Source organism: Cibotium barometz, chromosome 55, assembly GCF_041138505.1.
Source record: "Cibotium barometz isolate CiBa-2024 chromosome 55, ASM4113850v1, whole genome shotgun sequence".
Taxonomy (NCBI): Eukaryota; Viridiplantae; Streptophyta; class Polypodiopsida; order Cyatheales; family Cibotiaceae; genus Cibotium; species Cibotium barometz.
In genome coordinates this window covers 35,928,398-36,000,486 of record NC_141100.1, presented here as the reverse complement: position 1 = coordinate 36,000,486, position 72,089 = coordinate 35,928,398, and the positions used below count along the sequence as shown (strand labels likewise).

At 43.0% G+C, this 72,089-nt stretch overlaps 1 protein-coding gene, 1 long non-coding RNA gene and 1 pseudogene across 3 annotated transcripts; 2 read left to right on the top strand and 1 right to left on the bottom strand.

Annotated features, from left to right (window-relative positions):
* The first annotated feature begins 12,922 nt into the window (after positions 1 to 12,922).
* On the top strand, positions 12,923 to 54,726 carry LOC147607687 (putative RNA-dependent RNA polymerase 1; annotated as a pseudogene). The gene is made up of 4 exons (XR_015264693.1): positions 12,923 to 13,282; positions 13,521 to 15,460; positions 52,522 to 52,673; positions 52,824 to 54,726. The product of XR_015264693.1 is annotated as a putative RNA-dependent RNA polymerase 1 (transcript).
* Positions 39,640 to 42,170, bottom strand: LOC147607688 (uncharacterized). The gene is made up of 3 exons (XM_086790443.1): positions 40,954 to 42,170; positions 40,549 to 40,870; positions 39,640 to 40,426 (listed from the first exon to the last, which is right to left on the bottom strand). The coding sequence occupies exons 1-3, from the start codon at positions 42,153 to 42,155 to the stop codon at positions 39,965 to 39,967; spliced, it is 1,986 nt and encodes a 661-aa protein (XP_086646569.1). The 5' UTR covers positions 42,156 to 42,170; the 3' UTR covers positions 39,640 to 39,964.
* A 1,261-nt stretch (positions 54,727 to 55,987) lies between the features above and the next one.
* LOC147607686 (uncharacterized) lies at positions 55,988 to 57,311 on the top strand. The gene is made up of 2 exons (XR_015264694.1): positions 55,988 to 56,058; positions 56,328 to 57,311. It is a non-coding gene; the product is annotated as an uncharacterized LOC147607686 (long non-coding RNA).
* The last annotated feature ends 14,778 nt before the right edge of the window (positions 57,312 to 72,089 follow it).

The following is a 72,089-nucleotide window of genomic DNA, read 5'->3' as shown; positions in this document are numbered from 1 at the left end:
CCAGTTGGAGTGCAAAATTCATTTCATAGATGCATGAGGACTCCAAGGCCGCATTATTGTTGGAAAAGACTAGATTGATGCCACTTACACTGCCAAATCAATTGGCAAGAAGAAATGGCTAACATGGAAATCAATGGCAAAAAGCCACAATCCTCTTATGTCCAAAAGATAAAATCATGCACATAGTCTCACCCTCAACTGCCCTCCACATTCTAGTCCCACCTCAAAACTGACAGTCTCCCCTATTACCACACACAACATGCCTAACCAAAGTTGGTCGAACAAGCACTGTCAATACCATCCAGCACAAACATTCAAGACTTATCATCATTGATAATCACCCTTAACTCTAAATCCTCGACCATCCACACCACAAGCACCCCGATATCTTACCACTATTATGACATGCAGCAAGTACACTACACGAGCATAGAAGGGCGGTGTAGAGACGGTAGAAGGGAAGTACACACGGTGGTACGGCCTTATGCAGGGTATAAGCTACACGGGAATGCGTGCTAGCCATGGAGCACCCCGGGTGTTTATATAGCGGGGGGGTGTATGTGCTGAGCAAAGTATGGTCGAAAGGACGGTGTACTATTAAAGGGTACGGATGAGTGGTCTGCATGGGCCTGGGGAATGGTACAGTGGTGGTGCACAGAGAAAGGAGTGGTACGCATGTACCCTTTTCGTCAAGGGCAGCATGCGTGTCCACGTAGCAGTGCGTGTGGACCACATTGTGGGTGGCCAACCTTTGGTCCTTGCACGGCCATTGTAAGGGCACCCTGGTGAGTGTGTACGGTCCTTTTTGGGACAAGGTCCATAAATTTGGGACGTCGGCCTCGATTTGCGTGCCGAACTACCCGGGGAGGAGAAATTTATTTTTTGGCAAAAATGTCCGGAATGTTGGGGTGCAGACCGTCCATTAATTGGACGCCCGGTCATGCATTTATTAAGGTTTAAAGACCGTCATTAAAAAAAACTAAAATTCGCATATAAGCTTGATTTGGTATCCATTTTGGATGCTGTAAAATCCTATATTAGGGTAAAATTGCACGCAAGATTCTAAATTTGGGCTCATAATTTGAAGGTTCTAAGTATAAATGACCATTTAATAAAATCATTTATTTTTACATCATAAAAACTTTTAAATTCATCCATTACATGGACATTTCTTTATTAATAAAGATGGGCATGTTACATACTCATTCTAATCCTCTCATAAAGCTCTATCAAAGCCCCAAGAAATGGAAGCAAAACGGTGCAAGATTTAGGAGCAATGGTGATGAAAAGATTGAGAATGAAGCACAAATTCATAATCGTCATTAACAGAGTGATTAACATGTGATCAATTCAAAGTTTTTTTCACTTTTGGTCTACCCGCCCCAAAATTTGGTCCAAGGCTCCAAAATTTGGTCCAAATTGAATAAATCTCCTCAAAAATCACTTGAAAACCCATAAAGCAAGCCTCAACCCCACTAATCCCACAAGATCAATCAAAAGTTAATCAAGATTAAGCACAAAAACCTTAAGAATCGTAAAAGTTTTAGAAATCCATCAAGAAATACCAATCTCATGCACCAAAAACCTTGAAAGTGAATCAAAATCAAGGCTCTAATACTAAATGGAATGGACCTAGAGTTAAAGATGGATTCAAACACATGAAATATGATTTCTAGCATCCATTACACATGAAATTAGTATTCCCAAGCATCATAGCAAAAGATGCTCTCTCTCTCTCTCTCTCTCTCTCTCTCTCTCTCTCTCTCTCTCTCTCTCTCTCCACACACACACACACACACACATGTAATACACAAATAGTTACTCTTGCCGTTTTCTATGTATTTGGTGTCAAACATAGCTAGGATAGGGTGAGAAAAATAGAGAGACCATAAGTGTTAATTGTTTTGGTGTCTATGTGTGATTGTGTAGAGGCAAGCACAAGGACGATAGCATCAAAGTTGGTGGTTTTGAATACCATTCTCTCTTCAACTTGAGGTTAGTTTTATTGTTGCCCTTTTTGTCTCTATCTATTTGTGTGTTTGAAGTCAATATGTGATGCCTAGATAAAGAGCTTTTTTATGTTTATATGTTTGGTTAGCAAAGAGAGAGAAAAAGAGAGAGAAGAGACTGCACATTAAAATACTTTCTATATCTCTTTCTATCTCATCGAGTGTTTTAGTATTTCAAATTTGTATAGCAAATGTTAATGTAGAGAGTGAATCCATATGTGTATGTAGAATAGAGAAAGATACACAATGGCCTAAGTGTGTTAACCTCTCACCAACAAGAGGATGGCTTGATAGCTAGCCATGAGCCTTGACCATAGATGGCCATCTCCATAGTAGGAGCCAAAGGTATAATGGAATGTCCGAAATTAGTAAAAGTGACAAAAGGTCCTATCCATGTGTCCAAGGTCCTATTTATAGTAACCTTGACCTTTTGACCCATGGGCCCATTTACATATGTAAAACCTAAGCTATTGAAGCTATTGCTTCATTACAAAACTTGCGCTTCCATCCAACCATCCTCTTCTTCAAAAGCATGTGAAGGAACCCATCCCAATGAACTCAGAAGAAGCAGCTGACACTACAACAAAAAGGCATAAGATTGAAGCATACCATAGCTGGAGGAGCCATACAAGCCTCTCTGCATGCAATTGTAAGAGATGCATGCCACAGCCAAGCGAGTGATTATGCATGAATTGGAAAAGGGAATATTGCATTGCTTGAAGCCAAAATACGCAAGCATCGAATAACGTGAAGCAGGTGGAATGTGAGGACTGTGAAATGGAGTCCTATGTTTTGGACCTCAATATCCTCTATGCCCCAAATGATGGAGCATAATTTCCACATGCAAGCCTTAGAAAATAGGATCTTAAAGAAGCATGCCAACTCCTAATGGTGGAGATGGACCAGCTCACTAAGGATGTCGAGGAGAAGCAAAAAGGCATCCTTGCGACGCTAATGCGATGTTGAATTAGCAAGTCCAGGAACTACTGCAATAGCTCGAAAACTAAAATAAGAAACCAAGGATACACATGCTCGCACCATGCAACTACAAATCCAAGTAAAAGTTGTGGAGGAGAGGTAGCAAGACGAAGTCTCTACATTACAGACTCACGCCCGCAAAAGCAAGAGATGGATATTCACACAACCAAATCTCAAATGCGCTTTATTATTTCCAAGCTTTGAATAATTGGTTCGAAGAGAGAGAAAGAATTGGAAGACATAGAAGCTGGATCAAGGGCTCACTTGAACATGGTGGAAGGGAAACTAGAGCAAAGCAAGGATATCTACAAAATAAGCTAAAGAAACTATGATATCCAAGTTAAAGACCTCAAGGCCATGATGCAAGAGCTACAAACGGCGAAGGTAACCATGTTTGCTAGCCACCAATAGGTTATCTCACATTTGAATGAGTAAATCATAGATGCTTACTCCATCACCATTCGGATATAAGCAGAGTATGGCTATCTTGACTACAAAGGCCGACCTTGCCTCCTAGGACCACCAACTCCAAGAAGCTCACCAACAAAGGGAGATCTATATTACTAAAGCCCTGCAAACGCAGGGGGCTGCTTGGTGACTATCGAGGCTGATCAAAGAACCTACCACATCTGAAGACGCCGATACTTACACTAAGTTTGTGGATAGAGAAGCCCCTTAGCTGACCTTCTAGTGGTGCCTTGAGCCCCTCAACAAACTTTCTCTTTTTTTTTTTGTTCACTAACCCTCTCTCTTTGTCAATACAGCATTAACCTAAATGAGGAACTAACTCAGGGGGACCTTGCATTAGTTTTTTAGAATACTACATGCTACGTGAACCCCACTATAATTATGTATATCTTTACAGAGGCCCTTGAACTTCAAGAGGTGCAATCCATGTATCTATATCCATTACACCCTATAGTCCTTAATTTTCCATCTTGGTGCAAGGTGTTGATTAACTCTACTAACTTTAATGAAGGGGAGGAATCGGTTGATCTAATGCTACCATCCCTTCCTAACTCTTGTGTAGCTCCTCCCCTTCCTAAATTACAAGATAGTTTAACATGGATGCTCACTCATAGTTGGGTAGAGGCTTGGAATACCCACCAACACCTCTTCTTACATAGTAGTAAAAACATGGCTATGGCATCCTTTGCCATTTTGACATAATCTGTGTGCATTTAAAACTCTATTAACAAGCTTAATATATTATTTTGCAAACATGCATATAGATTATCCCACATTCCTAGAGGAAGAATATTTACATGCTTTACATGATTTGTTCATCACCAAGAAGCCACCACCACCTTCAAATGACGGGGATGGAATGTCCAACTAGAGGCAGAAGCTGATCCCTTTTCCCACGACTAAGATGCGGCGAACTGTTCTACTCTAGATCCCATCCTAGATCTTCCAACCCTGGAGTATAAGTACATCATTTTGGCTAGGAATCCCCTTCTCAAAGCACAGCTTATGCACCAAGCCCTCATGCAGATAACACCCCTTGGACCAATAACACCTCTCCAAGGTGAAGGGTATGCACTCGGGGGGTGCACTACTAGAAAACCCTAGGTATCACGTCCGTTCGAGAGGTATTTTAAAAACCCCTTAACTAAAATTTTTCCCCCAATAAAACAACCCCTCTTTACTTATGAACTAAATGATTTTTTTCTAAAATAGAATTAAAAAAACCCTCCTGTTAATGTAATTGCGTTACTTTTTCTCAATGTATCTAATAAAAAACCCCTCCTATTGAACTCACGTGGTACACTAACATTTTTTAAGTTGAACCCCCCGAGGGTATGCAACATGAGTGTAGCCGTCAAATGTTCCCCACCTTTTAGTGGGTGGTAGGGCTAGAGAATAGATAGCTAGTGCATATGGTGCAACCAGAGACCTTATGGTCTAATGTCACCCATGGCTCATGACTTGTCAACCCGTGGGTGGTGGCTAGCAGATTTTCTTGAGATTCCAATTGTCACTTACATGATCACCCATGCATACAAGTGGTGGAGGTGTGAGCATTTAGCTGATTCATTGCTGGGGAGGCTATGAAAAAATTCAAGTAGAAGCTGACAGATAGGTTGACCTTGCCAAATTTGGTATCCAATCATCCTGGAGATTGTCATTCCTCATCGTCACGATCAAAGAATATGATGATATCTACATGGCATCTCCACAATATTTGCGAGTGGAACCCCTGTACATGCTCATCAAAAGAAGATTCACACCCAAGGAATTGCAAGAAAGGCATGCTTGTGACTCACATTTTGTCTACAACTTTGCATACTTCGAGAACATCACCTTTCAGTCCATTGATAAGCAGTGCAAGTTTATGCTCACCACAGTCCATGCATATCAAAGCATCCCCGATCCGGCCATTGTAGCACCATTCTTCTTTTTTAAGCTCATAATCCTTCTCATGGAAATTCAAGACGACTACATCCATAGCTATAACAGGAAAGGTATGCGCTTCGACCTCATGATCGACAAACACCAACTTCTAGAGGTCATTGTAAATTTTTTTATGTACACTACGTGTCCTATAGACATGAAAGAGCTACTACAAAGAATAATTGGGACAACAAGCCCTGCAACAATGATTCGGAGGATGGAATCTACATCAGGGATTAACCTAGCATCTCTTTATTACACATGAGAGATAGCATAACAAGTGTCATGTAACGGCGCTCTAAAGATTGTAGTTATGAGAATAGTAGGCCATGCCACAAAACCATGTAATTTATAACCATTGAGTCCATCGTTTATTAAGTTTTAGGTGCCCAAGTCTGAATAAGGGGGATGTTAACCCCATTTTGGGATTAACCTAGCATCTCTCTATTACACATGAGAGATAGCATAACAAGTGTCATGTAACAACGCTCTAAAGATTGTAGTTATGAGAATAGTAGGCCATGCCACAAAACCATGTAACCTATAACCATCTTAGCCATATTTTATTAAGTTTAAGGTGCCCAAGTCTGAATAAGGGCCATATGTATTCTCATAATGAAAGATAGAATCCCCTTTTGTGCCAATTAAGTATAGTTTTATCTCCTTTCTTTCTTGCTTGCCTATGGTGTTTGAGAGAGAGAGAGAGAGAGAGAGAGAGAGAGAGAGAGTTGAGAGGAGAGAGCTACATGTTCCTTTCATGTTCCTTTCATGCTTGTGTACTTTCCTCTGTGCATGTTTTCTTTTTGACTTATAATTCTATGTGACTTTAAGTTTAAGAGAGTTGGAGACATGATGACCATAAGGTGAATTTAAATTTTGTGCATCAATTTTCATATTGGAGTTTCCCCTCCCTATTTGCTACATATGAAGAAACTGAAAGCTCCAATGGTCCTTCACCATACCCAACTAGGTATTCAATCAATAAAGAAGGAGGAAAAGACTACAAAGATTAGAAGAGAGGGAAAGAGGAAAACAACACATAGATTGAAAAGGGAGGGACTGTGGGGAAAGAGGAAAAAGAGTTAAGAGGTCAGAAAGGGAGGGAAAGAGGAAGAAAAGAATGGCATCAATACTAAGGGAAAAAGAGTGTAGAGATTGATAGGGTGGGAAAGAGGTTTAAACAATGGCCACCCATAAGGGAAAGTCTATGTTAGAAAGAAGACATTACCTTTTACCAAATGATGATGATTACGGCAACCATGAGAGACATACTCGAAAGCTATTGGGTCCCATTGAAATGCATTTAAATAAAAGCTAACGAGGATTACTTCTTTACTTTGATTACCTATTAGAAAAGTGCTATATAATAGGGCTATCTAGGACAAGTGCTTTGTGATCCACCTTACCCTGCTTTCAAACTTTTAAATAACCCAAAATGCACGTCAGACCAAGACCATACTTGTTTTCAAATGAACCAAAATGCACACTAGACTAAGAACATACTACTTAGATTTTCTTTGTGATCCACCTTACCTTACTTTCAACCTTTTAAATAATACAAAATGAAACTCAAACTAAGACCACACTTCTTTTTAAATGAACCAAAATGCACTCTAGACTAAGAACATACCTTGCTTTCAACCTTTTAAATAACCCAAAATGCACGTCGAGACCAAGACCATACTTTTTTTTAAATGAACCAAAATGTATGCTAGACTAAGAACATATTGCTTAGATTTTTTTGTTGTCCACCTTAGCTTGATTTACACCTTTTAAATAACCCAAAATGCACATCGAAATAGGACCATACGTCTTTTAAAATGAACCAAAATGCATGCTAGGCTAAGAACATACCCTGCTTTCAACCTTTTACATAACCCAAAATGCACGTCAGGACCAAGACCATACTTTATTTTAAATGAACCAAAATGCACACTATACTAAGAACATTCTACTAGACTTTCTTGTACCAATTTTTATGATGATAGACTTTTAAAGACATTTCCTCGTAACACTTGGACTTTCTTATACAAAATTAAGTAATTGGGTTTTTTTCTACACATCAATTGATTTCCTAGCTACACAGTTAGTCGATAAAATATGCACATCAATTGCTTTCCTAGGTAGCTGAAATTTTTAAAAGATTGAGTTTTTATTTTTAATTGCAAGGGCTTCAAGGGATTTGTTTTCCAATTTGAGTCTTGAAAAGCACATTCAAGGATGCGGTTTAATGATAACTCATTTGGCATTTTTGTTCTATCATATTATTATCTTCTTTTCCATGGGGTTAAGGCAAAATTATAGAATATAAGATATAGTTTTATACATCTTCTTTCTTCTTACTTTTAATTTTTGACTCGCAATAGCCTATTGATGTGATTATGTGTATTAAAGTGATTTTATTTGTAAACTATGATTGGGCTTTGCTTGTTTCAACCATTTATCTCTCCCAATCAAATTTGATTGACAAGGGAGGAGGCCATCGAAAGGTATCAATCGGCAACCACAGTATTGTTCTATAATTTGTTATTGTCGATTTTTCACTTTTCTCTTTTAAATATGTGTTCTACAATAGCATCGAGTGTCATTCTTAATGTCCATAATATCAAATAAATTGGGTCCTTCGAGGGGTGTACTTTTAGGAAGGCCTACATACAACGTGCATTCCAAGGGTATTAAAAAATACCCTTTACTATGAATATTAACTTAATAAAATGACCCCTTTTTCTTTATAAACTCATGTTTTTTTTATGCCATTATTCAAAACCCCCTCATGTTAGTAGAATTCTATAAATTTTTTTTGTAAGTAGATCGGAAACATTTCATGTCTACTAGCTTTGTTACTCGAAAATAATAGGCTAACCAAAGCTTCCTTTTCTAACACCCAATTCACCCACCTAGAAATTCTAGATCTAAGACACAATAGGTTGGAAGGTAACCTTCAACGTACCTTAGTGATTACTCTTTTTTAAGGATCCTAATTGTCCTCGTTATTGGATACAATCTATTAATTGGCTCTATCCGAGTCTCCTTTGGTATATCAGATTCTAATTTGATGGTCATTCAGCTCTCCAACAACCACCTTACATGAGCATCCCAGACACTCTTAAGCTATTTCGCGATTTCCAATTTGAATCCGATGTAGCACAATAATATAGCCTTATCTAGGTTTTCAACCCATTTTTCATTGATTGTGAAAAGTTTGGATCTATCTTACCATTATTTTTTATTGATTATGAAATGTTTGTATCTATCTTACCACTATATTGATTCTGACGTTCTAGCCTATTTGGACCTCTCTTGCAATATGCTAATTGGCTCATCAATGTCAAATGCACATATGCATGCATATATAGCACATGTGTTGAAATATACAAGTGAATAGGGTGTGTGTGGGAACAAGCTCTTGGATAGAGGCTGTAAAAGAGAAGATGTAATTGTGAAAAAACCTGTGAAAAGGTGAGAAGAATCTACTGGGAGAGAATAATGGGTAGCATGAGGGAATTTAGGAGTGTGGAGTTATTTTGGGAGATATTTAGGGAAAAGAGAAGAGGTGGAGAGAATCAGGCAAAAGGTGGAGATATTCTGGGAGTGAATCATGGAGAAATCAATGGGATTTGATGCTTGATGTAAACACTATAAATTGAGGCATAGCCCTAATGAGAATTTGTTGGTTTTTGAGTATCCATGCCTACATTAATCTATTTGCTAATTATTCACTAATTTAGTCTTAATCATTTGCTAACCACTTTGTTATTGATGTTGATTCTAGTGTTTGATCCACCATAGCTCATCATTATGCTCAAATTTCAACATGGTATCAGAGCCATGCCTAGAATCAATTAGGTTTATGAGCCCATTAGTTAATTAATGAGGATTAGTAGATGATTAGCAAAAAAATCAAATTTTTAGTGAGTTTTCACTTCTCCCCTTCACACCCAGTCAGTGGACTCCATTCTCCTTGCACACATAACATTAGGCTAAGCCCTTTTAGGTACTTATAGTAGACTCATAGGGCTACACACACCTTGAATCTTGTGGACCAATTCAGCGCAGAACTGCAAATTTTCACAGATTGAAGGGCGCCGTTTTTTGAGCTATTTTTGACATTGCTACTTCATCAAATCACATTGCTTCAATTCCTCTTAGCCCAAGGGGTAATCAAGCATGCTCTACAAGCTGGTGAAGACAGAATTCAATTTCATCAAGTCTACATTGAGATCAAAGCTCTTGATCAAATCTGCAGGTGATTTTGGTAAAACAGAGATTAAGCTTTCATTATTTGGTCAAATCTTGTGTTTCTTGGCTTAATCCTCTACTAGAATCATTGCTATTGATGCCTTTGAAAGCATTTGAGCTCATTTGAAGTGGAAGGCACCATATCTGGACTCCCCGCATACTCTATTTGAGTTGGGCTTCTTCTCAGAAGACTTCACCAGTGAAGACTTCCCTTTGCCCTTCTTGTTGTTGTTGTTGTTGTTGTGGCCTTTCGATCGCTGGCCAGCCAAGGCCCCGGAACCTCCGCCCTGTGGAGGGTTTGTAAACCACTCTTCCTGGTCCAAGACCATCGGCACAAGCTCCTCCCATGTGATGGTGCCGAGCCTCCCACTGGTGATCAAAGAAGAATAGAAAGCTGAGTACTGATGAGGTGTAAGATGCGACAGCAAAGTGATGGCCATATCCTCTGAAGATATCTCCTTCCCAACCTGAAGAACCTCTTGCTGAAGAGCCTGGAGTTTGTTGATGTGCTTGTGTATCGTCGAAGACTTTGTAGGATTCATCACTCACATCTGCACTTCCAAGGAAAATCCTCTTCATGGGTGATACCCTGTTATACAAAGAAGCCAAGTGCTGCCAAATCTCTCAGGCCAGCGTCATGTGTTTGATGTGGTTGATCACTTGGGGTGTGCAATTAAGGAAGATGAAAGAACGCACACGAGCATTGACATGATCCCACAATTGTGCCTGAGCCTCCCACTCTTTCCTAGTAGAAAGTGAAAGCTCCTCCTCCTCCAACTCTCGCCGTGGAACTCCAGCCATAATGAAATCAGCCAAATCATAAGACTCTAGGACAAACTTCATCATTACCTTCCAGATGCCATAATTGGTCCTGTCCAATTGTGGGTCCACCGGGAATGTCGGGAGGGTGGGGATCTTCACATGCTTCTCATCCATCTCGTGTAAATCTGCCATCTCGGGGTTCACAAGGTCTTTTGAAGTGAGGGTCGGTGGGAAGAAAAATGAAGAAGAGGCTGCAACTGCAATGCAAGGTGGTTGTCTAGCAATGATGGCCTACGTGCTTCTCCCGAACAGCCCAGAAATTCTCCAATCAGCACCAAAAAACAGCAAACCCTCAAGCTCTCACTATCTCCAAGCTTCAAGCCACCTGGGACTCTGATACCATGTTGGAATGCACAGCGGAAATGAGACAAACTGCTGTGAGAGAGAAAACGCAGAAGTGTAGGAGAGAGAGAAAGTGTATAAACTCTACCATGTATAGAAGATCTGATACAAAATGGTGTGGGGGGCAAGGCTGGTATTTATACCACCCTGGGTTGCTGGTCCGGCCAGCCTAAAACAGGGCGACAGCAGCAAGACTGCCCAAGACTAGAAAAAGGTCTAGTCGGCCAACACAAAAATGGGGCACACCTGGTTGGCCAGCACTACTACAGTCGACAGCAGAAAAGAACACCCCCCACAGCTAGAAAAAACAAGGAAAAATGGACAATGAGTAAAAATTGAGAAAACACCTATCCGGGCGGGCACACCCACAACAGATGCCTTTACTCCATATTGAGTAATATGGTACAGACAGGAGATGACTGTTAACAGGATCATGGATGAATCAGCCAGCTCATATGGAGAGTATATATATGGTGGCCCTCCCCCCCATTTTTCATTATCGCTTTTGGTCGATTGGCAAGCACCCTTCAGCCCTCTGCCTATGGAGACCACTCCTCACCTACGGGCTGGTTGTATCCATCTTTTTCTTGAGGATTAGTGCATCAGCATTTTGTTGTTTCCTCTCATCCCTTACTTGGAGCTTCAACATCTTTGTCATTTGTCTACATCTTTCTGTTGTCCTCTGACACTTTAAACCTCCCATTGAGTCCTCTTTCACTGCATCTAGCAATGCGGAATCTGGTCGGATTGGTGTAGAGGCTCCAATATTGGCTCTTTTTGTAGCCTCTTAAGAATGGTTTTGGGTTTTGTTCAAGGCCTTTGGGGCAGGCAGTGAGTTCCCCTCATTGGTTCTATGGTTGGCTTTGGAATGGGGTCAAGGATCTCCTCAAGCAGGGTCACTGGTTTGTACTCGCGACCAGTTGCTTAAGTATTAGCTCTAGCTCAGCCTACACTTTCCTTACAAGATCTTGGGCGTGTTTTGTTTGCTCTTTCTCCCACCCAGTGTTGGGGTTCTCTTTGAGTTTCTTTGAAAGGTTTGCATAGTCAATGTGGTTTCTTCTCTTTGGAAGAGTTGGTTTGAATGGGAGATTACTTATTGTCTCCATGAGGGAGGCGGTTTAGGAGCTATTGTCTGAACCACTTTCAATGGTCGCGATGTTGTTGCTCTTGACAAGTGACCGTGTGTTGTGTTCCCGTGTGCTCTTCGAGGTTTTTATTATTTGGACCTCTAGTTCTGGTCCTTGAGCCTTTTCAGCCTTCAGGGGCTATTGCAGCCTTTTGGGCTTGTGGCTTAGGCTCTTGGGCTACTGGCTTCGAGGTTGAAGGTTGAGCTTTCTACTTCTTAGCTGCCTTGGATGTTTCCTTGGTAATTGCACTCATCTTGGTTTGGGCCTTGTGATGCCATTAAGGGGGACTATATGAATAAGTCGACCTTGTACACTTAACAAGTTAAGCCTCTTCGAAGTGGTTGATGCTTCGGCCACTCGGGTGATTGTCACTCTGTTGGGACAATCCTTGAAAGCGGCCACTCGAGTGATTGTCACTCTGTTGGGACAATCCTTGAAAGCATGTTCGAATCCACACTTGTAACATGTGCCTTCCTCCGTATGGAATGACATTGAAGAGGTGGCCTACATGACGTGTTATTGAAGTCTCTCGCTCTTTGTTGCACCATAGCTTTTAACAGAGAGATATAGTCTGTGGCCTGGGGTTGCCCTAGATATCCATATGAATTATTGCTCAGATGGCTTATAGCTCTCCTATTCTGGACTCTCTGAGTCCGTTGACAATGTCACCGAGTACTGTTGTACTGGTGCAGTTGTAGGAGGAACTAGTTGGGGTGGTAATATTGGAGGTGGGTATGGCATTGGTGGTGGTCGATACATACCTCTCAGTATAGGGTTCTGATAAATGGGCACTCCATTATGCGCCAGTTAAGAAGTATTTGGTATGGGTGGTAGGGCTAGTGGTTGCTTTGGTTCCGGGAGCATAGGTTGTGGTGCCGGGTTTCCCTGGTACCAACAATGAGTTGTATTGTGGTTACCACGACATTGGCAATGAGCACAAAATTGTTCTTGTCTAGGCCTTAGCATAGGACACTCCATACTTGTATGATTTCGGCTATAAATTGCGCACCAAACCATATCTCTTTGTGGGAATAGGTGGTGTCCTGTGATAAATGGTTAGAGGAGCTCATTGCTAATGAAAAGATTCAGGCGGATCAAAAGATCGGCGATTGAGATTAAATGTGGGTCAGTGATCTGGATTTGTGCACTCCAGGGCTATGCAGGAACGAAGGACAGCTTTTCTTCAGCTCTTGGAGCCTCGGACTTTTATTTTTCTGGAGGAGAGGATCGAATCAGTTGGTATCATAGGCCTCCAATGTGGATTTTTACCCCACCCCCTCATGTGTAACCTCCCTCCAAGAGCTGCCAGCCGTGGAGGGAGCCTTATTCAGACGTATAGCTCAGTAATCTCAGATGCTCGTTGCTTTACTGGTGGAAGGATCTTTCTTTTGGGGGTTTAACATGAGCATTGATTTACTCAATTCAAGCTCTTATCTAAATTTTTGGTTTAAGCTCAAGACGGGTTATTGTTAGCGAAGGGAGATTTTCCATTATGAAATTATGCCTAGGTTAATAACTCTGTTTGTCTGATAAAAGGATGACAATGATGATGATTTTATCCAAATATTAAATCAAGGTTGTTGATATTTGTGTGATTTGCATCTTGCAGGTATGGCTTGCACCTCAAGTGTTCGAGCAACTTCCATGTGCAATGGATATTTTCTTTGAGGATGATCCTGAGCTGTTTGGTGAGGGTACCAAGGTGGCATCAACAGACTTCTCTCCCAACGCTAGCATTGGACAGTCTTTCAGTTATTGTATCGAAATGTTCGAGAAACATGGAAAGGCACTTGAGACTTTGATGAGTAAATTATCAGAGCTTAGAGAGCTTCCTACTGTGGAGAAAGATTTGTCAATAAAACATGGGATCTCTTATAGCACTTCAAACATGATCGTTCCCATACTGAGCTCACCTTATGTTGCGGGGCTCCCCTTCCAGCTGGTTTTCCTTCTAAACTCTCTTGTGCAACATGGATATCTAAGTGGGCCTACCCTTGGGCAGAAGTTCATTGAGTTGATTCAACCCTCTGAAAAGATGCCACTAGAGCATATCATACACTTGTTGGGTAAGTTGAAATTGAGAGAAGACACATGCTATACCCCTGAAAAATGGTTCAAGACACAAACCCAACGATTGTCTAAAGAAAAGCATCAGGTTAAATCAAGCAAAAGCTTGTCGAATGATGGTCTTGTGGAGATCCGGAGAGTTTATATAACTCCCTCAAGAGTCTATTTCTTGGGTCCAGAAGCTGTTGTGTCAAATCGTGTGACCCGGCATTTCATTGACAGCATTGACAATTTCCTACGAGTCTCTTTTGTAGAGGAGGATTTCGATAGCCTCTCTTCTAGTGTGCTCATGTTTCTGAAGAAATCAGGTCCATGGGGGTCATCATCATCTTGGCAGAAGCAGCATACAAAGGTGTATGAACGCATCATTTCTATTCTGAGGGATGGTATCAGTATAGGCAGCAAAAAGTTCGAATTTCTTGCATTTTCTTCAAGTCAGCTACGAGAAAACAGCGTCTGGATGTTCGCGTCGGATGGAAAAAACTCGGCAGATGACATCCGAGAATGGATGGGGAACTTTTTGAATATAAGAAATGTGGCAAAATGTGCAGCTAGAATGGGGCAATCTTTCAGCTCTTCAACGAAGTCATTGAATGTGTACCCAGATGAAGTTGAGGAGATCCCTGATATATTGAAATCTGGTTACTGCTTCTCAGACGGTATAGGAAAAATCTCCGAAAGGTTTGCCACAGAAGTGGCCAAAAAATGTAAGCTAAAGAGGCTGTACAGTGGAGTACCATCACTGTATCAGATACGGTATGGTGGCTACAAAGGAGTGGTAGCAGTTGATCCTCGTAGTACATACAAACTTTCTCTACGGGATAGCATGAACAAGTTCCCCTCTACACAAGTTGGCCTTGACATCATCAACTGGAGCCACTTAATACCAAGCTACCTTAATCGCCAAATCATCATTCTCCTCTCTACACTAGGTGTGAATGATGCCGTTTTTGAGAGAATGCAGCTGAAGGTGATGCAACGGTTGGATCAGATGTTAGATGATGGGGAGGTCGCTCTTGATATTTTGCAGACTTTCTGTGGAGGTGACACTCACAGGGTTATGATGGAGATGATCTCAGCAGGTTACGGGCCGGGTCTCGAGCCTTTCTTGAAGAGGATGTTGTATGCTTTTAAAGTGGTGCAGCTCATGCATCTTCGCAAGAAGACACGCATATTTGTTCCTAAAGGTCGGCTTTTGATGGGCTGTCTAGATGAGACAGCAACTCTGCGCTATGGGGAAGTGTTTGTGAGTGTTTTACCGACACCAGGGACCCCACATAAGATTTTCAGTGATGGACTCAATCCAGTGGCTGTCCGTGTAGTGAATGGGACAACTCAAAATGTTTGCATTGTGGAGGGCAAGATAATCGTGGGAAAGAATCCTTGTGTCCATCCTGGTGATGTTCGTGTACTGACTGCAGTCGATGTTCCAGCTCTGCACCATCTTGTGGATTGCATTGCTTTTCCACAGCAAGGTCCAAGGTGAGACTCTTATGGATATGATACCAAGTTGTGCAATTAAGGATCGTTAAGCTGTGTGATATCTAGTGGTTTAAGCAAGTAAAGTTGTGTGTGAGTGTAACTGAAGGGCAGCTGTAACACGGAAATCTTACCAATCATGAAAATTGATCAAACACATGAACATGCCAGACAAGAGAGAGATAGACAACTCTGCGCATTACACACTAGGGGCCAGAAGATGGGCTGACCACACCCTCTTCCCCCCCCCTCCTCTTTCCCCCCTTTATGGTTAGATTACCAAAAAGGAGTCTATTTCATTTACAACCTTGTGGGTGCCCAGGGATTCTCCATTGGCTAGCACTGAATCTTCCAGTACAAGATGAAAACAAAAGAAAAACATATGCTGAATTTGATGTCCCTTCTCAAAACAAGAGAGCTTTCCCAGCTTAGAGCACATGCAGGACAACCATGGACAGCCCATAGCATTCCCACATCAGCCCATGATAGCCCTGTAACTCCATCTTCCACCTGTCTGGCTCACAGAGCAAATCGACCAGCCTTGAGGGGCTGTTTTCAGAAGTCAACCAGCTCTCAGTAGCCATAGAAAGAGTCGATTAGCAATGGTTTACATGCCAGAGGGTAGCAGAACCAGCCTCCCACACAAATCGGCCAGCTTTTATCGTGCTCCAGATGCCCTGACTAGTAGCTTTTTGAGGGCTGTAAACAGCCGGCTAGCACCAGAATCACCTCTAAAAGTGGTCGATCCACTCCTTACACCTGGTTGATATCTGTCGTGGTGGATGGGATAGAAGGCTCCAAATCTGGTCGACCAGCTCTCCCATGCACCAGGAAAACATGCGTATGCTCCACTTGAATTCTCCTCTAGTAATAGAGTTTGTCCACCAATAATAACTCAGGTGTGTGCTTTTTAGGTCTAGGATGGGGCGCCTACAAGCATTTTGCTCAAATCAGGTCCGGTGCCTGTCTTTTGGTTGCCACATGTATTAAAAGCCTTACCAGTGTGTAACTTATAAGTTGTCCGGTCACTTATAAGTGAGTGTGGACTTGCACCCATAATTATTAGTATGTGAAATCATAAAGCTGTAAATTGGGTTTTTAGGGGCACTTCTTACTTGCAAAACACATGTTAACCACGTGTTAGTCCCTAACAGGTGTGCCCATACACGCCCACAGGCAGGGTGCCCAGGCGTCCCCAGTCCCATGGACAACACAAGCAGTAATCTTAGGCATTTCCAGGCAACAAATATAAAATCAAGGTCATGCACACACATGAGTGCAACTAGACCGGAAGAAACATCCATCTGCTTAGTTGTATCAAGTAGTGTTTAGGGCTTCATGATCCTTCCGGAATCTTCCCAAAACATAAATACAGAAGATCACCAGGATAGCTAGTCCCAGGATATCACATCATGTCAGGCTCCATGAGCCATATATGTACTATCATGTGAGGCTCCATGAGCCATACATGTACTGTCATGTCAAGCTCCATATGCCATACAAACACACCATGTCAGGCTCCACAAGCCATACATGTATGTCATGTCAGGCTCCATATGCCACACATGAACAATAGAAAATAGAAGCAATGAGGAATTTTGTGACATTCCCCTCGGCTTCTAAGTAGTTGACCGCAACTCAAAAGCTTCCGGATAGGCCTTAGAAGTTCCGGATATTCTTGAAAATAATCCTCGTTCATCCATTTTGCATCCAAAGCTGAATAGTTTTTAAATTTCACAAGATACCTGGGTACTAGCTTGCCACCTGTATGCTTATGCTCCTTATGAAAAACTATCTACTCAAGTTGTAGTACCTCCTCAGGCTCATCGAACTCTGGTGGATCTTCCAAAACTGGTTACATAGGAGATGGTCCCACTTCTGCAAGATTTGGAATGGACCATAATACCTGTTCGAAAGCTTTGAATTTCTTTACCTGGCCGCTTTCGAAGACGTGCTTTCTCGAACTTAAGTAACACCCGGGCATGTCATGATGTTTGAAGATCTGAGTCAAGAACAACTTTGCCATGTGCTCTGGCTTGATTGTTTTCCTCACAAGAATAAAATGTGCTTGTTTGCTAAAGCGATCAATGATAGTCCATATAGCATCATTACCATGTACCAATCTCGGCAAATCCACAATGAAATCCATTGTCACGTGCACACCCAGAAGGTGTTCAAGTGACATGGCATATCAGAGCATTTATAAGCATTTAGCAAATAGCATTCAGGAACATCAAGTATTATTTAGGGCATTTATAGCATATATCTCAACATGTGTAGCATGTATGGGACTGTTTCAGCTCCTACATCAGCACATAAGGCATTCATAGCAATTTAGAGCACGCAACATCATGGTCATGGATTGTGGTCAGCAGCCTATAGGGTCCAGTCAACCAGCTGACAGCAGCATATAAATATTTATGAAGTCGTGTGGACACCAGTAAGCTGGCCGACTGCAGTACAATACCCGACCAACATCATAAAACAGTATAAATAGAAGTGCATCATAATCAGTAGGACATCTTCCTCTCTTCTCAGTGTTTCCTACCTAGGGAGCAAGGAGAGTCAGTAGATCAATATATTCAGCATTTAGACAATAGTAAGGATTTAGATCAGCCATCTTCCTACCTCCTACATAGAGGAAAGCTGGCATCCAAGGGTGGACCTCAACAGTGGAGAAAGGAACAGTCATTCACCATCAGCATTCAGCATCTCTCTTATTCTGAGAAGGATATTCAGCATAGATCTATTCATAGATCTCAGTTGTAACCATTGCATTTTAATATAGTTGCATTGCATTGCATTGACACCATTGTCTCTCTCTTAAGCATCATTAAGTGAAGTTTATTATTAGGCTTTAGCCTAAGGTTGTTTTACTACGATCAATCTCTTGCATGTCACATTGGTATTAGAGGTAAGCAGCCTTAGTTCATGTTCATTCCATAAGTCATTTAGTAAGTCAGCATGTTAGTCGCTTCCGCTCAGTTAAATCCAGTTCTCAAGATCTTGTAGGCCATCCTTAGGGTTTTCCCCTTAGGCATGCATTAGTAACCCATCCATTTGCATTCTTGCACAGCATGTAGGGTTGCACAGGGCTTGCATCAGTATAGTAGTCATCCTAGTAGTCAATCTAGCATTTTGCATCTGCAAGGCATACAGGTTTTACCCATGAGTTTATGACATCCATCATCAAAGGAGTAGTTGGAGTTTTGGGCTTCAACTGGTAGAAGGGGGTTCTCTTCCACATAAGAAGATAAAAGTTTTCTCCAACATTGCCTCAGGAGGTTCAGGAACGATGGAGAGGGTGTGTGAAAGGATTCCACAGAGACAGGTCAGTGGTGACTCAGGTTTTCCGAGCAGATCTAGCAGCATTTGCCATGTAGTTCCCGCAGTGGAGAAGTCTTTGGCTCAAAGGATTCAACTCTTGTAGTCGACCTCAGTCCCCATAGGAGAAGAAGTGGGGCAGTGGTTTCAGTGGAGAAGGGTTAGTAGAGGAGTCGAAAGGTTGCCAGGTGTACCACCCAGCAATAGTTTAGCAGAGGGTATCTCAACATGTGTAGCATGTATGGGACTGTTTCAGCTTCTACATCAGCACATAAGGCATTCATATCAATTTAGAGCATGCAACATCATGGCCATGGACTGTGGTTAGCAGCCGACAAGGTCCAAGCAACCAGCTGAGAGCAGCATATAAATATTTATGAAGTTGTGTGGACACTAGTAAGTTGGCTGACTGCAGTACTGTACCCGACCAGCATCATAAAATAGTATAAATAGAAGCGCATCATAATCAGCAGGACATCTTCCTCTCTTCTCAGCGTTTCCTACCTAGGGAGCAACATATTCAGCATTCAGACAGTAGTAAGCATTCAGATCAGCCATCTTCCTACCTCCTACATAGAGGAAAGCCGGCATCCAAGGGTGGACCTCAACAATGGAGAAAGGAACAGTCATTCACCATCAGCATTCAGCATATCTCTCTCATTTTGAGAAGGATATTCAACATAAATCTATTCATAGATCTCACTTGTAACCATTGCATTTAATATAGTTGCATTGCATTGCATTGACACCATTGTCTCTCTCTTAAGCATCATTAAGTGAAGTTTAGTATTAGCCTAAGGTTGTTTTAGTATGATCAATCCCTCGCATGTCAGAACCATGGGAAAGTCAGAACCATGGCAATGCTTTCCCATGGTTCTTGTGGAATGGGTAAAGGCTGAACCAAACCAGGTGTCTTGTGCCTATCAAATTTGACTTTTTGACACACTAGGCACTCACGAACATAAGTTTCAATATCCTTGCGTAAAGCTGGTCAAAAGAAATATCTTTCCAAAGCCTGTGTAGTAGCCAAACTGCCACGATGGCCTACATACGGAGGAGCATGACACTCTTCCATAAATTTTTGGGACCATTCTTGGATCACACATGCGGTTTTGCATCATTAGAAAACCATCTCATGTCGGATAAGATAGGACAATAGTACCAGCATTCAAATCAGCCCAAATAAGCTGAAAATATGTGTCCAAAGAGTACATATCTCGTATCCCTGATAAGTCCTGATGATAGGTAGTAGTCACTGTATGCACTTGAGGCCAGCGTGAAAATGTGTCCAAAGAGTACATATCTCGTATCCCTGATAAGTCGTGATGATAGGTAGTAGTCACTGTATGCACTTGAGGCCAGCGTGAAAAAGCATCCGCTACCAAATTCTTCTTGCCCGGATTATGCAAAATCTGAAAATGAAACATGGACAAGAAATTTGCCCACCTTAGATGCTTTTCTGAGAGTTTAGGCTTGTAGGCATATGCTCACTTATGGTAGTGCTATGTGTGAACAGGGCTTAACCAAGGGCACTTTTTCCCATGTGGTTTTTCCCCTTGGATATCAAGTGTGAAAGGACACTCTACATATAATATTTTGTACTTCTATATTATATGGATGTGACACACATGCAAGGGTTGACTTGCATTTTGTGGCTACCACACTTTTGGCTCTCTCTCTCTCTCTCTCTCTCTCTCTCTCTCTCTCTCTCTCTCTCACATTTCTCTGTGTGAGCTTCTTCATCCTGCACCTAACCCTAATGTGCAGGTTTGTGTGTGTGAGTGTGTGAGTCCAACACCAATAATTGGTATCAGAGCTGGGGGCTTCCTATGGAGTTCTATCCCTCAAATCTGCAGCAAACTGTGAAATTCCGTCGCTTGCACAGTCTTTCCGTCGCCTGCGGATTTTTGCTGGCGCAGTCCGTCAGTCCATCGCCTGCGAAATTCCGTCGACGGAGCCAGTGGTCCGTCGTCGGGACCAATCCGTTCGTTGGCACCTTCCGTCCGGCTCTACTCCGCCAGATTTGGCCGCCACAGCCCCCCAAGACCGGCGGCTCTAGTGGATGCAGCACCACCGCCGCCCCTCCCGCACGGCGGCACTAGTGCAGCCAGGACTGCCGCCGCCCAACAGCGCCTCCCGTCCGTCGTTGCGCCATTCCGGCTGCCAGTGCTCCGTCCCCGTCCGCCGTTGCTGTGCCATTCCGGCCGCCATTGCTACGTCCCCGTCCGTCGCTGTGCCATTCCGGCCGCCACTGCTACGTCCCCGTCCGTCGTTGTACCATTCCGGCCGCCACTGCTCTGCCGCCCAGAGCTGGTGGCACTATTGGGGGGAGCTCCGCCGCAGCTCAGTTCACAGGCGGCGACGCCCAGCCCACCGGCGGTGCACGTCCACCTGCACATCCGTACTGCCCCTCCACGTGCAGGTACTTGTGTTCCAAGAAACTTAAGGATTCAAAAACAAAAGCTTTGCAGGCACTCTACTCCAGATTCAACAAGTTTTGGGGGACTGCCAAGAAAATTTGAAAATTGCAGTTGGTCCAGGGTTCACATGCAATTTGGGGGATTTCTCAATTTGAGGCCAAATTGAAAAATTGGACATGTTGCTTTGCTTGCAATTTGGGGGTTTTCCAAATTGAGGTCGAAATCAGCAAATTGAGCCTCTTTAGTTGCAGAAATTTGGGGCTTTTGTGAAAATTGGCCAATTAACTGCACATTGAAGCGATTGGAGTGCATAAAAATTGGGGCTTTTAAGATTGGAGCATGTAATTGGGCATTACAGCTGTGATTTGTCACATATGTATACACATTGTGTGTAATTGGACAATTTGGTGCAGGTTTACACTTGCTTTAGTTTGCAGGAAAACATTTGCACAGGACATTTGGTTGCCTGGCAGTGCACATTGGTGCTTGGTTTGCTTGCAGGTATATTTTGTTGACATGGCTCAAAATGCTACAGATGTATTTGGTGTGCTCACCCAGGAGGACAAGTTGGATGGATCTAACTACTCCCTCTGGAGTTTCATGATCCGTAATTTGCTGGTAGCCAAAGGGCTTTGGGGCATCGTGTGTGGTGATGACACACGCCCACTTACCATACAGCCAGCCACGCCTCAAAGAGGAGGTGCTCAAAGAGCTCTTGAAGTAGAACGTGCTCCCACACAAGAGCATAAGAGATGGGACTCTAGGGATGCACAGGCCATGTCATTGATAGCTCTTTCAGTGAAAAGGACTATTATTCCGCACATTTGTTCTTGCAAGACATCCAAGCTTGCATGGGACACATTGGAAGCAATGTATCAGGTACGCAACGAGGCAAGAGTTGCCTACTTGAAGAGGCAATTGGATCTTCTTTCTATGGATGAGGGTGACTCCATGGCAGATCATCTCACCAAAGTGAAAGATTTGCAGGAACAATTGCTCAACATTGATGAGGTTATCCTAGACAGAGGTTATCCTAGACATTGATGAGGTTATCCTAGACAGACAGATGGTCACCAACACTCTTCATTCTTTACCACCTTCCTACTTGGGCTTTCATACCTCTCTCAAGCTCTCTATGAGAGGAGGTGGTGATCCCGTCACTTTTGAAGAGTTGGTGGGTTTACTCTTGTAGGAAGAGCAAACAAGAGCAAAGTTATCGAGCAACCGTGGTGGAGACAAGGCATTTACAACCAAGGATAAGGGTAAAGCAAAGAGCTTTAAGCATGGGGGACAACAGTCTAGCAAGGCTGGTCATGGACAACCCTCTTCTGGTGGTGAAAAGTTTGACAAAGGGGATGCAAACAAGCCCAAAAAGAAGGGCAAATGTCACAGGATAAGGGTAAAGCAAAGAGCTTTAAGCATGGGGGACAACAGTCTAGCAAGGTTGGTCATGGACAACCCTCTTCTAGTGGTGAAAAGTCTGACAAAGGGGATGTAAACAAGCCCAAAAAGAAGGGCAAATGTCACAACTGCCATAAGCCTGGGCACTACATCAGTGAATGTAGGAAGCGGATTGCAAAAGAGAAAAGAAAAGAAGCAGGCAATGCAGTAGCAGACTCTTTTGATGACAAAGCACAGCAATCAGCTAATGTAATTCAGGAAGAGTACACTTTTTTGGTCGCATGCACTAGTGACACATCAAGTGCTTCAGACAATGATATGTCTTGCATTGCATCTGATAGACAGGATGTATCATGGTATTTTGATAGTGGTGCTTTGAGCCACATCACTTCATGCAAAGATGTATTTCAGCACTTGGTGATGCTTCAAATGGCCGCACTGTATCATGTGCAGATCATACCACATATCCAGTAAAGGGAATTGGCAATGTCATACTTATTGTAGCCAATGGTGGCAATATATGTATGAAAGATGTATTGTATGTTCCAGGGATAAAGAAAAATCTGCTCTCCGTCTCAGCCATAAACGACCAAGGTTTTAAGGTTGAATCTGAAGATGGGAAGTGTTTGGTAAAAGACCCATCAAAGGGTTATGAAATAGTCACTTCTGGAACACGATACAAAGGCTTGTATAAGCTGGACAGCTATGACAAGCGTACTTATGATGCAAATACAGTGGCTGCCCACACTCTTGCTATGCATGATACAGAGCTATGGCATGCTCGTTTTGGGCATGTAAATTTTCGGAGTTTGATGCTTATGCAGAAGCATCATATGGTTGATAATATGCCGCCTCTTGAGTCTCCAACAAGACATGTATGTGAGGGGTGTATTTTGGGAAAGATGCAACGAAAACCATTCCCCAAAGATGGAGCTGTTAGAGCTGAAAGTAAATTACAGCTCATACATAGTGATGTATGTGGTCCAATGCGGACACTATCCATAGGGGGGCATCTTTACTTCGTCACATTCATTGATGACTACTCCAGGTTTGCTTGGGTTTACCCTTTGAAAGCGAAAGCAGAGGTGTTTACATGCTTTCGACACTTTGTAGCAATGGCTGAAAATATGTGTGGATGTAAAGTCCAACACTCCGCTCAGATAGAGGTGGAGAATACATGTCAAATGTATTCAAGGATTATATGCTTCAAAAGGGCATCAAACACCAATGTACTGTGCCTTATACACCGCAGCAGAATGGTGTAGCTGAAAGGAAAAATAGATCTCTCATGGAGATGGCAAGATGCATGGTGAAAGCACAAAAGTTGCCTCACAATTTTTGGATGGAAGCTATAATGTGTGCAACTCATGTGTTGAACAGGTCTCCAACAAGAAAACCATAACACCATTTGAGGCTTGGTATAGCCGAAAGCCAACAGTGGATTATATGTGTACATTTGGGTGTTTGGCGTATGCACATGTGCCAGAACAACTCCGAACAAAGCTAGATGACAAAGCAATGAAATGCATTTTTGTGGGCTACAGCAATGAGAGCAAAGGATACCGTCTTTATAATCCAAGATGGACTATTACCCATTGCAATTAGGGGGGATTCAGATCAGCCAGCCCCTACACAAGAAAATCCTCATGTAGAACATGTCGAACAGCCAGCCATTCAGCCCCCTTCTATGGAAGAAGTGGAAGATCTTGTCAGGGAAGAGCAAACAGCCATAGACACAGCCAAGTCAGTGCCAAGATGGTTGCTGAAAACTTTGCAAGAAAGCAAACTTGCAGCTACACTCACAGGTAGAACAAGGGCTAGTTCCAGCCATGCATTGAATATGCATTGTGGGGAGTCTGCATTAGCCACGGGTGGTCTCTTTGATTCAGGAGAGCCTTCTTCTTATGAAGAAGCACATGAGAATGAGCATTGGGGGCAAGCTATGCAAGCTGAAATCTCTTCTATCATGAAGAATAATACTTGGGATCTTGTGGAATTGCCTAAAGGCAAGCATGTCATTGGAACAAAGTGGGTGCACAAAGTCAAAAGGAAGTCTGATGGTACTATTGACAGGTACAAAGCAAGACTTGTGGCTTAAGGCTACTCCGAGAAAAAGGGAATAGGGACATCAAAACTGCATTCTTAAATGGGGATTTACAGGAGGAAGTATATGTAAATCAGCCCATTGGTTTTGTAGTTCTTGGTGAGGAACATAAAGTATGCAGGTTACACAAAGCATTGTATGGGTTAAAGCAAGCTCCAAGAACTTGGTATGATAAAATACATGCTCATCTAACCAGCCAAGGTTATGTGAATACTCCAGCTGAAAGTACATTGTATGTGAAGAAAACCGGTGCTGATATTCTCATAGTCATCTTGTATGTAGATGACATGCTCATTACAGGTACTAGCAAAGCACAAATTTCAGATTTGAAAGCTGATTTGAAAGCTGAATTTGATATGTCAGATTTGGGGCCTTTACACTACTATCTCGGCATACAGTTTATGCATACAGATGATGGCATTGTTATGCAGTAAACTAAGTACATAAAAAGTTTGCTAAAAAGGTTTCACATGGATGAATGTAAGCCCATTTCTACTCCAGTATTTCTTCTCTTTGTTGAGATCCAAACGATAGTGCCATGACATCCCAAGTATCACATTACATCCTGTAAGTGGTGCTAACAGGAAGTCTTCATGATCCAAATATCCTTGAATCTGTATGTGAAGCTTCCCGATGATGGGAGTGGCTTTGACTTCCTTACCCTCAAAGGCAGCATCTGCTTGACATTCCATGCCCAATTCCTCGGGCTTTAGCCCAAGAGCAGTAGCCATTTGAATGGATATAAAGTTATGTGTAGAGGCATTATCAAAAAGGAATAAAGCTATTTGATCTTTAATTTGCTCCAAGTCTTGCATAAAATTCTGCTCTTTGGCTTATGTACAGTATTACCCTGTACATCGGGTATAACATTCACACTTGGTTTTACATCTTGCACATTATTCCTTTTGGCATTCTAGGGGCATTGAGATTTCATGTGATCCTTGCTCCCACATAAGCACTTCCCCTCTTTCATGCAATAAAAAATGTGCTGTTTGGACAGCTTAGGATCATCCTTTTTACCCCTCGGCTTCTTTTTAGAGCCCTCTTTTGCATCCTTGGACTCATTGGGCATAAACTTAGGTGGTTTTCCACCCTTTTTTTGCTCATTTCCAGCTTTGAATTTTCCCTTGTATCACTTGTACTTCACTTATTCTCATTAATCTACTTTGAGTGTTGTGCTTCCATCTATCTCTTCTTGCTTGCTGCATCTATGTGTGTTTTGGTACATTGATCTCCACTCCAACAATTGGTACTTGAGCAAGTTCCTTGGCTCTCATCCCCTTGTTATCTTCTCCTCGAGTTGCTCTTTTGATTATCTCAGATTGAGCTATTCTCTTACGTGGATAAGGTATTCCATATAGTGTGTTGTTAACTATGTTAATAATTTTTTTTTGCGTCTTGGGACTCGTTCCATGCTGGAAGGTTTTTGCAAGCATCCTGGGGGAGTGTCAATTCGTACTATTTTGGGCTTTCTGCACAACTCTATACTCTGTAATTTTTCATACTCTTTCTACATCTCCAATTGTCATCAGTGATCTACTGGCAATGATTTTGGTTGCATTTAGTGGGCATTGATAGTACTTGTAGGTAGTTGGGATATTTGCATTCTATATCAGAGATTAGTTATTTGCAGGTAGAATGGAAGACACTGATGTATTTGGGATGCTTTTCGCTAAGGACAAGCTTGACGGGACCAACTACCCATTGTGGTCCTATATGATGCGCCATGTATTAATCACCAAAGGGCTTTGGAATGTTTTTATTGGCATTGAGGCATGTCGTGTCTCGCCGACACAAAAGCATAGTACGGGTACTTTGGATGGTGATACAAGTTCTAATGTAACTGTGGCATCTGTCTCTGCACCTCCCACGATAAAACAAGCTAGATGGGATGGCAAGGATGCATAGGCACATGCATTAGTAGTGGTACTTTTAGTGAAAAGAAGCATTATTTCTCATATTCGCTCATGTAAAATTGCAAAGCATGCTTGGAATGCACTTGTTGCACTTTACCAGGTGCGTAACGAGGCACAAGTGGCCTACTTGCGTAAGTAGTTAGAGTCTCAACATATGAATGAGGGGGATTGAATGGATGAGTACCTCACAAGGAGTAAAGATCTCAGGGAGCAGCTCGCATGTATTGATGAGACCTTCTTGGACACTTCTTTGGTATCTACTGTTTTCACAGTTCTGGCAGATTTATACTAGGGTTTTGCATCTATACTTTGGTTCATGATGAAGAGCAACCCCAATGTCCTTACTTTTAATGAGTTGGTTGCATGCTTTTGCAAGAAGAGTAATCTCGAAAAAATTGAACTAGTATGCATGTGAGAGATCAGGCATTTGTCGCCAGTCAAAAAAGTAAAGGCAAAAGCTTTTCTCATGGTGGTTATAAGCTAAAGGAAGAATAAGTCCAATTTTTTGGAAAGGATTCCGAGAAGGGGGGTGATAAACCTAAGAAGAAAGGCAAATGCAACTACTATCAGAAGCTAGGCCATTACAAAGATAAATGCAGAAAAAGGCTGGAGAAGGAGAAGAAGAAAGAGTCAGGCATGACTGTGGTTGATGCATCAGCACCAAGTGTTGAAAAGAAGTCAGTGAACTATGCATAGGATGATTGGGCATTCATTGTGCACTGTAGTTATGAACCTTCCATCCATGATATATGCATGTCAATGCATAGTTACGAGGTGTTTCATGAAACGTGGTTTATAAACGTTTCAGAAATGTTTCATAAACGTTTCTTTCAAATCCCATACATTTCAAAAACGTTTTGTACAAAGAGGGAGAGTACAGGTCCCAAAATTTATATTTAAGTTTATAATATGTAAAAAATATGTTGCCTTCCCTGCAAAACAATATTAAACATTAACCATTTACACATTAAAACATGTTACAAGTTGAAACTAAAGAATCTGGGTGACCCAGTTACAATGGGCACCCAACCGACCAATCATCTTAAATAATTTGGCAACATCAAGAACAAGATGCGGATTCCATCATCAATAATGGCAAGTGCTCAAAACTTTAGAAATAATATATAGAGCAGCCTATAGGCAAGAGTTACATAATCCACTGAGCACTCATAGTCCACTGTCCCAGGCATAGATGCATCAATGGCATGCAAAAACATAGTGCCCTTGCAAGAGGACACCAAAACATTATACACATTCCTCTTGCGTATATCTGACCACCTATCACATAACAATGTGCAACAATACTTGCTCCACGAGAGAGGCTCTTTCAGCGCCTGCAGTCTCTTGGCATACCAGCAGATATGACATGGGGCATCTATACATTATATGAGCAGGTTTTTGGGCGAGTCAGATGCCCAGGAGGTATGTCCGACATTATTGCTAGCACCATTGGTGTGAAGCAAGGATGCCCACTTTCCCCCACGCTATTTGGGTTATACATTGATGAGGTGGCTGACTTCATTACACGGGGAGGCGGAGATGGAGTTGATTTAGCATGTACCTCAGTACATATTATGCTTTATGCTGATGATATTGTATTAGTGTCTGAGTCTCCAAGAGGTCTACAGCAGCATGTAGATGCACTCGATGATTTTTGCTCATAGAGGGGTGTTACTGTGAACCTTGGGAAAACCAAGGTTATGGTCTTTCATACATCGAGACAGGGCAGGAGTCAGCTGACATTCACTCTCGCAGGACGCAAGGTGGAGGTGGTGACATCATACGTGTACCTAGGGGTTACCTTCTGTGCAGCAGCCACGCGCTTCACCATGGGTTCAGCAGCCAGAGCTAGATTGACACGGGGATATGCAGCATTGGCTATGCTAGAGAGACAGTGCCACCAGGCGCATTTTCAGGAGCCTCGGACGAAGGGGTGGCTATTTGACACATTAGTCACACTGGCACTGATGTATGGAGCACCGGTATGGGCGCTAGGCCTTGCTACCCATTGGTGGACACAGATAGAGAGACCACAGGTCCTCATGACACGCAGCAAACCGTTAGTACCTCATGACATTATCCGAGCAGAGTTTGCTACGCCTCCTATGATGGTAGAGACCATATTCTAGACTATATTCTTGCTAGACAGATTCAGAGAGATGCCACAGGACAGATTGTCATACAGAGTTTTTGAGGCATCTAGACAGCTGGCTGAGGCAGGAGACAGAGGATCATGGTATGCACAGGTCACACATTGGTTCTCACAGCATGGCCTAGACATGGATCATCTACCACCATTCCAGTATGACAGGGATGCACCACATATCCGTCTCTCTCATAGTGAGAGGAACAGAGTATTGAGACAGGACCTATGGCAGCTCTATACACGAGAGACATGGATATCGCCTACACAGCCTCTTCCACCGAAGATGCTATACTATAGAGATCACTTCATGAGTATCACTGATGATGGAGAGGCCTAGATACATGGAGGGCTTTTTACCACACGGCTCCCGAGTGGCTATTGGTTAGCTTAGAGTTTCATCACATCGATTGGAGATCGAGGCTGGCAGAGCAGCACGGATCCCCCGAGAGGAGAGGGTATGCAGATTGTGCAGAGAGGAGGTGGAGAGTGAGGAGCATTATGTATGCAGATGCAGAGCATATACAGCCATCAGAGAGAGATATCCCATTTTGTTCAGAGAGCCACATTCCCTACGCCAGATCTTTGAGGCAGCAGACCAGCGCATACTTGGGAGATTCATTCTAGACATACAGCGTCACAGAGAGACATCATTACAAGCTCAGACAGCTCCAGTGGGGGGACGACAGACATAGATTACTACATTTTTTCAGAGATCCATCCCACTCCCAGCCCCTACACAGCAGGGAATTACTCTCTAGAGAGCAGAGACACTCAGAGCCCGCAAGAGATAGAGGACACCTGGCTTTCGGACACCATGCCTATACCAGAGAGAGATGACAGAGATCAGAGCTCAGTTTCACAGAGAGGGTGCGGAGCGACTGGCTCGCTTCAGAGCAAACCCAGGCATGTTCTTCAGGGAGCTATGGACACCCCCTTCATTGATGTATACCATTTTATATCCCCAGTATGGTACAGGATGGAGCTAGCTAGGTTGCATATCATGATTGTATTCCATGCATATAGCTTTGCATTCTCCTAGTAGTAGAGCTCCATCCCCTCCCCCACTCATTGTACTTATTGCACACCCAGATTCAGCTTTTTAGTTCAGTACTTTTTCATTTTGTTGGGATGACAGAGGATACCCCACACAGGTACACTGAATTGTCTCATAGGCCGAGTTCGGTCTTTTGGAAGACGTTAATAAAATCTTTCTTTCTTTCTTTCTTTCTCCCTCTCTCACACACACTCTCTCTCTTCCTCCCTCAAGGCCTCTCTCTAGAGTCTAGACACACACACACTCTCTCTCTCTCCCTCTCTCATACACACACATTCTCTCTCTCATAATCCATCATGCCTAAGCCGGCCAATCCCGCATGGGATCGTTTCACCATAGTGCTTGGACTCTCCACCGCCGGTTCAGGAGGGAAGCGTTGGAAATGCCGGTATTGCGGCTTCGAAGGGAATAGCACCATCACCTGAGTGCTTCGTCACATGGCAAAGTTGGGAGGAGGTGGAATCTCCGGATGTTAATCCATTCCACAAGCCATTGCCGATGAGGTGATTAGGGAGAACTCTCATTTGCAAGTGGATAACACAAGGTCAAGCCCACCTCTGTGACAACAAGAGCTCGAGGAAGAGAGACTCATGCCCTCTTCAGCATGTGGAAGCTCAAGTGTCAATATTGGGGAAGGATCGGGGTCAAGCTCCCAATCAAAGCGACCACGACATCCCTTTGATGATGCTGGTGCTAGAGGGCTTGTACAACCCACTTTACAAGCCACTCAAAACACGAAGGCCTATGTAAAAGAGCGGCAATGAGTGGTGGAGATTGAGATTGCACGCACCATCATTGAGTGCAATCTCTCTTTTCATGTCCTTCAAACCCCGCAATGGAAGAGGATGGTCAAGGCCATTGCTGGCGTCGGTTCATGCGATGGATGGACGGGAGTGAGCTACGTTGACATGAGGACGAGAAGCTCACCGAGGAGAACGAGAGGATTGCCTAATTCGTTTGCCTATTCGTTTGGGATGGGCCAAGCATGGATGTAGCATCCACTCCGATGGATGGAGTGATCGGAAGAGGAGAAGCATCATCAACATCCTCCTGTCTTGCCCTCTTGGCATGTATTTCCTACGAGGAGTGGATGCCGGGAAAGCCGGTAGAAAGACAAGTGGGAGTTCCATGTTCCAACACATCCGCCAAGCAATCATCGAGGTAAATTATTCTTTGTACATACTATAAGTCTACATGTTTATGTAACATAGTACATGTCACATAGATGATAGTACTAATTACATGAGCACTTTGGGTTGTAGGTTGGCCATGCAAATGTGGTGCAAGTCATCACTGACAATGCATCCAATTGCCGTGCAATGGGTCGCATGGTGGAGGAGGAGTTCCCAACAATTGTTTGGACTCCATGCACATCCCATTGCATTGACTTGCTCATGGAAGATATCGGCAAGTTGCCTTGGGTCAAGGACATTTTGGCCCAAGCAACCACCATTGTGACCTTCTTCACTAAGAAGGTGAAACCCTTGGCCATCTTCCGTGTTCATTCGCGATTGGAGCTCGTGAAGCCCTCCAAAACAAGGTTTGCCTACATGTGGATTGTTTTGGAGAGACTACATGCCGTTCGTAGTGAGCGTCAACGCATGGTGGTGTCCCAAGAGTGGGAAGAATGGGATGATCATCTAAGTCCCGAGGCTTATACGGTGCAACGTAAGTGCTTGGATCCTTCTTTTTGGGATGATGCACGGGCCGTCGTAGTTGCGATGACTCCATTGTATCGAGTACTTTGCATGTCAGACATGGAGGGATCCACTTTGGGCCTTCTCACACATTTCATGAGAAATGCAATTGAGGAGCTTCAAGCTTGCACGACACTTGATGCAAGAAGGTTAGTAAGTTATTCCTCCCTCATGTACTCTCTTTTTTAAAAAAAAAAAAAATTCCGGGAGAGAGATCCTACTAATAGTTAACATTACAACTCGCTCAACGTCCCAACCACGCTGGTGTTGTGAGCTACAAAATCATCTACACAGCCCTCTGAAGAGGGCGACGAGCACACTCGACCACAGAGAGCGGAGGGGCTACACTGGAGTCCTCCCGGGAAAGGCGGCCAGAACACGATCGACGCCGAAAGGGAAGCTTATGGAGAGCGCGGATGAGAGGTGCCACCGAGGGGTCCAAGCAAGGTTTGAACCCAAGACCTTTCGGTCCTAGGCAAACACTTTACCACTTGGACTATCACCTCTTTGGCCTCCCTCATGTACTCTTGTGTACATAGTACTTGTAAGTTTGATTTTAAATTTTTCTATGTATAATGTGGCATATGCTTTAATAGGCTTGATGAGATCAAGACCATTGTGGATAGGAGGTGGCAATGGATGTGTAGGCCTATTCATGGTATGGCCGCATTCCTTCATCCTCTTTACAAAACAAGGGAACTCTTCTCGGATCAAGAGATCCAGTCCAATGCAGACGTCTATATATGCGTCATGTGCTTGATGATGAAGTACAAATCAAGATGGACGAGGAGCTCATTGCCTACAACAACTTGACCGGGCAATCGTACACTCGTCCTACTTCTAGAAGAAGAGAGGTGATGGTGAAGCCACTCTCATGGTGGGAGACGTATGGCTATTCCACCCCATCTCTATAAGCTTTTGCCATGAGGATCCTTGCCCAGGTGACGGTCATTTGCCATTGCCTCTTCTAATTCTATTTACTCATATTATTAAAATTTAAATTTTTTATTTTTTGCTCTTAGGATTGCTCTGCGGGTGCAGGCGAGAGGAATTGGAGTGCATACTCTCTCGTGCACATGAAGATTAGGAACAAGCTTAGCACATCCCGTTAGAGCGCCTCGTATATTGCCGCGCTAACTTGCGGATGGTGCGAAATCTTCAAGAGCTTCACATCCTGAAGCAAGTAGAAATTAAATGGTGATATTATCTAGACTCGTCACGACTCACTCTACAGTCTAGACTCTACCATCTAAGGTCTTGAAAGTTGACTTTGGTCTCTCTCTCTCTCTCTCTCTCTCTCACTCTCTCATAATCTATCTATCTATCACTATCTATGTGATATATATATATATATATCTATCATGATTCATTGTGTATGTATGTATGTATGTATGTATATATATAAGAGACACCTCTAACGTCTCGAAAAAATACGAGTCTTTCGAGGTGCGTACTATACCCGCCTCGTACCAAACGTCTCTGACACCTCTAACAACCTTGCTCTTGACTCTCTATCTCCCATGTGTGATCCTTGGATGCTTGACCCTAACCTTAACCCTTAAGATTAGTCCTAATCCATGCTCCACTAGAGCTTGTTCCCATGCTCCCATGCTCACGAGCCTAATGTGGGTTAGCCTCCTAGTATATGCACTCGTAATGTGCATATAACATACTTTCCTTCTCTCAAAACATTGCACTCTTGCAATGAAAAAAAGGAGAACTGCACTAAACAATATCAACCGACTCCCAAGTCGAATCCTCTATTTCCCTATCTTTCCACCTAATTTTAACCTCAGGAATTAGTCAACTACAAAGTTTCCTTTCCCTGAATTCAAGTATCTTATCAGGTTCATGTGGGACATAGGATAATTCTTCGACTTTAACGAGTTCTTGAGGAGTAACTGTGTTATCCTCACCTCCCAGTTTTCCTTTCAATCTATTGATATGAAAGACTTGATGAACTCTAACATGTGGAGGTAGTTTAAGTTCATACGTAACCGTGCCAATCCGATGTATAAATCGAAATGGACCACGATATCTAGGAGATAAATTCGAGCATTTTCCTATTGACAAAGTTTGAGAATCTTTAGGAACTTTTAAATAAACCAAGGCTCTTGGTTCAAAAGACCGAGGTAAGCGTTTCCTATCAGCATAAAACCGTGTCCTATCTTGAGCACTCTTGATAGAATCCTGAGCTTCGGTCAGCATTTCCTACATATCACGCAAGAAATCCCTCGATGCATCAAGCTCGATGTCCTTAAGACCGACATCAATAGGTGCCTTGGATTGATATCCATACATAAGCATGAACGGACTAAAACCAATAGCCGTATGTTTAAAACTGTTATAGGCAAACTCCATCATTGGAAGATATTTTTTCCAATTTGATGCTTTTCCAGAGATATATGCACGAAGCATATTCTCTACAATATGATTCATACGCTCTATTTGCCCATCAGACTGCGGATGATCAAAGGAATTCATACTCAAAGTAATTTCCTTGTTGGTAAACCATTCGGAATAAAGTAGGAAAACATGGCATTATAAGAGCAGGAACCAGGTATCCATCGGCGGTCCGATAAACTCCTATCTGCTCATGGAATTATCGGCGTCTCGAGTTACCCATATCAACATAGAGAGTCATCAATGTCTCGATGAGTCACATATGTCTATCCGTAAGCCATCAGGTTGATTATATAAATCACCTAAAATACGGAACTAGAGAAAGAAATGCCAACAAAGGAAAAATCCAAATTTCCTTAATCCAAACACAACAAGATAAACTCGTTGAACTTTGAAGAAAGAGATTTCAACAAGTGAAAATGCCGACGAGATTACACTCATTAATACATGTAGGCTATATATAAAAGAAGTTTATCTAGAGAATGCCCACACAAGACTTTTCTAATTTTATAAGGCCTCAAAATATAATAATTTTGAATTCTTCTCCATTCCTTCTCACTTTTTCCACCCCCTCCTTCTCTCTGTTAAATGAGAGAAGATTAAGCTTTAATTATTTTTTAATCATAATTAAATCCTAATTATGATTAACATTAATAAAAAATGAGCTTTTTAAGAGGTGTTTATACACGCGGGAGGAAAATAGAAGGAAAATTCAGAATTGAGAGGAGAAGAGATTTCCACGCACACGGGAGAGCATTTAATGCATCAATTGGCTTTTCTACATTGCATTTTAGCAAAAAATTTACAGAAAATGGATAGCATATCCGCGGAAAACCCGCAAAAAATGGTTAAAAATACATTTTTAACCATAAAAATGCTTAAATAAAAAATTAGAAAAAATTCCTATAAATTATAGAAATTCAGGGAATCCATTCTACCAAAAATATCCGCAGTAAAATATGCGGTATTTTGGTAAAAATTTTCATTAATGCTTATTTTAAACCATAAAAAATAAAAAAAAATGATATTAAACTCACAAAATTTTCCCACAACGTTGATTTTTCCATTGAATAGAAGAAACACGCATTCCAACTGCCATATCGACGATCCACGTGCAAAATCATCTAAACAAATCAACAAAATAATATTTTTATTTAGTAAATATTAAAATTTACTTCAAAAAATACCAAAAATTACAATTAAAAAAAAATCAACAACAATTAACTAGAGATTGCTCTGATACCACTATTAAAACCCTAAGATCTCTCTAGATAATTGTTATGCATAAACATGCATAAATCAGGCATAAACTCATCCACCCGACCATCCCCGAGCCCAAGGGATTTACACATGAATTATAATGAAATACATCATACCTTTACCTTGATGTCCCATATCATCAAGAGGTATAACTCCAATCCAATAGTATGTAGCCATAGTGTGAAATGGAAGGTGAGTAGTTATGATCCTCTACACAAGAGAACATAACATAACCTAGCCTCAAGATAACATCAAGAGACCATAGCCTAAGCCCCCCTTGAGTGTGCCCCATGCCCCTATTATATAGGAGGGCCCTCAAGTGACTCTTGACTCTCCATCTCCCATGTGTGACCCTTGGATGCTTGACCCTAACCTTAACCCTTAAGGTTAGTCCTAACCCATGCTCGACTAGAGCTTATTCCCATTCTCCCATGCTCACAAGCCTAATGTGGGTTAGCCTCCTAGTATATGCACTCATAATGTGCATATAACACTTATGAAGCTTGGAATGGCAGAAAGCCCTTTGTGGTGTTAGAATTGTGCATCTCAGTGTTATATGGACATTTAGGTATTTTCCTCTTGTGTAGTGACTCGTGAGCTGGTCGGCCTATTTTAGGGCAGTCGGTTGGGTCATATCCTCACTATATAAGGCTGGTCCTCTTTGCTCACTTTAACAGTTCAATCCCAAGTACATGTTCAACACTTCTTGCTGGCTAATTGCCATTGTAAAGCTGTCATGCTATTATAAAAGGTGATCTTGTCCGCAAGCTCTCTCTTGTTTTGTTTATGTTTCTGCCTGTGCAATTCTCCAACACGTACCTCTATCGAACTTAATTTTCCCAAAATAAAAAGTCATGTACCGATACCGGTTTTTCGTACCTTCGTCTCGTTTTGTACCTATGTACCTGACAACTATGATTCAGGGTTTGGGTGGACTGCAGTGCTTGAGGAGGCACGGGATCCTCAGAGAGGAGCTTCACAGAGCTGGAGTCGGAGGACCTATTGACATACTCTTCCTCCAGGAGCACCATCTCTTTGAGGGTCCAACCCATAGACGCGAGAAGATTCTCCAGGGTAGAAGCTACACCTTTTGGTCCCGCGCCTTCGGCCCCTCCAGGATCCACGACATTGGCAGTCCCAGGGCCTCCCTTAGTTTCTTTTCAACTTCTGGAAGGGGCTATGGGATAGTTTTCAGCCAGGGAAGATTACAGTGTTTCTATGGCAAGTAGCCCATTAGAGCTTAGCAGTTGGCTCTTGGTTGGCCTTCAAAGGTAGATCTGTAGTTTGCTTCAGGTGTGGCCATCCACATGAGTCCCAACATCATTGCCGTTGGGATTGCCCGAAGGCTCAACTGGTTTGGCAGAGGATTCTCCACATCTTCACTATGGACTGGGCTCCCCGTACAGTTACTTGGGGCACAGTGGCTTGGGCCACAGAGCTTGAGACTGTCATGGCATATGAGGAGGATAGTGGGGGACTGGCATTGCATGTTGCTCATCATCAGATCACGACAGTTCCAGTTCTGGTCCCATCTATAGTTCACTGGACTCGAGGTTCTTGTCAGTGATGGGAGATTTGCAGCAATATTTCTGCATAGCGTATATGTCCAGCTTGTTGCAGTGAGGACACCTGCACTCAACCTGCGGAGTCCATCCGAAGCATATGGCTCGACATCATTCACACTCTTCATGGACATTGGGAGAAACTCCAGGGTTGCTCTGATCGCATGTGGGAGTGCCGTGCGGGCTTCCTGGGGACTTGGGGGGATGACCCGTTTCTCACTATGAGTAGTGGTGAGCCCATTTGGCATTATAGAATGCCAGTTTGGTTGGTCCCTCCCCCTTGTATGATCTAGCCCCCTCCCACTAGAGGGGCCAGCTTAAGGAGGAGAGCACCACTCCCCCTTTTTTCATTTTGATTATTGTTTCCTTTACAGAGATATATTTGGCCCGTGTGGATTTTTTTTTTGGTAACTAATAGAAGGATCTCCTTTCCGAAAAAAGAGAGAGATAAAAAGCAAATTTAATCTCAATACTAACATAAGAATTACTTAAAAAAGGTTAAATTGACATTGAGAGAGAGGTTGTTGGAGCCCCCCCCCCCCCCCCCCCCCCACTTCGCGCTACCCCACCTCCCTCTTCCTATGCTTTTTTGCCAGCTATTGTCCTCACCCTCCCTCCCCTTTCTTGCACACTACCCCTTTGTTTGCCCTTTGCGCGCTTCCTGCCCTTGTATCATATGGCTCAGATTTGACATTCCCAACTCATAGCTCTAGTCTTTGTTTGCTTTTGTACCATGCGGAGATTACATGGTCACTACTGTATCACTTTTGGTCTTAGAGACCCATTGGATCTTTTGCAAATGTTTAATATAACTTTCTTTCTTTATTTCTTCCACCCACCCCAATTCTTCCCCTTGTTGCCCGCCAGCCCTTTCGCCCGTCCTTGGTTTCTTCGTGATTGACATCAAATCAGCTACATGTTTGCCAATCTAACTCATTCATCTTCTGTACTTATCTTTGATTAATGTTCCGTCTCCCCAAGCCCTATCCTCTTCGCCCCTTCGTCAGGTGTTTTCAGCTTTCGGGCAGGTCCTTTCTTTTGGCAAATATCGACATCTTTTGGTCTTCTTACCTCCAAGAGGACTCCATGCAGCCACTTCGTCATCCCCGATTGAGGCTGCCATTCCTTGCCCTTCCTTCTTAGAAGCAGACCTCCAGCTCCTCGCTTTGATAGTCGCATCCTTGGAGGCCTCCACCTTGGTTTGCAAGATTGTGTGTTGCCTACGAGCATGTGGATACCTTAGAGACCTTTTGCAGGCAAGCCTTATTGGTGAGATTGGAAAGATCACTGATATTCATCCTTTGGGACGTGGATACTATCAGGTTGAGGTGGATTCGACTAAGCAGGCCATAGAATGATATGGTTTTATCAGAGAACTATTACGAGCACTTATCTTAGCAGTCCCGTGATGGTGAACATCCCCCTCCCCCCCCCCCCCCCCCACACACACACACTCAAGTACCTTCGACGAACCCGCCACCGGTCCCTTCTTTCTGGAGATCGTTGCCTCGTCACGATCGCTCCAAGCATCCAGATTCCCGTGAGGCCCTCTGACCCTTGGGAGCCTTTGGCAGGCCCGATCACGCAGCCCCTACCCCCCTTCCCTCGCAACCCTTCTTCCTCCGACCTCCCTCCTCAACCCTCATCATCCCCCCCCCCCCCCCTCCCCCCCCCCTCCTCCTCCCCAAGCCCCCTGTTGTCATCTTCTACTCTGTTTTTCCCCCTTGTAGCTTCCTCCACCCCGACTTCATCAAATGCACCCCCCCCTTCCCCTTTTTTCCCGTTGCGCCCGCTGCGTGTGTGTGACTTGCAGAGGAGTCAACATGCTAGTTTGTTCGCCACTTGATGCGCCATTTCACGAGTACACTAGCGATGACCATCGTTGCCTCTCATGTGCGTGCTCTCCTGTTCAAAACATGCGTAGCACACATGATTGCCTCCATCCAAAAAATATGACGCAAGCCCTTGCCTTTGACCATACATATAGACATCTCCATTAAAGCTTACGATGCATTTTACCAAGAATACATCCCTCACATACATGTTTGGGAGGTAGCTCAACATGTGGCATATCCTATACCATTTTATGCCTCTGCAAAAGCATCAGATTACCATAATTCACATGCCCAAATTTGGCATGCCATATCTCTGCGTCTTGCATGGCAAAAGTGGTGGTAGAAACCATACATACATCCTGTGCTTTCTTCTCAAATGCGTCGGACTGATACAAGCCGTGGTATAATGTCCTAGAAGTGACTATCTCATAGTCATAGTCACTAGAAACGTTTCGGGGTTTTTGGCGTTTCGGGGCAAAACGTTTCGGCCTTCAGCTAAGAAACGCCAAGGTTTTGGTTTTTTTTCTATATAATTTTGCATTGCTAAAGTTCCAAACAATAGGAACTTTTAACATTTTGAGAAACAATTTTTTTTAAAGAAACCCAAAAAAATTAGGAGTTTCTGAAACGTTTTGAAAGGTTTCTTGCATTTCGGGGTTTCGGGGTTTCTCACTCCAAAAATGCGTTTTCTTGTGACTATGCTCATAGTCCTTCTCTCTATCTCTTATTGTACACCTGTCATCCTCAAAGTGGAATGCATAGCCACTTTTAGCAAAAGAGGAGACTGATAGCACATTCTTCTCTATGCCTGGTACATAGAGTATATTTGTGAGATATGCAACTCTGGCCTCATTCTTTGCCTGACACGTAGTCTCAAGCGATCTTCGAGGTCTTGCAAGACCAGATATGCGGAATAATAGATCTCTTGATAGACAAGGAGATCAATGCCATAGCTTGGGTAGCTTGGGCATCATAGGCATCCCATCACTTCTGCTCTTGAGCATAGTTGCCAGGCGTTTGAGAAACGGCAGGTATGAAACGGGTTTCATACGTTTTGAAACGTTTCATAAAAGGTAAGAAACGGGTAAAAAAAGGTTTCATACAAAACAGAAAAAACATGTATATTTTTTACTTGAAATATACAAAAGAAAAAACTATTGACATAACTTATAAGAGACCACATTGAATTCATTTCAATAAAAACAGAATACATGTAAGATATGATGATATCACAAATCACGTGGGTGATCACTGATGACTAAACAAAAATCAAAAGCATCACCACGTGGGTGATGATTCATGACTCAAAATCCAAGATCAAAATAAATAACATGTCCAAAGTTCAAACTAAATAACATGTCCAAATAAAATGATACTGGCAGCTGCTAGCTACTATCTGCATCCTCATGCTCATCCTCATCTGCATCTTCTGCCTCTGGAGCCTCACTCTCAAGGTCACTGCCGGTAGCCGAGTCCTCAAAGGCCTCATCCTCTAGAGGTGCAGGTGCACCACTAGTACTAGCCTCTCGAGAAGATCGTGTAGTGCGAGCCGGAGCCATGATCTCCTCATAGAGCATAGAATAGATGTCTCTCTCCTCCTGAGGAATGTCGGGAATCTCCTTGCACTTCATGATATCAATCTTATCTGGATTCACTTGGCGAGGCTCAATGGGATGACCCTTTTGTTCTAGCAATCGGAGATTGCAATGACAAAAGACAAGCCTCTCCAATTGTGCTGAGGACAGTCTATTTCTCTTTTTCGTGTGAAAAAGAGCCCATGTACTCCAGTTTCTCTCACAAGGCCCTGAACTGCAATCCTGGGAGAGAACTCTCAGTGCAATCCGTCTCTACATTGCACAAAAAAGAATGTTAAGTTAGAGTCAAAAAGAGAGTAGCATTTGAATGTAGATTTTGAAAGAATAGGACTCACGAGACAAAGATACAAGATTCAAGAATCAAGAAACCTTACCAAGTTGGGTGTCCCAATACCGTATTTCTCCCACCAAGACACTGGCTCCAACTGTGTCTCCCTGAGCAATGCAGTAGCTCGCCCAAACATATGGCTACCGTTGCGGTAAATGAGAAGCTCATCCTCGAGCTTTCTCATCAGCTGTATATCACCTCCCACTCCCACCAACTTGGTAATGTACTCGATCCATCCTGACTCTAGCTCCTCATTGAGGTATTGCTCCTCATTCCTCCAAAGGGGATGCAAAATGTGAGCAACGGCATGGATTGGCCTATGAAACCAATCCCAACGCCGATTCCAGATCTCCTTAATATCTTGAACTCTGCATGTAACATGTGACACACATAAGAGATCAAGATTTATAAAATAACTCAAAGACTAAAGTTAAAGCCCAAGGGTGAGCACCTGTCACGCGACAAGGTAGTGAAATCATTGAGAGCTTCACCAATTCTGTCCATGAACTCATAAAGCAGCCCAATGGTACTTCCCTCCATGTCTGTGAGCCGAAGGACACTATACATGGGCTGAAGTGCCTTCACAAGTCCCTCTGCATCCTGCCACCAAGTATCTCTCATGACCATACGAGAGAATGCTATAGACTTGGGCTCATCCTTGTCCTCCCATGCTGTCCATTCACGACACACAACAGTGCGTAATAAGCCATGTCGCACTCTCACTAGTCTCTCCACCACAATAAACATATATGCAAACCGAGTTTTGGAGGGCTTTAGAAGCTCAAGATCACTATTGGCCCTGTACATGCTCAAAACCTTCGGCCTCTTTGTGACAAAGTTCACCATGGTAGATGCAGCTGAAAATACATGGCTCACCCAATCAAGCTTTCCCACATCCTCAATCATCAAGTCAAGGCTGTGTGCTGCACAAGGTGTCCACACAATCTTGGGGAACTCCTCCTCTAACATCCTGCCCATGGATACACAATTGGACCCATTGTCCGTGATCACCTGCACAATGTTATTAGGCCCAATTTCATTGATTGCCTGGCGCATGTGGGACATAATGAACTCCCCTGTAACCACTATCCCTGGCACCGATGCATCTATGGCACGGATGAACATTGTGCCTTTGCAGGAGGACACAAGAATGTTGTACACATTTCTCTTCCGCGCATCTGTCCATCCATCACAAAGCAAAGTACAACCATACTTTGCCCAAGTGGCCTTGAGAGGCTCCATCTCCATCTCCACAGCCAGTTGCTCCTTGCGAAGCTCAGTAGTGCGCAATGTCTCGTAGGAGGGGCCATCCCACTCACACCCAATGCGGGAGATAGCTCTCATTGCCTTCTTCCATCGAGGAGTCCTGACAATGTGGAAGGATAATCCACATTGAATAAACAACTTCATCAACTCCCTCGTTGCCTCTTTCATGGCAGCCTTTTGCATCCCTGCCTGTACATGTCCTTTCTTGAACACTGGAAGACTAGTTCTTTTGGCTCGAGGTGCCGAGCTAGAACCACCTGCAACACCACCTGCAACCTCACCACTGGTATCTTCCTCTCTGATACTGCGAGTCCTCTTGGAGACACTTTGACGTGCTTGAGGCTCTCCCAGATTGGGGATATCCTCAAGGGGGATACCTAGCTGCATGGCCTTCCAAGCCTTGAGGCTATCATAGATTTCTTGTGGCACATGCTTACATGGCCCAATGCCGAAACCCTTTGTTTGTGAGAAATGTGCCTTCAACCGCCATGGTGCTTATCAGCACAAAAGTTGCATTTCCACTTTCTGGAGCCTGAGCCACCATATCTAGACTCGAAGGTGACATTGTTCCAAAGAGAATCACCTGTTCAAGGCATCCTACAAGACGAGGATAAATGCAGATTGTTGGCCCTGCAAGTGCGACACATAACATAAACTAATCTCAATAGAGCAAGGGTGGACCGTGGAAGATATGCCATAAATATTGATGGAAGAGAAAAAAGTGTGCTGTTTTGTGAGTTGTGCAGAGAAAACCAACTTAAAGCAAAACAGGACATTACCCCTTTGGAAGACCTCCACAAGGCCCAAGGACACCAAGGAGCAGGGGGTCGACAGAAGCGATGGAAGGACAAGAAGGATGGCACGCAAATCGGCGAACTCACATGCGGCGGCCACTGGGAAGCGTGATAATATGCGCCGTACGAATCCAGGAAAGAAAACGTTTTTTAAGGTTTTTAAAAACTGCATGATGTATGAAACGCGTTTCATACTGTACGAAACGTTTCGAAACGTTTCGTACGTTTCAAAAGTGTATGAAACGCGTTTCTATGCAACACTGCTCTTGAGTAGCAGTACTAGCAACTGTAGGAGCAGCTGCCTGGGCACCTCGCTCACCCCTTTGAGGAGTGGCAAGAGATACATCTGTTAGAAGTCATCTCCTGTCTATTTGTATACACCAGGGCCTCTGTTGTGGGTGTGCCCGCCCGTATATCATTTTTCCACACTCCCCGTATTTTTTCCCTATTTTTCCCATTTTTTTCTAGTGGCTGGAGGGCTGCCAGGTGATGCCAGGAGCATCCTATTGCTGGCCGACTTGATCTATTTCAGTCGTGGGCTGTAGGAGTGCTGGCCGACTTGCTTTGCTCAGGCGTAGGCATCTGTAGCTGGCCGACTGCTATTTTCAGCAGTCGTGGACATTTTACACAGTCGTGGGCACCTTCTGGAGCTGGCCGACTGCTCACATGGAGATGTATATATTGCCCCTCAGCCCCCACCACTTTCTCATTCAGTTTTTAGGGATCTTGTGTATAGAGAAGAGTTTACACACCTATCTCTCTGTGTTTCTTGTGCTGATTATTTTCTGCAGTCTACTTGCTCTTGTCTACCCAAGTTTGGTTGTCATTTCCGCTGCATATTCTGACATGGTATCAGAGCCCTAGGCTCTAGGAGATCTTGGGCGTTTTTTCTGAGCAAGAGGGGGAGCAACAGGTTGCTGATCGGTGGACTGTTCCGGGCTGAACGGGAAGAGAAGGTGCAAGAGGAAGGCGGGCAAAGGGGCTGGACAGCCACTTGCATATTTTCTGATTTTCAGATTTTTTCCCACCCACCCACCCTTTCAGGTTACTCTCCGAGATGGCAGATTTACTCGAGATGGCTGAGAAGCACGTGAAGATTCCGACTCTCCCCACGTTCCCAGTGGATCGTCAGTTGGACGGGTCCAATTATGGCATCTGGAAGGTCATGATGGAGTCAGTTTTGGAGTCATATGATCTTGCTGATTTTATTATCATTGGGGTGCCACGGTCGGAAGCTGAGGAAGGGGAGTTATTATCGACGAGGAAGGACCGAGAGGCACAAGCACACATGTGGGACCGTGTCAACGCCAGGGTCCGGTCGTTTATATTCCTCAATTGCACACCACATGTGATCAACCATGTGAAGCACATGACGCTGGCGAGAGGCATATGGGAGCACTTGGCTTCTTTGTACAACAGGGTGTCACCCATGAAGCGGATATCCTTGGAAGTGCAGATGCGGGTTATGAACCCTGCAAAGTCTTCGACGATGCGGGAACACATTAACAAGCTGCAGGCCCTTCAGCAGGAAGTCCTTCAAGCTGGGAAAGAGATATCATCCGAAGACATGGCCATCACGTTACTTTCCCACTTGCCTGGTCAGTATTCCGCTTTCTATTTCTCGTTGATCACGAGTGGCAGGCTCAGCACCATTACTTGGGAGGAGCTTGTGCCAATGGTCTTGGACCAAGAGGAACGTTTCACGAACCCTCCTCACGGCGGAGGTTCGGAGGCCTTAACTGGCCAACGGTCGAAAGGCCGTAATACCAACAAGGGCAAAGGGAAGGCTTCACCGGAGAAGTCTTCTGAGAAGAAGCCTGATCCAGAACGAGAGAAGCTGAAGGCCGAAAGATCGTGTAATGATTGTGGCGAGAAAGGCCACTACTGGAGGAAGTGCCCCAAGCGGACAGGGAAGAGTGCTGATTCCTCAGCCTCAGCTGCGAAGACTCCGGCATTTGTGCACTTGGAGATGGTGGACTCCGATGCTTCATCATCTTCGAGCGAGGAGGCAGTTGGCTTCACCGCAAAGGATACCTGGGAATGGATTCTCGACGGTGGTGCTTCCAGGCACATGACTCCATCCCGTGACTTCTTCCTGGATCTGAAACGGCAGTCAGGTCGTATTTTTATTGGCGATAACTCCACTATTCCGATACATAGTGAGGGCCGGATGGAGATTATTCCCGACGGCAAGGGGGGCAAGCATGCTTCCCGTGTTCTTTATGTCCCTGCTCTGGGCTTTCATCTTTTGTCAGTGCATGAGGTATGCAAGACTGGCTTTCGGGTGGAATTTGAAAAGCATTCAGTTGCTCTGAGGGACCGTGAGACAGGCAAAGTTGTTTGGGAAGGCGGTGTGGAGAATGGCATCTACAAGCTCTCTGCACTCTCCTCACTGACAGGCTCTCAGGTCGGAGATTTGTGGCACTTTCGTTTTGGCCACTTAAATGTGGATGCTTTGCGGCGCGCCTTCCGGGACCAGATGGTGGTTGGCTTGCCAGATGTTGGTAGTAGGCAAGGACGCTGCAGTTCTTGCATCCGTGGTAAGCAGCACAGGGAATCCTTTCCGAAGCAGGCTTCCAGGCGGGCTTCGAAACCATTGGAGTTGATTCACACTGACTTGTGTGGACCACAGCAGATACCATCCTTGGGAGGATCTCTCTACTTCATGCTGCTTGTTGATGATTGTACCAGATTCACGTGGGTCTACTTTCTTTCCCAGAAGGACCAGGCTTTTGCTCGGTTCAAGGATTGGCACGTGATGGTGGAGAAAGAGTCTGGATTTCAGGTCAAGACTCTCAGGGCCGACAAAGGAGGTGAATTCTCCTCGACTGTATTTTTTCGGTTTTGTGCAGATCATGGCATCAAGAGGGAATTGGCCAATACCGGATCGCCTTCGGAGAATGGAGTTGTTGAACGTAAGAACAGGACTGTGGTGGAGATGGCGAGGACTATGCTGGAGCATCGAGATCTTCCTCGTCCACTTTGGGGTGAGGCTGTGGCAACAGCTGTCCATACCATTAACCGCTCTCCGACGACTTCTGTACCCCACATGACTCCATTTGAGGCATATTTTGGCAGGAAATCCGATGTCTCGCACTTCCGTGTCTTTGGGAGTGACGCGTATGTACATATTCCGAAGAAGCAGAGGGGGAAGCTTGACTCCAAGTCCCGCAAGCTGGTATTTGTGGGGTATAACTCTCTTTCCAAGGGATACAGGTTGTATGATCCAGAGAGGAACGAGATTATTGTCAGCTGGGATGTGGTCTTTGACGAGCATGTTCCAGCATCCACTGTCGAGGAGCCGCCACTTCTTGGAGATCCAGAGGAGTCTGATGATGATTCCCAGTATACTACTCCAGTTGATCCACCTCAGTCATCACAGGAGGTTGAGCCCGCAGCTGGAGTTGAGCCCCCGCGACCACAGGAGGCTCCACGATCTGTTCGAGTACCTAGGTGGTTGTTTGATACCCTTCGGGAGTCAGGTGTCACGGAGCTACCCTCCGAGTGGACCACAGAGGACGGCCCTCGAAGATCACATCAAGTCCGAGATAAAAGCAACACGGCGGAGCTTCTTTAGGTGAACTATGCTCTTATGTCTTGTATCATGCGGGATAAAGAGCCCACTTCCGTAAAGGAAGCCCTTTCACAGGATACTTGGAGGGAAGCCATGCAGGTGGAACTTGACGCCATCGAGAAGAACAACACTTGGGAGTTGGTACCGAGGCCGTCGAAGCGGTCAGTCATTGGTGTCAAATGGGTCTTTAAGACCAAGTACGCGGCTGATGGGTCGGTGGACAAACACAAAGCCAGGCTCGTGGCTAAGGGTTATGCTCAGCGGCCAGGCATCGACTACGAGGATACCTTTGCACCGACAGCGCGGATGACCACGATTCGGACCGTTCTTGCCCTTGCTTCTTCTCAGAGGTGGCCCGTGTACCAGATGGATGTAAAATCAGCGTTCCTTAATGGTGACCTGCAGGAGGTGGTGTACGTTGAGCAGCCTCCAGGCTTTATTGTTCCAGGATCGGAAGGGATGGTTTACAGGTTACGTAAGGCCTTGTATGGTCTTAAGAGCAGGCTCCCAGGGCTTGGAATCAGAAGATTGATTCCTTCTTTATTTGGACTGGATTTCAGAGATCGGTTGCAGATCCGAACCTGTATCTCTTTCGGGAACGCGGCATGGTCACACTTATCATCCTTTATGTGGATGATCTCATTCTCACCGGCGGTCATGTGGAGCACATTGGAGTGACGAAGGCTGCCTTGTCAAAGGAGTTTGAGATGACCGACTTAGGCTTACTCGACTTCTTCTTGGGATTGGAGATCTGGCAGACCCAGAGGGGGTTTTTCGTCTCTCAGCAGCGGTATGTTCATGAGTTGCTTGAGGCCTTTGGGATGGAGAACTGCAAGCCTATTACTTCGCCGATGGACCCGAACACAAAGTTAACCGTTACAGATCCTTGTGAGCCAGTTGATGCCTCGCAGTACCGGAAGTTGGTTGGTTCATTGATCTGGTTGTTGAACACCAGATTGGACTTGAGCTTCTCCGTGGGACTGTTGAGCTCTTTTATGCAGACGCCATTGAAGACTCATTGGGACGCAGGATTGCGGATCTTGCGGTATCTGCAGAATACGAAGGATCTGGGACTCTTTTACACAGGAGGGAATGGAGTCAAGCTCCAAGGTTGGAGTGACTCAGATTGGGGAGGAGATCCAGACACGAGGAGGTCTACTTCAGGATACACTTTTACCCTCGGCTCAGGAGCGGTTTCTTGGAGCAGCAAGAAGCAGCCAACTATTGCCCTTTCTTCGACAGAGGCAGAGTATCGGGCTGCTTGTGGTGCTGCTTGTGAGGTTGTATGGCTGCGGAGGCTGCTAGGCGAGATGGGGTTTCTACAGAGGGAGCCCACAGTCATCCAGTGTGATAACCAGAGTTGTATAGCTATTGCTCGGAATCCGGTTTTCCATGCCCGGACCAAGCATATAGAGATACAATATCACTTTGTTCGTGAGAAGATCTTGGCGGGTGACATCTTGCTACTTTATTGTTCGACGGAGGACAATGCGGCGGACCTCTTCACGAAGTCTCTACCTCAGGCTACGCTCAGGCGGCACTCCAGCTCCCTGGGGTTGGTTTCACAGCCAGGAGCTGAGAGGGGGTGTTAGAAGTCATCTCCTATCTATTTGTATACACGAGGGCCTCTGTTGTGGGTGTGCCCGCCCGTATATCATTTTTCCACACTCCCCGTATTTTTTTCCTATTTTTCCCATTTTTTTCTAGTGGCTGGAGGGCTGCCAGGTGATGCCAGGAGCATCCTATTGCTGGCCGACTTGATCTACTTCAGTCGTGGGCTGTAGGAGTGCTGGCCGACTTGCTTTGCTCAGGCGTAGGCATCTGTAGCTGGCCGACTGCTATTTTCAGCAGTCGTGGACATTTTACACAGTCGTGGGCACCTTCTGGAGCTGGCCGACTGCTCACATGGAGATGTATATATTGCCCCTCAGCCCCCACCACTTTCTCATTCAGTTTTTAGGGATCTTGTGTATAGAGAAGAGTTTACACACCTATCTCTCTGTGTTTCTTGTGCTGATTATTTTCTGCAGTCTACTTGCTCTTGTCTACCCAAGTTTGGTTGTCATTTCCGCTGCATATTCTGACAACATCTGCTGGACGTACATCTTCACCATTCACATAACCCCAAAGGTCTTTAGCCACAGCCAGATTTCTAACCATAAAACTCCATAGGGAGTAGGTTGCCACCTCTTGGGACAAAACCCTAAACACATCCGATGCATTCTGAGCCATAGATCCTATAGAAAAGAATCCAGTCCCACGCTAGTGCCAAACGCACTGCAGATAGTGCCCCACTGAATGCACCCAGATGATGCGTAGTGGCTCACTGTAGCAACAAGTATATGAAGAAAAAGACAAAGTGTAGAGTATAAAGAATGTACTGGCAAGTATCTTTTGGAGCCAGAAATAGGTGCATGGAGCTGATGTAGCACTCAGAAGGGAGCTGATGTAGAGTATAAAGAATTTACTGGTGAGTATCTTCTGGAGCCAGAAATCGGTGTAGGTAGCTGATGTAGCACTCAGAAGCCTCTCTGGTGCTGAAGCGAACTCTTCCAGGGAAGTTGGAGTAGGGAGACTGTCTGGACAGTAGCGTGGAGGCAGCAGTCACGCTCTGGAATGCCTACACTCACCCCTGGATCTCAGCCGCGGGGGTGAGCCTCTCTCCGCTACTGCCGCCGGTTGGGTGGGGCGGTGGTGGTGCTCTGCCACCGGCTGGGAGGAGAAGCTATGGTGCTCTCCCCATTAGGGCGGCTTGCTTTTGGTAGTGGATGTCCTTGGATCTCAGCCACTGGGCGGGACGATGGTGGTGCTCTCCCCACTACTACCACCGGCTGGGTGGCGCAGCGGCGGTGCTGTGTGCCACTGGTTGGAGGAGGGAGGTGGCGGTCTCTCCCCACGAGGGCCGCCCATTTTTGGTGGTGAAAATGGGTGGTGGCTGACTTGGCGGCGGAGGGAGGAGTTCGGGCGGAGCTTTGGCTTTGTAGGGCTTACCTACAGAACCAGAGTTCTAATACCAAATGTTGGAAAGGAGGGAAATGGATACGTGCAGAGCAGCAACCTCACTCACACAAGGAGTACATAGAGAGGCGGCAATGACAAGACGTGTAGATGTGGTATGCACGTAGTCACATCATAATAATAAAGTGAAAGTAGAAGTCACAACAAACCCTAAACCATAAGCGGTGTCCTTTCACGACGGACGTCCTGGGGAAAAGATCCGCAAGGGATAAAAAGTGCCCCTGGTAAGCCCGTGTTTACACTTGGCACTCCACATGGCATAAAATGCTTTCACTCCCTCCTCAGTTCCTCTTAGATTTCTGGGACAATTTTTGGCAATCTTTGCTAGACGATCCACTACTGCTAGGATGGAGTCCTACATTTACCAAAGGTAATCCAATGATGAAATCCATGCTTATGCATTCCCATTCCATTTGCGGGATGTCTTAAGAATGCAACTTTTCTGGTAGTTTTATTCCTTCATCCTTGATCTTTTGGTAGATTAAGCATCGAAGGACATGTTGTAATACATCCTTCTTGAGTCCTGGCCAAAAGAAACATTTCGTTATAGCCATGAAAGTCTTCACATATCTGGGATGTCCTGCAATAGGTTTGTGTCAAGCCTCATTTAGAATTCTTCTCTTCAAATCTCCTCCGTTCGGAACACAGTCCTTGGACGGCATAGATGGAGGGGCTGCCATGAAGTCCTCCAAAGTGGGGAAAGCCAAGGGCATGGACTGGCTATCTAATGAGCACAGATGACCGGTCAAAAGCAGGGGCGGGGGGTGGGGGGTGGGACGTAGGAGGTGGGGAGACAGGCAACCGAGGGAGTAGGTGGATATGGTGGTGGGGCAGAGAGAGGCGACGGGCTAGGACGGGAGGAAACCGGCGGGGAGGGTGTCAATGCTCAAAGGAGTAAGACAAGGGGAGGATGTGATGGGGCAAGGGGGGGCACAAATGACTAGGTGGGGAAGCTGCACCTCTCCTTAGTCTTTCCTTGGATGTGAAGGCCAATGTGAGGCAAGCTGTCTAAGGAAGGTTGGTTGAGCCAAGATGGCAAGAGAACCCAATTGGTGCGTAAGCATGGGGAAACTAGGGAACGGGGCAAAGATTGGGTGTAGACGAGCAGGTTTGCACGTGGGAACCGGAGTTATTAGTTGTAACATGCAACTGCTATGATTGTGTAATGCACAACAAGACCTTTATACCTTTATGTTAGTGAACATCAAGCAATCCACTTTTATCTTTATTCACAGGAGATAGAGCCGAAGAGAGAGAGAATGCAGAGACGGCACGAGATTGGGTCCCAATCTACCCACTTAAGGGCCCCCTACGGCAACCAGGAGTATTTGCTTTATTACTTCGGAAAATTTCTGTTACAATGCAGAAAACGTACCGAAGGTAATTGACGGAGGAATGCCAAACACAAGGACATTGTAGACCAAATGTCTGCTGAACCATCAAACGGGTTGAAGACAACTATGAAGCCACTTCGGAGAGCTTTATGCACACCCAGATCTGGTGAGGGAGGTGCACTGCTGAAGGCTGAATGCAGAAGAGAGCTTCAAGCTGCCTTGGGACTGCAGCACAAGAGTGCTTGGCTGAGATTGATGTATGCACAAGACAAGGGTCTCAGGCATACATGCTTCTGCACTTTTCTACTGCTGAAATCTATGAAGAATGAGATGATTTTAGGCAATGGCTGAGGGCTGCTTATATATGGAATTTTGCTGCTGGTGGGTGGGTGTTACTGCTGTCGGCCTGTTTTTATGTGCTCACGACTGCTGTTTTTAGCATTAAATGCTATCAAAGCAGAACATTGCTTCCACACGTGTGGTGTATGCTGTCCTGGCTGCTGGCTGACTGCATCTACACCTGGCCGACTAGCTGTCTAGGCCCTGTAGGGCTTGCCGACTGGCTGTTTGCCCTCTTCGTGTGGCTTATGGTGGCATACAAGGCAAAGACTCTTAGGTTGGTCCCCAAGGGCTGGCCTAGAACCTTAATCCCTCTGCTAAACCTAAATGCTTCTAAATGCATGCTATGCTAGGCTGACTTATATGCTTGACTGTTCTCCAAGTGGGTTAAGTGTGACAGACTCTAAGGCTTGGAATGGCCTATGTTGCTCGTGCTTGGCATGTCCCTGGACTAGGGCTCACAATGGGGTCATGGTATATGACAAATTTTCCTAAAAAGGTACTACTTCTATACAAGTATGGCACTGATGAGCCAATGAGGTGATAGCTCAAGTGGTGAAGGTGTTTGTCTAGGACCAGGAGGTCTTGGGTTCAAAACCCCACAAGGTGCTTGCTCGGAAAAAACACCTTTGGGCGATGAAAAATGATAGCTATGGGAGGATCTTGGGCCTAAGGCCAGTTGGATAAAAAAAGTAGGCACTGATGATGAGCCATTGTGTCACACCGCACCTTAGTGCATGGGTGCATGTGACATTAGTATATACGGAAGGGGTGAAACATTCTCCTTTTGGCAGTATTTTCTTATTTTGTGTTTGTGGCTATGTTGAGGTAGTCTTCTTTCCATCGTGCACGGAGGTGGAGGTGAAGCTAGGATTCAAGCCTGAGTAGCTTGCCATGTGCCAAAGAAGATCGTGCTCAGAAAGTTTGATGATAAACTGTATCCTTCTGCTTTGCATTCTTTGTGGCATCAATTTGTAGCGTAAGTTTTTGTGGTACAAATGTCCGAAAAGGACAAAGTTATTCTTGCTACTAGTTATCACCCCAATGGCCCTCATCATGATGCAAATGATTCAACCGTTTGAGACCCAATATACTCTAGAGTTTGAGCAGATGAGATCGGAGTCTGAGGCTGACCGGGAGCATCAGCGATGCGAGGCCAAGGAGACTTGACATGCCAGGAGGACCACCATTAAGCTGAGGTGGAATGACAGCACCAGAAGTTCATGGCGATCCTCCAGTAGTTCGCACGTATCCTCTCAGTCAACCACCCATGTCAGAAAGAAGGAAAGTATGATGATATACTCGGTCCTTCAGCTTTGCATTCTTGGCTGCATTAGTTTAAAATCCAAAAAGGACATGTTGGCTGCCTGTGCGCATGGTGGAAAGACTGGTTGCATAACAGTAAGAAAGCTGTGACTGTGGTTGTCGTGTACCAGTGGGCCAAGTTCGAGGAAGCTCTCAAAAGCAGTTCCTATCACCACAATTGGTCGATCGTCTTGGGGACGAGTCTTGGTCAAGGATTGTTTCGAACTGCATGACATAATTTCACTGTCCTGTTTTTGGGAAGAAAGGACTACTTTTTAATTATATTTTGTCTTGCTTTGGCTTCACAAGACATGTAGTGTGCTTTTCTGATAACATTTTTAATGAGAGAATAATCAAGTTGTAGCATGTCTTGTTGCGTCTTATTGCAGGCCTCATCCAAATGAATGTTCAGGCAGTGATCTGGATGGAGATTTGTATTTTGTGAGCTGGGATGAGGAGTTGATCCCCTCAGCAGTAGATCCACCTATGGACTACCAGCCACCGCCACCTAAATTGCAAGATCATCCAGTAACAATTCAGGCAAGCCACTCACCCCACAGTGACAATGGAAAGACGCGATCAGCTTCATTAAATTCATTTCTTGTACTGTTCCTCCTCTACATGCCTTAGTGCCCCCCCCCTCACCCGCGCATGTTTAACCTGTGTGCTTACTACGTGTGATATGTTTTTCACACAGGAAATTGATTCGTAGACTTCATGACCAATGACAGTCTAGGGCTCATATCAAATGCACACACAGTCTTTGCTGATACTGAACTTGCAAAGGCTCGAGATACAAAATGTTTGATGCTTGCAAAGTTGTGCTCTGCAGCTGTTGATTTCCCAAAGACCGGAGTACCAGTGATTTTACCTACCAACCTTCGGCCAAAGGCATACCCAGATTTCATGGAAAAGAATGATAAAACCACATACAAATCAGAGAGGGTGCTTGGGAAGCTCTATAGATCAGTCATAAAGGATAGCGAGGACAAGAAGATTTCCCCTTTTACTAAGCAAGAGGCAGCTGGATGCTATGATAAAGAGCTAGAGATACATGGGTTTGAGCATTATGTGGAAGAAGCACATGCACTGAAACGCTATTATGATGAAAAGTTACTTGCTTTGATGTATCAGTATGATGTGAAAAGCGAGGCTGAGATCTTCACAGGTAACATTCTTAGCTTGTCTAGATTGTATCAGAAGAGACCAGGAGAAGTCAAAGAGAGGATACAAAGAACCATGAACTCTTTGAAAAGGGAAGCCAGGAGCTGGTTAAGGAGCCATGAAGAGGGCATGGATGATGATCATGGTGATGTGTCGCCGGTGTTCTTTCAAGAAGAATTGGCAAAAGCGTCGGCGTGGTATCATGTGACCTATCATCCAGATTATGTTGTGGAGTCCAATGCTTACGAAGATTTTGAGCATGAGCATCTGCTTAGCTTCCCTTGGGTGGTTTATGACAAGCTCTTGGCCATCAAAAAAATGCATAGAGTTGTGAATGGGTGATGTTCACTGCAAAAGAGAGTTTAAGCGCCATGCTGAAAGATCATGTTAAATGTAGAGCACATTCAGAATTGCCAATGTAACAGGAGCTTCTGATGGTGGTGGTGGACAATGCTCCTGTCTTGTATATTAAGAAGAGTTAGCACTGTGGGTTTTTTCTCGGACAGAATCAGGCATTGAATTTTTGGGACTGAGGGGCGCCCACCTGGATGCCAAATGAGCAGCCCAGGTTTGAATCCTGAACCCAGGCATAGTAAATAGGCCGCTCAAATCACTATTTTGTCTGAAAAGAGGATAAATAAATTCCTGGCTACATGGGATTGTACATTGCTGTTGCATCAATCTTCAAAGGTCTATGATGCTTTTTCATGGGGCACTAACATTGGATGATTGGATGAGCAACCTTGCCTCTCCAAGACTCACAGGCAGCCTGCGAAAAAAGAGAGATTTTACCAACCTAACCCTTGCCCAACCCCCACACATCCCATGGGTAGGGGACCAGTTTTTTGTAAGACCCACCCTCAATGTGATGCACCCATAAGAACTTCAGGGGGTTTACAGACTTTGGGTGCCTACGTTTTTCAGAAAAAAGCAAGAAAAATCCCAAAAATTGGGGGGATCTTCCCCACCCAAGCTTGTGGATGGAGAGTCTCCCGTGTGAAAGAGCTAATCTATATCTATACTATCTAATAAGCATAGGTTTTCCCCCTGCCACTTCACTCTCGCTAGCCATCTCTAGAACCATCTCCTTTGCTTCTCCTCTAGCTCACGTGACAGCAGTGTACAAAGGGGCAGACTGTGCACGAGTTGGGACAGTGCCACAACAGCATGGGGGTGTAGAACTAGTGAGTTAATTTTAAATTTTCATTTAAGCTGTCTAGCTGTAGCTTTTCAATTTTTTCCTTTGAGCTGTCTAGCTGTAGCTTTCTAGTAACACCACCACAGACACCCACTAGAGGGATCAAACATTAATTTACATCCACTAGAGGGATCAAACATCAACTTGGATCTTTTAGTTAGGAGTTTAAGCAAACATTTGAAAGCCTCAGATACCATGTAAATGTTGTATAATGCAATCTTAGTTGTTACTAGTACTATTGCAAATGGTTGAAGCCATTAAAAAAAAGGGAGCATCGAAATGGTCCTTTTCCTTGGTTTAAATTAAATTTTGAGGTATATTCTCTAAAACGTTGTTTTTAAAATTTTATTCCCTAAGGCTCCATTCAATTCTCCTTTTTAGAATCGATTCTTTTTCAATATTCTATTGTTAGTATAAGTCGGCATGAAGTTTTTGTTCGTATGCATATGCATACATATGTATATGTGTATGCAAGCATATGACTGCATGCATGTGTGTATATGCATTTTTGCATGTGTATGTGTGTGCAAGTGTGCGTGTATGTGTGTATTTTTGTGCACGTGTATGTGTGTGTGTGTGCATGTATGTGACTCTCACATACTTTTATCTACGTGGGTCTCTCACATGCATTCTCTCTATGTCTATGTTATGTGCACAGACACAACCCTCTCACACATGTACACATGCACATGCACATGCACTCTTCTCACACCCGTCTTGCATACACATTCTCTCATACACATAGAAACTCTCTCCTATCATCAGATACAATGATACACCAGAAGAAAATCAAAATCAGCAAACTCAACCTCCTGCCCAATTGCTGGTAACAGGCGACCGACAAGAGCGCAATTCCAATCCCGGCGGACGAACGGGCAGCGCGCACCGGCGACTCCACCCACCCACACACCAACGTGGGTGTCTCATAAGAGACAAAGACAAAGAGGTGCTTATTCTTCCCTTTATACTTAGCTCCTTCTCTCTTCTTGACACTACATGGGATTAATACAAGGCTGCGTGTGGCGCTCTATGGTGAGCACGTGAGAAGAATAAGAAAACTAAGAAGAGTAAAAGAAAAGAAGAAGGAAGAAAAGAAGAGAGAGAAGAGAAGAAGAAAGAGAGAAGAAGTAGAGAGAACAGAAGAGGAAAAAAGAAGAAGGAGAGAGAAGTATAATTTTTTTTAAGAAAAAAAGAAAAAAGAAGTATTTTTTTAAAATACATATATCTTTTGAAGGGGTATATTTTTCCAAATCTTTGCTTCCGCTCCATCCCCGATTTCTACCAAGCATCTACAGCCATGGATTCTGATAATGGCACTCAACCACCAACCATTTCGAATGTGTCACCTCTTCTCGCTCCTACTTTGGAGGAGCACATTCTTCTACTCAAGATGCAACTTGAAGAACAACGCAAACGCCAGTGCGGTCATGAGGAATCTCTTGATGTAATGCCTCCCGAAGATGATCGCTTGAGCAAGATTCTCAAATCCGTTTTCGACTCGCAACAACACACTCCAATGACTCCAAGATCAGCTGTCGCGCATTCACGTTCTTCAAATTTGACGGTAAAAAGGATGGTCGTCTAGTTCTTTCTTGGTTGACTTAATTTGATGATTATTTTGCTGGTGAACGATTTTTCAAGGAAGATAAAATAAAATGTGCTACTAATCATTTGAGTGATCAAGCTTCTTTGTGATAGAACACACTTTGCATGGGTCCTACCAAGCCTCTTGCTTGGGATCAATTCCAAGATAAATTTAAGTTTGCTTTTCTTCCTCCACAATTCCACCTTAACACTCATTGAGCATGGAATGCATGACATGTCGTGATACAGTTTCTCAATACGCGGAGAGATTTTTGCAATCACTTCTTATGCTTCGTATGGTCGAGGATGTTCCTGAAGAGTCACTCCCACAAAATTATGAAGATGGTCTTGAGACAACTATTCAAGCGGATATGAATATGTTTAAGCCAACTTCTCTTGATGACGCAATCTCTCTTGCTCATAATTCCGAGCGCAAGAAAGGTTTGCCTCGTCAATTACCTCGCAATGGTCAGTATGCTTCTCCACCCAATCGACAATCTTCTTTCGTGGGGGGAATCAAAGTTTCGTATCTTCTTTTCGATGCCCTCAATTTTATCAATCTCCTTCATCACAAACAACGACGTCCATGGAATGGTAATAATAGTAATTTTGGTAATGGTAGTAGCAATGCACACACTTTTTCCAATTCAAATGTAAAGAACAATTTTAATACTACCGACCCAAGCAATGTACACCCCAAACCCAATTCTAGTCACAATAGTAATGCACCCACTCCTCGCCCTACCCAATCTTGTTAGGGCAATAATGTGCCTATATGCTTCAAGTGTCATCGAGTGGTGGGACATCGAGCCGGCAAGTGTACCTTTCGTACTACTCAAGTGGCACAACTTCACAATATCAAAGACGACACATACTACGATGGTGATGGTGATGGTGATACGGCTCCAGATTGGATGGAAGAACAACTCAACAATGAAGAAGTGGGTACGTAAAGCAAATTGGCAGAGGTACTTCAATCACTGCTCACTCTTTGCTTCGTATATGAAAGGATCTATTAATAGTAATGATATCACTATTTTGCATGATGATGGTAGTACGTATGATTTTATTTCTTAAAAGGCAGTTTGTAGATTGCATTTGGAGACTTATCCTTCATGTTATAAGGTTAAATCTACATTTCAAGGCACACGCTACATGGGCACTCGTGAAGTACATGACCTTGAGATACAAATTGGACCTTATTAAACAAAAATGAAACTTTCTCATTGCACCTTTGCATTCTAATGACATCATACTTGGTATGCCATTTAGACATGAATTCAATCCACATATTGATTATTTTATGCATACGATGGATTTCACACATAATGGTACTCTCATGCAATTAGTGGTGATTGTTCTCTTGAGATATATCCATTATTATCCCATATCCAAGCTAAACGTGCACTTCGGAAACAATCACGTGCATACATGATTTTCGTTAATGAAGTGCAAGCTTATGAAAATAATCTCACTCTCTCTCAACAAGCATTCATGGCTAAGTTTCAAGATTGTTTTGTAGATGATTTACCTCCTACCTTACCTCTTTCATGTCCTGAAGACCATACTATAGAGATTATTCGAGGTAGTAGCCAACCACCTCATAGAGCTCCTTATTGTAAAAATCCTCTTCAACAAAAAGAAATAGAACGCCAAATTAGAGAATTATTAGACAAGAAACTTATTCAACCTAGTAGTTCTCCTTTTGGTGCACATGTTCTTCTTGTTGAAAACAAAAATAAGACTTAAATGATGTGTATTGATTATAGAGCTCTTAATACGGTCACAAGTTAAGAATAGATATCCCATCCCTTGTGTTGATGATTTGCTAGACAAGCTTAAAGGTGCATTTATCTTTAGTAAAACTGATTTGAAATCTGGATATCATCAAATTCGAATGATTAGTTCTGACATTTATAAAACTGCTTTTCATACTCAAACTGGTCATTATGAATTTTTGGTTGTCTTTTGGTCTAACCAATGCACCTGCTACTTTTACACACATGATGAATCATATATTTCTTGACTATCAGAATTGCGTCATTGTTTTCTTTGATGATTTGCTTGTCTTTAGTAAGAATCATGCCAAACATGAAGAGCATCTTGCATTAGTGTTTAATCTTCTTAAATAAAATCAACTTTATGCTAATCTGAATAAAAGTCTCTTTTTCCAAGATGAAATTGAGTACTTAGGCCACATTGTTTCAGGTGAAGGTATCAAAGTTGATCCAAAAAAGGTAAAAGTCATTGAGACTTGGCCTATTCCAACATGTGCTAAAGAAGTTAGATCTTTTCTTGGTTTGGGTGGTTTTTATAAGAAGTTTGTCCATAATTTCTTATTGATAGCACTTGCTTTGACAATGTTACTTAAGAAAGGTCTAGTTTTTCAATGGGGTGAAAGCTAACAAAAATCATTTGATAGACTAAAATATTTGTTGACTCGTGTCCCTATCCTCTAACTTCTAGACTTTACTCGACCGTTCTTCCTCGTAGTCACTAATGCTAGTGGCTCAAGAATTGGTGCAGTCCTCATGCAGGATGGATACCCTTTTGGCTTATGAGAGTAGGAAATTGACACTATCTGAACTTTCATATAGTATATACGACAAGGAATTATTAGTAGTTGTCCATGTCTTACCCATGTGGAAACATTATCTTATGGGTTTTGAGTTTATGATTAAGATCAATAAACAAAGTATTAGATATCTTCTTAATCAACCTCTTATCTCATACCGCTATATTAAATGGGTATCTTTTATTTAGAGTTTTCATCCTCTTATCCAATATTAACCGCTATATTAAATGGGTATCTTTTATTTAGAGTTTTCATCCTCTTATCCAATATTAACCTGGTAAGAGAATGTAGTGGCTGATGCACTCAGTCGACAACCTTCCATTTCTAACATTTTAGTGCTTGACATTCATTTTTTACATAATGTGCATGATTTACATGTTACAGATCCTATTTTTTTGATGTTTGTTGGCACAAGTTAGAAACTAATAATTGGTTGTCTCTTCATAATTCTACATATAATGATGGTTTCAGTTTCTTTCAAAAATGTTTATGGATTACACTTCCTTATAGATCTTTTAATCTTGAAGAGATGCATTGTTCCCTATGTGTTGGTCATCGTGGCATTCTCACTACTCTTCGTACCATAGAAGAATATTTTTATTGGCCACAATTAAAACATGATGCTGCTTCTTTTGTATCGGAATGTGTGATATGTCAACAAGTTAAAAGACACTAAGGGAAACAATATGGACTACTCATTGAGGCCTTTACCTATTCCCGCGGCACCATTGGAAGAAATTTCTATGGACTTTATAATTGGTTTACCTACCACATCTTCTCGAAATGTTATGATATGGACAATTGTGGATAGGCTTAGTAAGCAAGCTTATTTCATTGCATGTCATAATACATTGAATGCTTCATCAAAACTGTCTTCACAAATCATGGATTACATAGTCATTATTTCGGATTGTGATTCTTGATTTTGTAATCATTTTTGGATGGCATTTTTTTAAAACTTAGACACAAATTGATTTTAGTTCATCCAGAAATTAATGGACAAACTGAGGCCACAAAGAACACTATTCTAGATCTTTTGAGGTCTTACACTATCTCATCTTTTGAGGTCTTACACTATCTCATCTCCTGCAAATTAGGATCATTATTTGTATCTTTTGTAATTTTCATATAATAACACACCTCATACAACCACTGGCGAAGCTCCTTTTGAGATTGTCTATGGTAAGAAACTTTCCACTCCAATTACTAGACTTGCTCATGAAGTTCCAGCGGGGGCTGATGATTTTATTGTGACTCAAACCAAATTTAGGCTGAAGCTCATGAGTCTATTCTTAAGACTCAACATGCTTACACTAAACAAGATAACAAGCATAGAAGAACAAATACTTTTGAAGAAAATGATTTAGTTTGGCTTCGCAAGCATAGAAAAGCGTAGACTAAAGTCTGTTGAGAAACATCCAACCATTAAATTATCTCCATGATTTTATGGATCTTTTAGAATAATTGCTAAAATAAATGACAATGCTTATCGTTTGTTCCTTTCTGACCATTGGAATATTGATAATTTCTTTCATATTAGTTTACTTAGACTCTTTAAAGGTACACCACCTTTTATCCCCATTTATGATGACCCTCCTCACTTAGAGGCTGATACATAAAATTTAGTTCTAGAAGTAATTCTTGATCGTGAACAAACTATAACTCGTAATGGAAATGTTTATGTCAGATATTTGGTTAAGTACAAGAATCATCCTATAGAATAATCTCAGTGGATTCTAGACCATGCCCTTGCTACACACTCTGCCCTGATCGACTCCGTTCTCACAGACAGTTGCAGTGAATTTAAACTTGGTATTAAGACCGATGTAATTGTGTGAAGATCACCGATTTGATGTATCACACGATTATCAATTTATTTTGATATTTGGCATTGGTATGTGTGAAGGTTACCGATTTGAGGTATCACACATGGTTATTTTTTCCATGCAAAGGTCACCAAATTGAGGTATTGTATGAGGTTTTGATATTATGGATTTCTATGATGGATATTTTGAATCTCTATTTTCTTTTGTGTAAAGATCATCGAATTGAGGCATTGCACATAGTTGTTTAAATATGCAAAAGTATCGACTTTGAGGTATTACACGTTTAGCAATTGAGGACAACTTCTTTTCACAAGGGAGGAATGTTGAAATTATTTGCATTATTTAAAATTTATGGATTTATTGATGGATATTTATTTTATGTGCAAGCGAGATTGATTACCTCTAAGTTGTCACATATTCTGAGCTTATATTGTGAATGTCAATGTAGATCAGTAAGTAGGGTTAGTGTGCAGGATGTGCATGGATCCATTGGGCTTGCTTCGACTTAAATCTAGTGATACATGATGAGTGGCGATTATTTATTTGACAGTGGTAGTGATATTTTATGTGTACATTAGTGTGCGCAACATTTTGATATACATTAGTTCTATTTTATGCATGAACCTTAGAGTGTTCACATTTTTGTATCTAGACTTATGTAAGCCCAATGTGGAGATCCATATTTTTGGCTGTTGCTTTTAGTATAAGGAAATATAATTAAATACACCATGAAGAGGACGTGAGCCACACTCATGGTGGGGGAGATTTAACCCATTCTTGTGTCACGTGCATAGCTTTCTTTCAAGTTAATTTTTAATAGAGGGCCAACCGTGAGCTTCCAATAGAAAACTTGCATAGTCAACCATAAATAGCTGGTCTTTGGTGATATCTTCCAAAGATTTGGAAGTGCCTGGAGAAATAACATCCTTCTTGGGCACTAGTTGGGGCTACACAACCCCTTTTCCTCTAGTTTGTATACCAATCATAGGTCCTTCTTGATCCATCTTAGTTGGAGGGGCATTATCATTGACCAAAGTTGTCGGTACAGTGAGACATGGAATCATGATGGTAGGACAATCATTTGTGAAGTCTCCAAATTTGTGACAGTGGAAACAAGCTCTTGCAAATGCGTCCCATTTAATCTCAAAACATTTTCCCCCCTAAGCATACCATCTACTTCCATACTAATCAATTCAAGGTTGGTTTACATGTGTCCCATAAAACACAACTTAATTATCCATGACATTGGGCATATCCCCATGTCTTGCTAGTTAAACAACAACAAGTCTCCACACAATGTGGTAATGGGCTCCCAATTGCCACCATTGTTGTGTTTATAGAAACGATAATGGTCTATCTACCTTCAGTCGATATGATATCTCCCACTATGCAAATTCGTTTTTGTGCTAAAAAATAAGATTTTCTTGGCTTAGCCAGCCAATGGTGTATCAAATGCTCTACTCCAATGCACATTTTTAGCTACCAGTGTGTGGAGGCACTGGCCTATGTGCCTAATGCAAATGTATGAGCACAAACTTTTGGTCTTGCAGCAATTTGGAAGAGTAAGGACATCCTGGAATTTTCCTTATACTTGACCTACCAAGAAATCCGAATAGGAGAGATTCCAATGCCCAAAAAAATCACCCTTGTAACATGCACACATTGCAACCAACATTCGTGCCCATGGCTGTCCTTGTTCCACAAAAGTTATTATCATGGTACTTTTTTGAGCCAGTACATGGTAATGCACATTCAAGATATTCAGGCCACCATGTATTTTAGGGCTGCATACATGCTCTATTTTCAATAGTCTTAAAGCCTTCCTATCAATGCTTATTTTCCATAACAGTTCCATTATTTATGACATGAATGTGTCGAGCGATTTTTTGTCCCAAATTAGCAACAACAACAAGAACTATATGTAGGCCATTATAATGGATTGTACTATTCACGCAACGTGACACACAAAGGCCATGTAGACAAGTGCCAGAATCAACATTTTGTTTGACTTTTGTTTGCACCCATGTAACTGCTTCTTAGAAAGATATATTCCAACCCAAATTAGTATCTTTCAAATTCCTAGTGATTTGGCATGGGGGGTAGTAAATCTCTTGGAAAGAGTAGTAAACTATGCCAATATTCCTATTTAAGTAGTAGCAACTTTGACTTTCTAAATTTGTTTTTCATCCTTGTTCCTGTCCAAAACATGCATAAGCACTATCAAATCCTTTAGAGCATCTACCAGGAAGAAAAAAGGGTCATTAGGATATGCTTGTGCAACTATTAAGGACCCATCCGATTGCACTAGTCCATGTAATGCTCCTTCCCAAGTAAGAGTATCCATATATATCAGTAGAGGATGAGTGGCAATTGCATACAACATGAGCTTAGAGGGCAGCCCTACCTAATCGATCTTCCCAAAGTCCAGGGTGATAAACCTTTCCCAATGGTATATCTAGTTGTGCTGCCCTCATACAGCCAGTAGGAGTAGATGACTCCTATTATTTTTAGACCAAACCCCATATTCATAGTGGTAGCAACAATAAAGTCTAAATGAGGGTGATGATAATAATTTTCTAATGGTAAATCTAGCTATGGTGCCTGCATATAGCCAGTAGATGAGTTCTCTCATTTTTGAACCAAACCCTAGGCGTTTCAAAGTGGTGGCAATAAAGTCCCAGTGCACTGTATCAAATGCTTTGCCAATGTTTACCTACAGTAGCAAGACCTCTTGATGATCAGTATATTTAGCATACTCCATTCCCACATAAGCATTACGTATGTTGTGTGTGATTTGTCATCTAGGAATGAATCCATATTGGATGGGATGCAACCCTTTGTCGATATTCTATTGGAGATCATTGTTATCACCAATTTGTATAGTATTGGCATTAAAGTGATAGGTCTCTAAGCAACAAAATTTGGGCATACATCCTTTTTTAAAGCTAATTTAACAAGGCCCTCTTGCCAAGAAGCAGGCATCACTCCTTGTAACCATGTAACATTTATTATTTCCAATAGAATGTCCTCTCAAAAACATTTAAAGAACTCTACAACCAATCCATCTCATCTTGGTGACTTCACTTACCTAGTTTAGCAAGAGCATTTTGTAATTCCATGTTTGTGAGAGGGGATTCCATTTGCATAGCTTCTTGTTGATTAAGAATTGTCACATTTATAAGCATCTTTGCTTTTGCTTTGAACTCTACCCATAGTGAGAAGTTCCCTAGTGTATACAACAAAGACAAATTGGAAATGTGCCACGCATTCCCTTTCGAGTTTATTACATCATTGGTCCACTGACCACATTAGACTTCTGCACACGATGTACGCTTTGCTCTTATCTCTTAGCATGCAAGCTTTTGAAAATTTATTTTGAGAAACCTTTGTCTAGTAAAGGCCTTTGCCTTGCTCGTATTTGCCATTTTTTCTATTTCCTATGGTTATTGTTATCTATCATATATCGTGCATTTAACAACTTTCTTCCTCCTCTTCATTCAATTGTCTTGTTTGTGCAACTTCATGCAATGCATGCATATCCACTTTGCATCAATTTGTTTACTCCCTTCGTTGCCCCATATACTATTTTCCATATTCTATAATGATAGATTACTTCCTTCTTTTGCAAAGTTTTTGCCTAGTAAGTCCAGTTCATAGCAGGTATCTTCTCTACGTAATGCAATTATTCTGTACACCTTTTCTTGATACGCATCACGTGATAGGTACAAGCTATTGAATATGAATATTCATTTACATGGTATCCTTGCATTGTCCATAGCTATTTTAAAATGCATTCCCACCCATAATGGATAATGATCCGATGATTGTGATGCATAATCCACACATACCTTCATAGGGCTTAGATCCCCACTGCCCCCTGCCACAAGCAGATTGGAAACAATTACATCCTGGTGTGGCAACAGACTATTGCACAAAATGGATGGAGGCTAAAGCTCTCAGGGGATAATTCATCACAATCAGTAGCCAAATTCTTGTATGAAAACATCATGAGGAGGTTTGGATGCCCAGTGGAGCTAGTCACTGATCTAGGGCGAACATTTCATCAATGATGTGATACGACAGCTGACTCAGCACCACATGATCATGCACAAGAAGTCCACAATGTATTACCCACAAGAAAATGGTCAGGTAGAATCAACCAATTAAGTACTCTAGCGGATACTAATGAAGATTGTAAACCAAAACAGGACAGACTGCGACGATCAGAAACTTCATTCAGCATTATGGGAACTTCGGATAGCCTTAAAGGTAAGCACTGGCTTCACACCTTTCTAACTAGAGTATGGATTAGAAGCTATGGTCCCCATGGAATTTGTAGTGCCTAGGCTCAGGATTGCCCTAGTAGAAAAGCGTAACCCTGAAGAGTTAGTTAACCAGCGGATACAACAACTCCTTCAATTAGAGGAAGATAGGCTCTGCAGTGCATGGATTGTTGAGGCAGCTCAAAGAAGGAGGAAGCTTTGGGTTGACAGAAACACAAAATACAAATCTATGAAAAAGGTGACAAAGTGCTACTCTTCAACTCAAAGCTTGGTCTGCACCTAGGGAAGCTCAAGATTAGATGGATCGGACCCTACCAAATTGAAGAGCAATTGGGACCAAGAACATTCAAGCTAAGAACATTAGATGGAACAAGCCTCCCGAAAGCCGTAAATAGATTTCGACTCCACTCGTACTACGAGGGAGCTGACACCAGGCATTGGGCGCAGTAGTGGCAAACAGGGATGATAATGCGGATGCGTGTGCTTGCTTACAGTTTCAATTTTCAATGTCCAGAAGGAGGAAGACATGTGGCAAATTGTATCCGCTGAGTAGCTGAAGCAGCCATGCACACAGACATGCAACACCACCTAATTTTGGGAAAGGCAGCCACAATAATTTCCCAGTGACACGTGGGCATAATGATCTTCTTGGGAAGATACCACGCAATTAGTACAATCATGGGGAAGCGCAACAGCCACCTCGAACCCGTTTGCAGATATGAAGAGGCATGAGGCACCTGCCCCTAGACAAATTATGGCACGAGCATCACATCACAAAGGGCACAACCGCCACCCTGATTGTTTGGCAAAGATCATATACTCCCCTGCTCATTCTTGCCTCACTTTTTCTTTTGCGCTTGCCTCTCCACTCCCTTTACTCTCCTCTTCGCCCCCATGGTCCTCTCCAACAAGTAGCCAAGTCCACCATGGTAGGAAGCAGCAAGTCCATCGAATTCGATGCCTGCATATCACTGATTGACCCTCTCCATCATGCAACATGGCTATAGAAGATAGGCCTCTACGAGTTTGCTTCACTTAGTTGGGGGGATGGCAGTACCATGTAATTTTTCAGCAGCTCAAGGTTGCTTTGCCAGTATGCCCTCTACATGTCTGCATGTCCTGTTCCCACTGGTTCATTACCTCTAGTGGCAATTCTACCACTTCCAAAGTCTTCATTTGCTACCTCAACCTATTGGATCTACAACTTCCCTCTAGCTATTAGCAATTCCTTGCGTGTGGTTTCTGTTTACAGTCTCCACATTTCTAATCATTTGTATAGCATGGTCAGTGATTTTTGTGGCCTTTTCTTTTGTAGTTTCCCCACGATCTTTTCTACTTCAGTTAGCTTGTTGGTGAACAATACATTTCTGGCCTCCTGCAGTTCATCTACGGCGAGAGCCTCCAACTCCAATGCCTTGTTGGTTTGCTTGGTTACTTCAGCTTGAAGCTGTTTTATTGTTTATTGTAGCTGAAGCTACTGCTCTCTTCAGGAGTCTTTTTGTTTTCCCTCAGCTTGGTCGTTAAGGCTTAAATGTGGTTGTCAGCTTCAATTGCTTTGGCTAGTGCATCTTCATTCTCCAGATTTTTAAGCTTACAATTTGTGATGATTGCTAGTGAAGAGGACAACACCTTGTGCATGTTAGGGCCTTCTTTGTGCAGCAGTGTGTTGAGGCGATCCCCTAAGGCAGCAAAACTTGCCTGATTGGTGGGCCCCTCTGTTACTGTGATTGTTTGTGTGACATGTGGATGTGGAGAGCTGACATTTGAGGGCACTGTTCCTTCAACATGATGTTTGGTTTGATGGGGGAGGCCTCTCGGGCTGCCAAGAGTTTGCCGATTTCAGAGAGTTGCTGCTTCTCCTGCTGGGTAGCTGTAGCAGCTGCCCCCTTTGCCTTTTTAGTTTGCAGGGTTGTGGCATAGGTCAACTAGTCATTTGCCTCTTTGAGGACTTTGGGCCAATTTCTGTTTGCCTGCTCCTCTTATCTAGCTTCCTTATGGGCTGTTGCCTCTAGTTGCTTCTTCCTCTATTCCTCCAGCTGTCTTGTCCTTTCTTTAGCTTCTGCTGCCTTCATGAGGCAGCTTTCTCCTCCCTCGCCTTTCGAGCCGCTGCTTCTTCAGCTTGTTTCTTTGCTGCCTCTTCTGCAGCCCTTCTTCCTTCCTCCTTTGATTTTCGAGTAGTCTCCTCTTTGGACTGTTGTTTCTCGACCGAGCTCTATTCTGGTAGCGTCCCCATCTGTGCCAATGCTTTGAGGTGGCCAGCCATTTTGGAGTGTCCTCCTGACATCACTAGATTCTGTGCTTGTTTTGCTGAAGATTTTGGGTGACCACACTTGCCCAGTTTACCTTCATGCAAGCCTCTGCAGCCCTCAGTAGTTTGTAGTTAGTTCGGCTGATGTTTGTGTTCTTAGCCAAGAGGCATAGCATATCCAGATAGAACCTTAGTTTGCTTTGCCTTGATGGATCTGCACAGGTGGAGATTGAATACTCCCTACCGACCTTGTTGAGATCTTTATTGATGTCAGCCTACTAGGAGTCGGCGTTCACTATGCCGACTGCAGGGAGATGCAGAGCTCTCGCCATGGTGTCGACCGTCACTTGTCCTCCAAATGACAAGGATGGTGCCGGTGGATTAGGAGAACAAGGCTCCCCATGTGGATCTAGCCAACAACAACTGCAGGCATAAGAGCCAAACCAACAGTGCAACCACAACCACCTCAACTAACACACAACATGAGTAGTAGCTGTAGGAATTACAGAAGCAAATAGCTAACTTGAGGTAGTAGCTCAATAAGCAAGCTCTACAAAGGCAACTGGCGGACATGGAACTACAACTGAAGGATAAGTAAATTGTAGCAGTTGAATGAGAGAAACTAAAAGAGACGCTGAAAACCATTACGTTAGAGTCAGGCAGCAGCTCAATAATCAGCAAGCCCTACAAAGGCAACTAGTGGACATGGAACTACAACTGAAGGATAAACAAACCGTAGCAGTTGAACTAGAGAAACTAAAAGAGACACTGAAAACCATTGCGTTAGAGAGCAGCAGCTCAGACACTCAGCAGCAACAAACTGGCCAAGCAACAAATCGATATCTAACAACTCAAGCAATAGCTCCAGGGGCTGAACAGATCAAAACAAAACAAGCACTAGCAAGCAGGAAAGAAGCCAGTGTAACAAGCTGAACCAGAGAGGAAGCTCATCTTGAGATCAGCCTTGCCCATGGACTCAATGACCCCCCATTAGCTAAAGGAGCAGATCTTCATCTTGGAGCAGCAACTAACAATTCAGAAAAATGAGACTGCAGCCCATCAGACTGTAGTAGAGGAACTCCAGAAGGAGTATGAAGCCATGGGGAAGGTGCTACATGCCACCTATACCAAGCTGGATACATTAAAGGCCCGATACATTGAGCTGAAAGATTAGCAGCAGGGAGAAGAACCCACACCAAGAACACGGGCATAAAAGAAGAAGACCACTGGCCAGCAGGAGCCCCCCCACAAAAACAATCTGAGGGAGAAAGCTGACAGTGCATCTGCCAGGACATCCCTGAGATTGTTTTTGTGGGGGGGCTCCTTCATGATTACCTTTCTTGCTGACAGTGCATCTGCTACTAGGACATCCCCTTAACCTTTTGGGACTGCTTCACAATGACAGTTAGCAGCTACTACAGAGCCAAGCAAAGAAGATGACCAATCTCTGTAGAGTAGCTAACTCAATCAGACAGCATCCAGCTGTCAGCCTCGCCATAGTTTTACAAAGCATGAACTATACAATCAAGCATACTGATGCACTCCAGGTTTTTGATCATGTTTAAAACAATGAACATCAAGGGGAATTGAGCTGTGATCCAGGATTGGTAGAGAGGTACCACAAAGAGCACGGAAGGAAGACCAAAAGATTTACCTGGAAGCCACCAACAGATCTTGAACCCCCACCCCCATTGTACCAGAGCTTTAGAGCTATAGAAGTTGTTGTCTCGCAGAGCCACCGTGCATGCTAGGTGTTGACAGTCCGTCCAATTGGTGGGACATATGTCAATGGCCGCTGTGGAAGATCCTCAACGGCCATGAAGGCACACAACACGTCCGACGGGATGCTCACCCTACTATGTAATCATATGAGTAGTTGTAACTGTACTGTCTGGTAATGCAATCTTGTAACAGCAGGGCATAACAGCCTAAAGGCATCTTGTAATTACAGACGAAAGGGGATAGAAGGAGGGGAAGAAAGAGACAATAGGAGACATCTTCTTGTATCTGAATTAAGAGAGAAGAACATTGTCTCCTTTTGTGTGTCATTTATGCTTATGCTATCTGAGAGAGAGAGAGAGAGAGAGAGAGAGATAGAAAGAGAGAGAGAGTGCTATCCACAGCATCTTTGGTGTGTAGAACTATAGTACTACAGAGCAAACCTATGGGCACTAGGCATTGATGAATCCTCAGCTAGACTACGACGAATCCTCAGCTGGACTGATTCTGTCTTGCCAGTCGGATTGACCCCCGACAACTGGGCATCGATGTTTTAGTAGCCCTTGATAGTGTATACAGTATGTAGCCAAGATAGCACATGCACTATTTGCCTAACGTAAAGAGAGGTGTAATCTCAAACATTTTTTGCTTTGCCATCATTATGTTAAGTAGGATTTCTGAGAATCCTCTTGCAGCGTAGTGAACTCCATCCACACATTCTTCAGCTAAGAGCTTGTTAACCCACTAACGAATATCCCACTTGCTGAGGATATATGTCCATGAAAAATAATATTGTAGCTTGTTGTGAAAATTTCCTCACTTCAGGCATTATAGTTTCTCTCTACACTACCACTTTTATAGGCAGGTTTTCCTTGCTCCACTTGTTCTATGCTAATTCATAATCTTTGTGCAACACATTATAGAGAAATTAATTTTTTGTATTCTCTACAAGTTTGGCTCATTTTGCTTTTATTTCCTTGTTGGGATCAGAGTGATGCATAATATATATATTATGAATCTGCTCAGAAAAAACCATCTTTGAATGATAAACACACACACACACACACACATGCGTGCACGTGCACACATGCACGCACGCATCTAAACAGAGGCAAAGGCTTAGCTATAAATAAAGAAAGGACAAACAGAACCCAGGTAACAGCAGATGTGCATAATTTATACAAGCAATTGGTTGGCTGATAGGTGACATTTAAGAGTGGAGTAGGTATAACAACGACATGGTTACGCGACGATAGGTACATGAGAGAACAACAAGGTATAGACATGCATGTATAGGTGACAAAAGGTGTGCAGTAGACAGTAAAGACAGACACCAACGAGATAGTAGGAACATAAGATGGTAGAAACATACATAATGTAACGACACACACTCCACAGACACTCACACATTCCCTTACCACACACATACACACACCCCTCCACATGCACACGTGTGATTGTGTGTGCATGTATGTATGTGTGTGAATGTGTTTATCTATATATATATATATACTATATGTATAATGATTTATATATCATTAGTATATTATAATATTATATATTTAACTATATATATATATTTTAGTTATCTTATTTTATATATTTATTATTTATATTATATTATATTATATTAATAATACATTAAATATATACATCTTTAATTTTCTTATTTATACTTATGTGTTATTATTATTATTATTATATAAAACATTATGTTATAATACATAGTCTACATTTACCATATATATATATATATATATATATATATATATATATAATATCTATACTTATTATATGTTTACATATTGTTATTACATATATTTTTATACTTATTTATTATATATCTTTATATTGTTATTATATTATTTATTTAAATTTTCTTCTCTCAACATACTTCTAGACTCATCTCTTCCCCCCTATTCCCCCCCCCCACCCCCCCTCTCTCTCTCTCTCTCTCTCTCTCTCTCTCTCTCTAGTATCATTAACCAATGGCTATGATAAAGATGAGTGGGATATTGTGGTAAACCAAGTTGGGATAAAAATTCAAGAGTATGAAGCACTTTTGGATTTTCAAGTGATGCGTCTATCAACCACAGATGTAATTCTTGGGAGATAATTATTTTCATTGGGGGAACACTTTCGAGAAGCTATTTTCATAATACAATAACATTGGAGCATAAATAAAAATTTATTACAATGTAAGGAGAGCACAATGTACCATCTTCTCCTTTGATATGTAATATTGAGCTCCAAAATCTTCATCAAGATATTGAAATAGAACAAATGTTTTTCTATTATATCCAATGCCTCAATTTAAAAACCATTGTGAAAAGTTTGATTCAAGTATTTGTGATGTAGTTAATTCTTCTTTGAATAATGTATTAGAAGAATTTAAAGATGTTTTTTTGGAAACATTGCCAAAAGGTTTACCTCTGGTTAGAGGGATAAATCATTCCATAGAAGTTTTAAAGGATTCAAAGCCAATTAGTAAGCCACCTTATAGAGTAAGTTTGGCTGAAAGACAAGAAGTTGAAAAAGCTCTTGGCTAAATATTAAACACAAGGCATTATTAGGCCAAGTAAATCTCCCTGGGCTTCACCAATATTAATGGTGAAGAAAAAATATGTATCGATACGCTTGTGCATAGATGATCATGGATTGAATGCAATCACAATAAAGAATAAAATTTCTATTCCCAGGATAGATGAATTGTTTGATCAACTCAAAGGTGCTAAATATTTTAGTAAGATAGATTTAAGGTTTGGATATCATCAAGTAAGAATTAGAATTGAAGATGTGCCAAAAACAACATTTAAGACATCTTTTGGGCACTATGAGTTTTTAGTTATGACTTTTGGTCTAACTAATGCCCCCGTTACTTTTACGACCATGATGATCACTATACTTCATATTTATTTAGGAAAATTTGTGATGGTTTTTATTATTGATATACTAGTCTTTTGTCAAAATGAGCAAGAACATATTGAGCACCTTAGAACTAGGGAAGTGTTCACACACAATTAAGGGGCAGTTGGCTAAGTGTGGTCAGGTAGCCTAGAATAGCAAAAAATTGTGTCCAAGGATAGTGGGAGGGGTCGTGTAGTAGGCATGGTTGGGTGGAGGATTCAAGAGCTCTCAAACCTCTGGAAGTTGGCTGGTTCAGTCAAGAACATCTGAAACACTTATGGCAAGTATTTGAATTACTCAGGGCCAAGAGAGAAAATGTGAATTCTTTGTAAAAGAAATCTAATACTTGGGACACATAATCTCAAAAGATGGCATTCGTATGGATCCAGTGAAAGTTGAAGCCATATTGAAATGGCTGAATCCCACAAACTTAGAAGAATTATAAATTTTTCT

Excerpts from the sequence above, each read along its gene's own strand:
- LOC147607688 (XM_086790443.1), bottom strand. The coding sequence starts at position 42,155 with ATGCAGCTAGGTATCCCCCTTGAGGATATCCCCAATCTGGGAGAGCCT. Across the intron at positions 40,871-40,953 it reads ACTACCTTGTCGCGTGACAG|AGTTCAAGATATTAAGGAGA; the intron begins GTGCTCACCCTT and ends TGTTACATGCAG. Across the intron at positions 40,427-40,548 it reads GTATTGGGACACCCAACTTG|AGACGGATTGCACTGAGAGT; the intron begins GTAAGGTTTCTT and ends TGTGCAATGTAG.